The 72,089-nt window shown below is 48.1% G+C and overlaps 1 protein-coding gene and 1 long non-coding RNA gene across 3 annotated transcripts; one reads left to right on the top strand and one right to left on the bottom strand.

The window, feature by feature from the left end:
- Positions 1–1,721: 1,721 nt before the first annotated feature.
- Positions 1,722–23,095, top strand: LOC135818112 (uncharacterized; the record flags this gene model as incomplete). Of its 2 annotated transcripts, none has more annotated exon segments than XM_065331437.1 (15): positions 1,722–1,788; positions 2,531–2,636; positions 2,990–3,137; positions 4,070–4,130; positions 4,662–4,747; positions 5,472–5,577; positions 14,405–14,528; positions 14,660–14,776; positions 15,596–15,707; positions 17,125–17,291; positions 17,785–17,873; positions 18,731–18,778; positions 19,641–19,688; positions 20,263–20,305; positions 22,452–23,095. In XM_065331437.1, coding segments are annotated over 14 exon segments (1,315 nt in total), but the record flags the coding sequence as incomplete, so codon positions are not given.
- Positions 23,096–48,819: 25,724 nt separating this feature from the next.
- LOC135816763 (uncharacterized) lies at positions 48,820–56,260 on the bottom strand. The gene is made up of 3 exons (XR_010553497.1): positions 56,150–56,260; positions 55,197–55,426; positions 48,820–48,872 (listed from the first exon to the last, which is right to left on the bottom strand). It is a non-coding gene; the product is annotated as an uncharacterized LOC135816763 (long non-coding RNA).
- Positions 56,261–72,089: the final 15,829 nt, after the last annotated feature.

The following is a 72,089-nucleotide window of genomic DNA, read 5'->3' on the forward strand; positions in this document are numbered from 1 at the left end:
AATTTTCTGGAGCGAATCCAATTATTACCATGGTTCCTTGTTCTTGAACACCGCGCTCCACATCGTCAATGTTCTGCGAGGTAAGGATTTCAGGACTACTGTCGGTTTGTTCGACCTCTGGGCGATCTGATCTACGTCCAGCTGGCCATGATACTGAGCCGAACTGGCCACTAGTTCGCTTCTTTCTCGACTCGGGATAATCAAGCCGGTCAGAGTGCGACTTTTTCCTACCCTGGATGCGACCCATGGCGCGGACTGAAAATAACTACTGAACACCTCCTTGTACAAGCACTGACATACAAGACCGGTGGTGGATACAAACTGACAACAGGAAACCCTAACAGCACCCGCTCTGTCAAAGAAAGTCGAAGGGAAGCAGTTCGAACTAGTTCAAGCACCACCAAAAAATAAAAAACTAGCACTAGCTCTTGCAGCTAGGTCAAAGACTGCACTGGCAAGTACACTTTTGCACAGTCGCGATCTCGCGGCCCCGCATCACGTGCGGGTATCTGATGACGTAGAGTGATTCAAGATGGCCTCTGACGTGTTTGCCGTTTTGTGATCCCAAATACCAGCCCTGAAATTTGAATTTTCAAATTCTCAGCAGCCGATTTCGCTGTGGTTTTCGCTCGATTTAGAAAGCTACCAGGCCAGGTTTACCCGGAAAACAGGTATTCCGTGTTCCTCTTGAAACTAACTTTCCGCTGGTACCTCACATGGCCAACTTCGTCTCAGGAACAGTTTGTTCCGCGTTGCACAAGTCAAGCCTTCTTTCTCGCTCGTTCCTTGATTCATCGTTGACATGCCTGCGTCAAGAAGACCTTTCAGGAGTTTTCCCAGTCTAGCTTTCAGTTTTCCCAGGTAGAAGACTATCTTCTGGCTATCTTCACCAAGTTTTATCACGTCCCATGCACAAACTTCAGGTCCCGTGCGTTCGATGCTGAGCTACCATTTCATGCGATTTAGGGGACAGATGGCATGGTGCTGGAGTCGCTGTTGAGTCCAGGAGGCCAAGGCCTGGTGGAAACTGCCCAGTAGACATGTGGGGTATTGCTGAAAAAGGCAGCAAGCACACAGATAGCCCCGAAATTGTGATGTAGATCCAATTGTGCGTTTGTTCGAGTGCATATCGGCAAATTTGAAAGTTGCACCCGTGATCCCGGCGAGGAGAAGCTGAAAATCAGTGCGTGCGTCAATATCCAGACTACCAGGGACAGCTTGGAGAGGTTCGAAAAGGTCAGGATGCTGGTTGACCACGGCAGGAGTTCCTTTTACCTTCCTTCTCTCTCAAATTGTCTGGATATTGAGTATCTCGCTCGAGCGCTTTCAAATAATAAATCCTGGTTTGACTTGCGAAATCGTGGAACCACACGGAGAGTGACATGAGTTTCATCCCAAAACGCAAACTCCCATCGTATTCATGTGGTTTGTACCGCGTTACGTAAATCGCACCGAACGACTCCATATTGTTAGATGTCCGTGCGCGAACAGCCGTGCCCGTGCCTTTTCCAGAAAATGTCCGACGCGAAACATAGAATTAACTTGGTGTGGCCCTATGTTCAAAGACTGAAACTCTGGTAGTTGAAGAGAAAACTCTCACCTGTCCATTGCAATAAATCTAGCGTTATTTTTTACATAATTTTTCCGGCATTTTAATAGTCTTAATGCATATTTGTAAATCTACAGTGCAGTTCTGGGTGTTCGATTGTTTCTCTTTGCAGCGACTTACCGAACAAAGAGGGAGTCACGTCACCTGTCGACCTGCGCCAAGCAGAGCCAACAACTACGGTGAGTCGTGTTTGTGTGCATGCATTGACATGAAGAGCTGTATAGTATGTGTGTTCTCCTGGCAAAGTTGAACAAGCGTGAATTTTATCCCCTCAAAAGAAATCCCGGTTCCTTCTTTTTGCAGGCCCTCAAGATTTAATAGAGGCCTCCAGCCAAACTCAGGTTGTGTGTGTGTGTGTGTGTGTGTGTGTGTGTGTGTACGTGTGTGTACGTGTGTGTGTGTGTGTGTGTGTGTGTGTATGTGTGTGTGCACTCGCGCGCGCGCGCGTGTGTGTGCGTGTGTGTGTGTGTGTGTATTAGTAAGATTTGGTTGAAGAGGCTGCAATGAGAATCTGACGGGGTTTGGGGCCATTCCTGTATGTGTGCCCAAAAGGCCCTCTACAACTACAACTACAACTATAATTCATGCATCTTCAACCTCTGACCCCCCCCCCCCTTCAGGATTAGGTAAAATGGTGCTTGCTGGTCGCTGCTGTAGGTCTTAGTGTATCGTGCTAAAAAATTGACAGATTCTGCACGAAAATCATTGAATGGCAGAACCATACAAGTCTTATGGCAAGCAATTCCTCAAATTCTGCTCCTATTCTTTTTCCATACATGTACCAAACATGCATGAACCGTCGCAGAAATGTACCTAATTCTGCCGGGTTTTTATTTTATTTTTTAGGAAAACTCGGCCTCTAGCCGACTCTCAAGCGAACCGTGGAATTTATTTTATTTTTTTATTTTTTCTGCTGGCCAGGCACCTCTAGCGAACTCTCTTCACGTGGTGGTCTGCAGCAATGTGGACAAGCACTTTGACGACCTTCGCCATCTCTACACCAGCATGAAGATGCCGGACAAATACGGTGAGCAGCAGCAGCACGCGTACGGAACGGGCTGAGATTGTGCTGCAAGTTTTTGCCTGATGTTACTGGCTTGGGGTTGTTTCCGCATGTAACTCCGAGCTGCGATCAAGCCTCGTTCTGCGAGTTCTGACAGTTCTGGGTAGTGTTTTCCTTTTGACTATTCTATTTGTGGGTGCATTCAAACGTTCTCTCTGAACTAGCCGGGTTGATGTATGCATGCCACATACCTGGGTGTGTGATGCCACTAGCCTAAAAGGGGTCGGCAGTGTTGGAAATTCTATTCTTTAATTCACGATGACTTCCACGCGCTTGTCTCACTGGACCTGATGGTGGTGACATTGTATATTGTGCAGTTGTCCACGCGGAGTTTCGAGAGTCCGAAGGCGTACGCCTGCGCCGCTTTACCACGGCACTGCGCCAGCTGACCAAGCCGGTGGAGCTCAACCTGGTGAAGTCGCTGCGGCTCAACGACAGCTCCCACGGCGCCAATCACATCTATAGGTAACAGTGCCTTGCCGCGCCTAGTGGTGGGCTGATCTCTGTCTCCAGCTTCCATGGTGGCAATGCTGGTGTGCTTCGTTTAGAGTGATGTACATCACAACAATAGTGGTGCTGGTGTGCTTCGTTTAGTGTGGTGCCTGTCCTGTGTCCACGATAGTAATCCTGGTGTGCTTCGTTTAGAGTGATTTCTATCACAACAATTGCAATGCTAGTGTGCCTCGTTTAGCGTGGTGCCTGTCCAGGCAGGGTAGAGTCTAACATCGATCAACATGCTGCGAAAGATAATGAGTTGTGCCTCGCTTAGTACTTCTTGTCTTGACAGTGCGGTGCCTTGCTTTGAGTGAGCTACTGTACCAGGTCATACCAGATGTGCTTTGTGTAGAGTGACGTTTGTTCCAATAGAAGAGTTGCTGATGTGCCTCGCTTAGCGATGTCTGCTCCGCCAGTGTGGTGACTCAGTCACATTCCATTGGCTGTCCTTCAGTTCTCTCTCTCTCTCTCTCTCTCTCTCTCTTTCTCTCTCTCCTTCCTTCTCTCTCTCTCTCTCTCTCTCTCTCTCTCTCTCTCTCTCTCTCTCTCTCTCTCTCTCTCTCTCTCTCTCTCTCTCTCTCTCTCTCTCTCTCTCTCTCTCTCTCTCCCTCCCTCTCTCTCCCTCTCTCCCCCTCTTTATCTCTTTCTACATCGGTGGCACTGTGCCCCGGGCATCGACTTATATCCCATCCAGAGCGACTTGCACATTGCACCGCACCATTGCTGAATTGTTCTTGTTCATTGGCGCTGGAGAGCTGACATGTTCCCTGCTCCCTGTGATTTAGTGATCATGTACTGGTGTGTAGCTATGGGTGCTCCCATCTGTAGGTTACGTTCTGAGTCGGTTTTCACCTGCACGTGCACGTGTGTGTGTGTGTGTGTGCTATTGTGCTGGGTTGCAGTATTGAGATGAATCCGCTGAGGACAGGGTTTGCCGTGGCGAGCTCCTCTGGCGGCGTCAAGGTAAGGAGAAGTGCCTCGTCACCGTAAGAGGCGACTGCGGGCTAGGGAGTTCCTTTGTAGTTCTCGTCTTGTCTCGTCTCCATCTTTACTAGGAGAGGTGTGGTCAAGACCTGTTGTACCACCAGGCTATGTATTTTAGTACATTGTCCATTTGATCTGTGTAAGCTCATCTCACTTGGAAAAACAAATTGGGAGTAATTAATTTGGAAGACCGACCCACACATTACTACATGTTCTTTGGCTTTCATCCGTCTCTCCTCCGTTCTTCATGCTTTCATCATTCTCCCCTCCGTCCCTCTTGCTTTTATCCACCTCTCCTCCGTTCTTCATGCATGCACTGTGCTCTCCATACCAGTGTTGCCGTGAGGGTACTAAGCTAGTGATGTGGGTCGGCACTGCAGTAGTAGAAGCCACTGCCGCCCACGTCACCACTGACTGGGCATATTGACTTGCTTATTTACCTGTTCGTCACATGTGTGCATGCTACTCTGAGTGATGTCGCTGGCCTTCCGGTGATCAATGCTCTCACAGATCTTCGACTATCAGCACTTCATCACGGCCACGGAGCCGTTCAACGCAATGGCCACCGTCCTGAAGCCGACGGACATAGCAACATAGTAAGCGAATGAGTTATCATTGTGGGTCTGGTACTGGTGACGGTGGAGAAAACTGTAAAATCAACACTGCTTTGTACCATAATATACTAGTATTCGGAAATCAGCACCGGTCTTTTAGTACAACCTGTCTGAACTACCGTAGAATCCCGCGGATAAGCCCACCCAAGTAAAAGCCCATGCTCGCGCATAAGCCCGGGGAAAGTTGGAACATCACAAAGCTTCATCGTACAAGCCCATGGACCTAATCGTACCAAGAGTCCATAAATTATGGACTCTTGGTCGTACTATGTAGGTTTTTTGTACAATTCAACACAATCATGGGTTGTTTCTGTTTGCACAGTGGCTTTCAGCAATGTACTTCTCACTTCCTTGGTACTTTTCAATGCGCACGTTTGGTGTCAGCGTATAAGCCCATGCCCGCGTATAAGCCCATGTTCTTGTATAAGCCCACCGAAATGTCCTTATGAAACAGATAAGCCCACGGGCTTATTCGCGGGATTCTACGGTACTCGACTAGGGAGTCGTAAAAATGTTACGACCCCCTGGTCGACATGTACTGCCATGTATGTGCCGTACGGTGTACGGTTTTCGTTAGTGCAAACGAGCTGGCCGCACGAATAAGCCGAGTTTCTGGCGAGCGAGCTAACGAGTGCCCGGTGAGATCATTTCAACACTTATTATAACCCATATACTAATTTGTGTTTACTGCTCTTTTCTCCTGCAGCTCGGCCACATGGAACCGACTGAGGCCGTGCCAGCTAGTGTTCTGCGACCAACAGGGCAGGCTCTGGCTCTGGGACACTGCCAAGCTGCAGCCAATGCAGTTCCGGGTAAGTGACGTGCCGGCTGTGTGCCTGGGTGAGATCATCGTGCTTCGGTCAGTAGCCAGAAGGCGGACGGTGATTGATCATTCCATTACATGTAGCATGAAAGAAGAAAAAGAAAAGGAAGAAGTGAACGCATTATGGTCATCGACTATGGCATGCATAGTATTCATCGACAAATTCATTAGGTTTGGGGAGTGAACGCATTAGCACGCGGTACTAGACTAGATATGCATAGTATTCATAGACAAATTCATTAGGTTTTTAAGAGTGTAAATACACAGAAGAACCTTGATTACCGATCACAGTGCTCAATACACGGCGCGCAGAGCTTAGTACAAACGAAAATCCGGTGGAACAAAAAGTGATCAAATGTCTCTACTCACGAGTTTCATGCTGAAAATCAATCATCGGAAGACTGGGGCTATACTCGGGGTTCATCAGTGTAAATTTATGTAGGACTCATCAGTGAAGACCCTATTTCCAGTCACGGGTCCTGATATCAGTCACGCAGTTTCCACTTTCCAAATTCCGCTCAGATACAATCCCCGTATCAGTAGTTCTTTTTCAATATGCCAGCTTCTGGGTTTCAGACAACAGCGAGATGAATTTCAATGGTTGTCATGTACATGTACAAGACTTGGTGATTCGATTTTAGAGAGCTTGTGACTGTATGACTGATATCGGAGCCCGTGACTGGAATTCGAACCGTGACTGAAATCACAGAGTCCTACTTTATCTTGCACATCAGTGGAGATTTGCACTGTAGAGGATTGACGACCGGATAACAAATCCTACACAGGAAGTCTTATTATTTCACTTGTGGGTAGAGTCTTCAGGAATAATCTTGAAGTCGGTTGAGAATAACATCACTACCTATGAATTATACACACATACATCTTCACAATACTCGCCAAATGGTACCTGGGCTACACCAATCACTAAATGAAAAAGAGAAGATGGGCCTTGCCCGAAAATTCAAACGATTAGGCCGCACCGAATTAGCCTTTATTATTAGTATTATTGTAAAAGAGAAAAGGACATATGGATACGAGTTTAGAGAGTTACTCTAAACTCGTATTCATATGTCCTTTTCTCTTTTACATTGGAAAGGCTTCCTGTCTGAAGCCTTTCCATACTGGTACTCGATGTTCCAGTTTTGTGACACGAGAATGGCACGAGAATTAGTGTACCGCTGAGTGTACCGCTGAGTGTACCGCTATACACGTGGTCGACACGTAGTCGACACGTTGTTGATACTTTTTTGACACGTGACCCCGTCAACGGTCTGCTTTGTGCCAATGCCACTCGGTAAACGCCGATGTCGCGTACGACAAAGACGACTATCCCGTACGCGAAATAGTTGAGAACTGCATGACGTGGACCTGACGGCAAGGACAACTGCGAGGAGGCCCCTTTCGGTACCCCTGACGGGAAGGAGAACTGCAGAAGTCGACGAAGTCGAACGAGGAGGCCCCTTTTCCGTACCCCATACTGCAAAGTGCCATTGATGGATACCTTTTGCACCTGGAACGACCCCTTAAACGCTGTCGCGGCGACTATCCCGTACGCGAAATAGTTGAGAACTGCTGACGTGGACCTTTTGCACCTGGAACGGCCCCGTAAACGCTGTCGTGTCGGCGGAGTGAATGTGCAGGGTACTAGGGTGAAAAGAATTGCTGCAAAGACGTCCCCTCTACTAGGCTCTAGGCCTTTGCCTTTGGAGACATCGTCGGCGAACTGAATGCGCAGGGCGAAAAGAATTGCTGCAAAGACGTCCGCTCTAGGCCTTTGGAGACATCGTGGGAACTCCTTCCGGTACTATACAAAGTGCTGACGTGGCCGTGGACATGTACATGGAGAGTCATGGTGGGACTTCATGTACATGGATACATGGTGGGAATTCCTTCCGGCACCCCCGTACCGCAAAGCCAACGGTGGGGAAGGAGAAGTGCAGACGTGCAGGAAGACGAACGAGGAGGAACCAGGACGAGCGAGCAATGGCAGGACTAGCTGGACCGTAAGTAATAGCTGAATTGTGCATGACAACTTGACACCCATGCGGCACTCGCCACTTGCCACTGCATATTTCTTGTCCACTAACAATGTCTCTCCTCTGCCCCCTGTGTGTCCACGGCCCTGTTTCTGAATTGGCCCGATGAATCGAATGTCTTCCGCAACCGGAACGGCCCCGTGAACGCTGTCGCGTCGGCGACTGAATGCGCAGGAGGGAAAATATTGCTGCGAAGACGTCTCCTCTAGACGACGGTAAGGCACCCCATTGATATGTTGCCAGTGTGTGCCAGGGTATCGCGCGATGGTGAATGAGGAATAATGAAGGGTACGGTGGGACTGTAGACCTGTTACCTTCTGCTAACACGTTATCAGGTGGAGAGTGTCTTGTACTCACGTTATCAGGTCGAGAGCGTATTGTAGTCACTCTCTCTATTCCTGTACTTCATTACGTTTAAGGTGTACGTATAACTTCTCAAAAAAAATTTAATGGTCCACAGTCGTGTCGGAAGGGTACGGTGGGACTGTAGACATGTTACCTTCTAACACGTTATCAGGTGGAGAGTGTCTCGTACTCACGTTATCACTATATCAGGTCGAGAGCGTATTGCAGCCACTCTCTCTATTCCTGTACTTCATTACGTTTCAGGTGTACGTATAACTTTTCCAAAAAATATAATGGTTCACGTCTTCAGATAGAGAGCGTATTGCACCCACTGTCTAGTCTCTGTAGTGCATTGAGATTTTGTTGATCGAACATGAAATGGATACACAGCCAAAGCCAGGCCAAGTACATGGCGAGATGTCGCCAGAAGAACGTCTTCAGGTAGAGAGCGTATTGCACCCACTGTCTAGTCGATTTTGTGGATCGCACATGAAATGGATACACAGACAAAGCAGGCCAAGTACATGAGAGAGTGGACGATGTGCAGATCGACACGGCCTGCGGGTACTTCATTCTTTTTCTTCTTGCTGTTGCTGCTGTCCCCGCAGAGGCTGTTTGTTGTTGCTGTGTGCGTGTGCATGTGGGTGTGCATGTGACTGAGGTGTGTTAGGGGTGGGAGCACGTATGGTGTGGCTGCACACAGGAGTGAGAAAGAGAGTAAAAAAGAAAACTAGGATAAAAGTTAATCACTGCAAAAACATTGCCAAGTATGTGAGCACTTTGGACTTGACAGAAGAGTGCACGGGCGACGTTGACAAAACATACCGCGGTGACTGTCACTATCATGACAGCAGGGCACATCGCACGCAGCATCGCAGATCGTGTCGAATTGCGCATCATAATATTGCAAAATTGCTCCTGTGCATGCAAGTGGATTTCATTGCACTTCTCAGTTTGCGAAATGCTCGATTATGACAATTCTCCGTGTGAGTGCACTAGCCCTGAACAGACATGTAGGTGAACCGTTTGTGGTGTCTCATAGCCTACCTCACGACCTTCTGCTTTCTTTCTTCATCACTTGTATCTTGCAGGTATATCATCCCGTGACGACCACATTGAAGTCTGAATTTGAAGTGTGAAGATGCTTCAGCAACCACATCGTACTTTTCCATTGCTTTCATTGTGCTTCTACTGTGCATGTGTGTAACTTGTGGGGTAAACATGTGATGACATTGTATGCTGGCGACACGGTCAGATGTTCATGCGTCTAACGTACACCTGCATGTTATGCATTGAAAAGGGTTTGCCACTTGCGATCCTGGGACGAGTATCAGGTCCGCTTTGTCCTGTGTGGGCTGTATCAGATTGCTGTTCACTTCTCTATCTGTTGGATATGTGACTTTCTGCAAGTTTCTCCTGTATGATGGCTACGTCCTTGCTTGTCACTTTGTATGATATTACATTCTGTATTCGCTGCTTCCATGGCATGGTCTGCAAACTGCAATCCTTGGGCAAATGTCATGTTTGCTATGTTGTGCTTTGGCCGTCAGCTTGTCTACACGCTGTAGTTGAATTATTTTTGTTTCACAACTGACTTCCTCAAGTACGGTGGCCACTGCTTTGCATGGCATTATACATGAAGAATTTCCTGTTTGTGCCGTGTGCATGTGCGTATGTGTGCGTGGCCACGTGTGTGTGCCGTGTGCATACACATGTTTGTGTATCTGTGTGCGGGGTAGCGAGGCGGGGAGGGCTGGTATGTATCAGTGTGTTATTGCAGTCGCATGGCTACATACAGTACATCGCGCGCGTGGTCATCATGTTTACCTTCGGGGTTGGGGTGGGGAGGGAACGGAAAAAGAGCTGAAATTATCCATATAAAAATCGCTCTGTGAGCGGTTTTGAAAAACCTTTACTGGTACTGCCCCGTCGTAAAAGTAAGAAATTAGAACTGGCCCATTGTTCCCCCAAATGCGAACTGATCCACCTAAATCGCGAATGACGGGACCCGAACGCACCAGTAGCACGAGGTTCCTACCTGTGGATGCAGATGGGGACGTTGGTCCGGACCATAGGCCATGTACTGTACTAGCGGTAGGCTTCCCTATCAAAATAATAAATTCTACTACTACTACTGGTGTTACCCTATGATAATTGCCGTGATCCTGTGCCCTCCCGACCTCGTGCTACTGGTGCGTTCGGGTCCCGTCATTCGCGATTTAGGTGGATCAGTTCGCATTTGGGGGAACAATGGGCCAGTTCTAATTTCTTACTTTTACGACGGGGCAGTACCAGTAAAGGTTTTTCAAAACCGCTCACAGAGCGATTTTTATATGGATAATTTATTTATGGCTCAACATCCGAGTTTCAAATTATTATTATTATTATTATTATTCTCGTATCTGTCCCGAATGGGACTCACGACGGCAGAATTAACCGTGAGCATGTGTGTGTGAGAGTGGGAGAACGAAATGAAAAAGAAAAGAAGAGTCTTGTAATAAAGGTCAAATTTAAGAAGAGCAGTACTAGATTAAATGGCTGAGCAGATGTTACTCCATTGTTTTCTGTCGCGGGCATAGGTGCCGAGATCACAAATTAGCCTTTGGTATAGGGTAACCCAACCGACCGATGTTTTGAACGCCGACCATTTTTTTGTTTGTTTGTTTATATGCATTCATGCATATGTGCATCATACGCATGTACATGTACATGTACGTGCTCGCACTTCGCGTTATGGTCCAAGGCCAAGGCTCTTCCTTCCTGCTCCTGACTCTGGCCGGCTAGACATTTCAGTCCTTTGTTTCGAGTTGACTCGAACGAGTCTGATTTGTTGCAGTGTGGTTCTATTTGCCAAGCGTAATATTTTCGACACTGACATGTTTTAGAAACTCTGCTGGCAAAACGTTTCTGTCATTATAGTTAACGGTGGCTGGACTGTCGTCAACAGCTGCATTGTTCAAGTCACGTACCCTGAGCAATTTGTTGGAAACTCTTCATCCAGAAGGTGTCACTCGCTTCAAAGCAGTGTTTGCTTCCGAAACCGGGTCAAGCCGCAACGGTGCTGACAAGAGTGATACTGTTGGACTTCATGTTTAGTTCGGATGCCAATTCTTTTTCTTTACATTGGAGCAACAGGCCAAGCTGTAGTTCCTGGCTCGCGGCAATTGCTGAACGATGTGTTGATGCGCAACGTCTCGGAGCTCTGCTCTGCTCGGTGTCTGACCAGTTTGGCTATTCCTCGTGGTCTGATCGAGCTGTTGATTGCTATATAGTCTACATGTATGCTTGATTTATCGACCACGCATTTTCTATCTGAGCTGTGTACTGAGATGTGCATACCGGTCTGGCATGCATACAAATTATGAGGAAAAAAAAGAAAGCCGACCGACCGACCGGCATTTTTCTGGCCATGTTACCCGAAACCAAAGACTTATTCGGTGCGGCCTGATCTCTTTTTCTTTTAGTGATTGGTGTAGCCTAGCGACCGTTTGGAGAGTGTCGTGAAGATGTATGGGTATAGTGGATGGCTACACTGGAGTCTTCGCATTTTGAGAAATGTATTTACCTATGAATCATGAAGGGAAAAGAAGCAGGAAAGAGCAGGGACCGTTAATGGTAGGGGACACTAGGGCTGTTAAACAAATTTCAGCAAAATCACTCGTAGGAAAGAAAAAGGACCAAGGAAATACTCTTATTCGTAATAGCCCTCTCCGTACTTGGCGCTGAAACAGGGTAATTGCAGCGAGCATCACAACAAAGCGACACCGATGTTCCAGCCCATATGGTATGCAAACCAGAAACGTGGTAACCCCATGCTTTGTGTATAACATGGCAAAGTAACCTGGTCTGGACTTTGTAGAAAGACTGTGGTGTCATGGACGCACGGTTTACAGCATCCCCGGCGAGATAGAAAGTGGGGAAAAGGCCACCGCAGAGCAAGATGGCCGCAGGAATGAGCCATGCGGCTGCAGCATCCTGTGCGAGCCGCACCGTGACCATGCGATGGCTGCGGCACCCATGGGCAGCGGCGGTCATTTTCGCATGTCGTCTTGATGATCAGCAACGGTCATCGCTCTGTTGTCTCCGCTGTAACAGGCTGCCCGCAAACCTCACCCTCTCGGAATAGTCTGAGGATCTGGCTTTCCCTGCACAACATAGTTCCTCTCCTCCGCAGGTTGTGTTATTTGCTAGTTCCATGGACTGGCATCTGATTTCAACACGCCTGCTCGCCTCCTCTACTTGTAACCCGTTCCTCTCTAGATACGTGTTCCTTCATGCAGGATCCTTTTGCAAGGGTACCTTCAGACAGGGTACTGCGTCAGGCTTCAGTTGCCCTCTTGATCTCCGTTGGCCACTCCGCAGGGTCACCGGTCTCAGCGAGCTTGGAACGAAGAAAGAGTCCACTTCAAAGTCCGCCTTGCGGAAATGACTGGAACAAACGTGGTGGTGCTTGGAACCCTCAAGATTCAAGTTCCTCGTATGGTTTGTCTACTACTAGGGCTTCCCCACTAGCTGCGTTAATGATGCGGCCTGGCATCGGTAGTTAACGATGTCACTGATGTTTATTGTGGTGCAAAGAGACATGAACTACAACTGTTATTAGTTTGAATGTGAAACAAGTTAACTTACTTACCTTCTGGTGTGGCCGATAACAGATCCGATAGTTCTGTAATCGAATGGAATGCTATTCTCGATCTAGTGCAACCGGAGAGAGAGCAGAGAAAAGGCTAAAGCAATTGCACAGGCTGTGCGTATGAGATGATAATGGCAGTGGGGCCCAAGCGTATCGGTGAACCATAATAGTGCAGCTTCAGCACTCGTAGAGCAGCCAGGTACACAGCAGCAGCAGCGTGCCATGTCCACGAGCAAGAGCGTCGAGCAGCAACAGAAACAGCTTACTTGATCTCGTCTGTAGGCAATCCATACATGAAGTTAGTACGATAATTATGATCTGCCATCGGCATAATATTATCTTTCAATATTCAGCTTCAAAACATTATAAATGTTATGGGCTCTTGATGGGATACGCTGAGTCACTGCAGGTTTTATTGTACTAGTTTCGGGGACCCTGCCTTATGGTATACCAGTCAATTGGCCATTGGTACAGTACCTTGAAGGCCCATTGACAATACCACTTTTGCGACGAGACATGCGACTTGCGACGAGACATGCGACTTGCGACGAGACATGCGACTTGCGATGCGACCTGCGACGAGCTGCGACTGCGACACACGATTCACTGTCTTTTACGTGTTTGCAACATCCCTATGTATTGCAGATCAAAACATGTAGGTGCACGTACAGTACATGCACCCAGAGTAGAAACTGTACTGCATTTGTGTGTGTCGCGCGTCGTACGTCGCACAAGTTGAACTTTCTCTCAACTTCTGCGACAGGTACATTGCGACTGTATTCGACAGCTCGCGGCAGCTTACGACAGGCATTTTCTTGTCGCAACTGTCGCAAGTCGTGTGTTACGTCGCAAAAAAGTGGTATTGTGAATCGGCCTTGACTGTAAAATACAGTTTTTAATGTCCCTTGAAGGTACAGTGGAGATTGGATATAACGACACTCTTTCGGGAGAAAGCAAAATGTCGCTATATTCGATCTGTCACTAAAACAACCCTATCTTCACACTTAGTATGCAATATGTATATCAAAATGACAGAAATGTATTGTAGATATACTTGTCCATGATTGTACATGTGGATAACAGATGTGTATGATTGTACAGTCATGTGTCTTGCATGCATTGTTCAAGGTAAAGTCATCCCGCACCGCTGCACTGCAGCTACAACGTGCAATGTAAAGCACACATGATATGAGTGACCCGGAGGTCCGGGCACGTGGCACAGCCATAATATACCATGTTCCAGACATGCCAGTCTGCCTGGTACAAGAGGAAAGTCGTTATATCCGATGTATTTTCACTGTTTTTCAGGTCTTCGGGCACCAAAAAAGTGTCAGTAAATTCGATCTGTCGTTATTTTCGAGGTCGTTATACCCGATCTATAATGTACAGAAAGGACTTGCTAAACGACTTGGGCAACAGAATTGTGTCGCTAAACTCGATTTGTCGTTATACCCAAGGTCGTTATATCCAATCTCCACTGTACGTATAATTACAAGTATAAAAAAACGTAAAGTGTAACTGTGTAGAAAGGTTTAGTATCAACTTGTGCATCAGCAAACACAGCCACAGGTACGATAAAGACCACGATCTGCCGTTTGAAGTGCAGCTATATGAGGGCTTCACCTGTTAAAATCGGCACCCGTCCGTCCGTTTGCGAATGTTTTCCAAGTTGCCGTGTGTGTACCGTGTTTGGGTGTGTGGGTGTGTGGGTGTGGGTGCATTGTCTTGTGTGTTGTGTTGTGTGTCTGTGTGTGCGTGTGTGTGCATGTTTTTGTTTGGTTATGCATTACCGCTATTCCCAGGAGCACAGCAGCAGACCGACTACACACAGCACATTTCCGTCTCAGCAGGAATGGCCGCAGTGCCAGTGTGTCTTCCATCCCAACCAGCCCGACCTGTGCTTATCGGGATCACATGACAGAACTGGTTAGTAATTCCTGACTGGCTGTTCTTGATTGGTTGCTTACTCTGGCTAACTCTCTCTCTCTCTCTCTCTCTCTCTCTCTCTCTCTCTCTCTCTTTTTCTTTCTTCTTTTCTCTCCCTGTGCTGTGTGCAGTTCGGTTGTGGGATTTTCGAAAGCCAGCATCAGTTGCCATGCTGCGAACCCTGGACGCTGTTACTGGCATTCACTTTCGACCTGGAAAAGATCAAGAGATTGGTGTTGCAGCCGGAGGTAATTAACAAGCTCCGGGTGGTTGCCACCACTCCTTGCACTATAGAATAGCTTCATGTATTATACATGTCTTTTACCTACACCTTGCTGGCAGTAAACTCAGTGCATTTTCTTGCTTTTGCACGCCAGTATTTTTAACTTTATATACAGACAGTGCGTGCCATGGCTATTAAAACTGTACATGGGGGGGGGGGGGGAGGGAGGGTTTATCGGGTGTTAGCGGCCGTTAGCGGCCGTCGTGAGTTCCCTTTGGGAACGGATACGATAATTTACTTTACTTACTTTATGGGGGGGGGGGGCGTGCATGCGTGTTGTGGATGTGTATTCATGTGTTTTGTTTGCGTGCGTGTGCGTGTGTGGGGGGGGGGGGGGTATGTTTGTGCATGTGCATGCAGCCATGTGCTTGTGTTGCTGTGGATACACATCTGTGTGCAGCACATGGAACGCAGAAGTCGCTGGAAATTTTGACAGGGCCTTTCGCAAAAAGGACTCATTTGCTGCTGTTCATATAACCAATATACCAACTTTGAAGAGAAATGGTGCTAAAGGCCTCGTCAAGATTTCGACTGGCTTCTGTGCTCTGTGTGCAAATTCGTTTTCCTGCAACAAAACACCTGTAAGCCCATTGCGCAATTACGTGTTTGCACCATAAACACCCCACACAGCCACCTGGGCATGGTCGTCTGGGGTGTTGAACAGTGCATTGCTGATCCCAGTGTACTCACATGCATTACTTATGCAATCCATATTTGGCAATGCACAATGGTCTTATTCAAAGCATCTGTTTGCGGATGTACTATGTGTGCTCCGCTGCTCTAGATACAGTGAAGCTGTACGACATGCGCAACTTACTGGAGCCCAGGACCACCCTGTCCTGCGATGGTCGCATCAGCAACTTCACCTTCCTCGGCGAAGAGGAGTTGGTGGCTGGGTAAGGCACTGTGGAGAATGTGGACAGTGAATGCCTGGTGCACAGGGTTGTCACTGGTCATAGCCTGTCCCTGGGTACTACAGGAAATCCCAGTCCCCCGGGTACCGGGCACTACAGGAAAGTGTGAGATTGTAAAGGTATTCCGGCACGGAATGTACGTAATAAAGCTAATGAAATAGACCAGTCGGGGAGATATCCTATCTAGGACATCGCACTCTGAATGAGTCTGATTGGTTACCTGTCCCAGAGTTGTCATGGAAGCGTCGGTCGCGCACACGCGATGAAAAGAAGTGCTGCGTGAGCATTTCTGAATGTATGTGGAGGATGCACGATCGTAATGGCGATGGATTTCTTTCCGAATTGGTCAAGTTTGAGGGAATAGGCGGAGAATATCAGACATCGGCGGGGATTGAGGTAGTGTATATTCGATTCTCCATCGAATACCCGACCGAATGGCTGTTTTCGTTTGGGGATTTCATGTGGGGTTTCTCGTAGCCACGCGACGCTTCTTTGGAAACGATTGGTTCTAATTTTGAATATTTTGCCTTTGGAATGTTTCTTCACCATGTTCACGCCCCGTGCGTTCATTTCGCCCCAAACCTGGCCATGCAGAGGAGGAAGACGAGCCAGCAGGCGCTAGGCCCGTAAATTACTGCCTGGAAGATATTATTTGGCCAAAGCTTGCTGTTGGCGTTTTTGATTTCTTGGATATGACAGCTCTTGCCTAAAACTGGACCTTGGACGGTCTTTCTTGGATATCAACCCAGGACGTGGTGGTCATGGATGTATCGCCATCGCTTTCAGCCAGATCCTTCTGCTGCCTGAAGCCAATGGCGATAGTAAAAACTTTATCGCAGCAGCAGCTACTGCTCTGCTGAAAGTGCGAACACAAATTGCTTTGCCAATCCTCTTGTGCACTTGCAATTTTCGATGTGACCAAAACGATTCGCTTGCCAGTTCCTTTGTCCAGGCGTACTCCACAACGAGGAAAATAAAATTCGTGAAGGCAAGAGGCAAGATACGAATCTCGACTCGCTTGAGGCAAGCCTCCAGGAGAACGACAACTAATAATTACTTTTGAGACGAAAGCCTGAGGCCTTCGTTGCGTTTGTTTTGAGTGCGACATGTTCATCTTCCTCGGACGCGACACAAAGTTTTGAGTCACGTGTCACGATTACTATGGGAACAGCATAGTATGTATGCTGGGGCATGCTGGGTTCCGTGATGTCCTATCTAGGACATCACCAGGACTGTAGACTCCAATCGCAAATATTTCCACGCGCAAGTTGGTCTGTGCACGCAAATCGAAAGCATTTCCCGGTTCAAGTAAATGGAAAGCTAGTGACCGGAAGATGACATTACTTATACTTACACTGATGCGGATGCTGTTGTTCTTGTTCTTGTCCCATCTCTGCAGCACTTTGAATGGTCAAATGCTACACTGGAACATCACGCGGGGTCAAGTTCTTTGCAGCTACGGGGGTGTGATCAACTCACGCTGGTCTGTGGGCATGGCCACGGTGGCGGCGGACACCGTTGCCACGACTACCAGCATGCCCGACCACAGTCACTTGCTCTTTTGCGGTACGCTGTGTAGAGGAAGGCGTAAACACGCACGCACACTCGCACACGTGCACACGAACGCGTGCACACACACACACACACACACACACACACACACACACACACACACACACACACACACACACACACTATCCCGGCAAACGTGTGGCTCTGGTTAAGCATTACGGCGAAGAGCGCCTTTACAGCCAGCACATTGAGCTTGGGCACGTGTTATACTAAGGCTGCTTATGTCCATTTCAAGATCGTTTTGTTCTTCTGCTTGGAAAGACACTGCTGGTACTGCCACTGGGATTGGTGCTGCTGTTCCTGCTGCCATTGTCATCATCATTATCGGTGTTCTTGTTCTTGTTTTGTTCTTGTTGCTTCTGCTGCTGTTGCCGCCACCGCCGCCGTTGTTGTTGTTGTTGTTGTTGTTGTTGTTGTTGTTGTTGTTGTTGTTGTTGTTGTTGTTGTTGTTGTTGTTGTTGTTGTTGTTGTTGTTGTGCTGTTATAGGTAGCGAGGATAACTCCGTTATTGGCTACTGCAAGCACCTCAGCGTTCCATTGCTACGTCGTCAGTTTGCACGGCCAACTGGTCTCCTGGTAAGGATTAGTGGCAACGCGCATGCATGTACAAGTTCAGTGGACACCATTTCATCGGCAGTTGTCTTTATGTTCTGAGAGAGAGAGAGAGAGAGAGAGAGAGAGAGAGAGAGAGAGAGAGAGAGAGGGAGGGAGGGAGGGAGAGAGAGAGAGAAAATACCATCATGTTATCTTGCCGAGAACCTAGTGCACAGGGTCGGCGCTCTTCTAGGGACACGAGCAGAGGCTGATACAGAGTTCACTGGAACAAATACTGTCATTGTGCAGTAAACTCCCCTCTTCTGGACTCCCCTCTTCCGGACTCCCCGGTTCCGGGCACTCCCGTCTACCGAGCACCCTTTTCACCCCTCTAGAGTCACACGACCGCAGGCCTTTCAACGAAAAACGGCCGCAACAGTAGTCGTAGGCATAAGCAAGTGTTGACTTGCACACACAGAAGCACGTGTGTTCCGAGTTGCTGGCAGTTTCTGGTCACGGGTATTGCCTGGTCCCAACCTGCCTGGATAAGGGAAGTTCTACTGTACATAACGAACATTATGACGATTTATTTCAATTATTTGTGGCGGCCAGTCCAAAGAAGAAGAGTTACTGTAAAAGTGTGACGAGTCAAGTTAAACAATTTGCAATTTGTCCCCACTTGGTGGGCACAAAGTTAAATGACCTTGCCGTTTAAACCCGTCTTCTGTTTCTCTCGTGCAAAGGAGAGAAGGAATAGCATACTAGTAATGTTTCTTGGGACAACGATGGATTTTTCTCTCTCGTTGAGCGCTAAACTGTGTGCCCCGCTAGAGATTCAACTCTTACAGCATCTCTCATCTCACTGCCTTTATCCTGCTTGTGTGCTGGCCGCTGTTCAGAGTCAGTTACGACCGCAGCCGTTCATCAGTGCTCTGGCATGCAGACCGGTACGTGGTTGTGCTCCGTTGCCATTACTTGTGTAGCAAGAAGGAGCCACGTGTGTGTGTGCACGTGTGTGTCACTGGCCGGAAAAAGCCACTTCATAGCTGTGTGGTGTAGACCAGGCTGAATAGTGGCGGCCAATTCTTCAGCCTCGCAAACCGTTGAATGGTGCAATCCCAGCACAAGTTGCTATGACTTCTGCTGTAGCATCGCTATCATCGCCTCTGGCGATGGGTGTCAAATGGCGTGTCAAATGGTGTGTGTGTGTGTGTGCGTGCGTGCGTGCGTGTGTGTGATCCCCAGTAGCCTAATTGCTAGGGCACTGTCCCGGTAAGACAGGGGTGCTGGGTTCGAATCCCACTCGTGGATCCTTCTTACAAGCAATGCTTGTAGGAACCAGTTGCCAAGGCAGTGTTCAAAATCAAGAGACTTTTGATCCTTTTGATGTTGGTCGACTTCTTCCAACCTACTAGTACCTTGTCTTCGCTGATCATCTAACACGAGGAGAGATTTTACATCATTTATTGTTTATTGAAATTTATCACTTCTTCAAGTCACAAATTGAAAATACCTTTGTATTCACTTTTCACCCCCCCCCCTTCAAGTCACAGGTTTAGGAATCCAGTGTAGTAACTCATGCATACGATCCCAAAAACTTGGAGGCAGGAGACAATAAGTAATTTCAGTGAAATAGTCCTCATTGCTGATGGCTGGAATGGATTATGGCTGCTATTCCCTGGAAACATTTGGTCAGAAACCCGTTGTGATTGTTTTCCTGCCCCCCCCCCCCCCCCTGCATTCCCATGCCTTGACCTTCTTGCCATTCTTGTTTGCTTTGCCTTCGCATATTCATTGTGTGATGTTTAGGACGAGACGCTGAGCGTGCTGGCCGGAAGTAGTCATGGCAGTCTTAAGGTAGGGTGCTGAGCTGTTGTGGAGCCTCGGAAATGCGACCACCCTCGGGACCGACCGAAGTTGTCTGATTAAAATGAGGGCTCTGATTTACAAGGGATCTGATCTGCAAGGGATCTGATCTGCAAGGGGTCTGATTTACAAAGGGATCTGGTTTGCAAGGGGTCTGATTTACTCATACAAGAGATCTGATTTGTTAAAGGGACATCCCGACCATACAATGGTCGTTAATGCTTGCATTTCCGAATACTTTCAGTTGTCAGGGACCATACAAATGGTCGTAGATTGGAAATCCGAGATGATCGGAGACCGGGTTCCTAAATGTACTGGTATATGCGCCTATGTTGGGGGGGGGGGGGGGAGACAGCAAGGTTGGTTTGATGTGACGGTCGAAGACTGGTGTTCCACTCACCGTAACTCTGTTGACCATGAAATATCTGACCTCTCTGGCTGCCTTCATTTGCTGTACGTGTGTGTGTGTGTCTCTCTCTCTCTCTCTCTCTCTCTCTCTCTCTCTCACTCTCCTCTCTCTCTCTCTCTCTCTCTCTCTACTTCTGTTGTCACGGCCACTGCACAGCTTTTGGAGGTGGAACAGACATCAACAGACTCGTGATCGAATGGTGTGTGGCAATTTAATGTTCCATGAGATCCTGATCCTCATGTCCATGTGTACTTTTGTCTATCCTATTTTATCATTTGGGAGCTAAACTTGCATAGACGGCACCGCCGATCTTACCTGTAGAACCATCATACATAGCCATGCTGCATTTCTGAATCCTAAAAGAAGTAAAGCATAGTCTGCACATTCGCGTCACCACCTGCTAAAGGAGATTGTGTTGAGAAACACAACCAGCGTAGTAAGTTTTGTTTGTACCAGTCCGCCACCACACCTGATTATACAATGGTGGCAGATGGAGTGCGTACCTGTGAGGATGAGATTGTAAGTCTCAGAAACCAGCGGCAGCCGACGAACGGCAACACCGCGTTAGCTGGATGCATGTGTTATCCTGACTTTCACTCCGAGTAGTGGCTACCCAGGTAACTGTGGGTTTCGGCACAGGTCATAGCATATAAAGTGGTTCATGCATGCATCGCTGCATTCGTTGGCGCAGTGCACACACTGCCATCTCGGGTCTCGAACTCGGTCCCCATGCCTCACATGCAGCCCACAACCACTGAGCCAAAGCACTGGCCTCTGTATACCATCAGATACCTAAAACTTTCCACTAAACCATTGCCAAGTGATTCAAGATGGAATCCACATTTTTTTCATTCCGCGCAAATAAGGATTGGGTTTTGAGCTGATCCGGCCTAGATCGGATTGAAAGGGGCCAGAGATCCACTTTTTGGTAAATGGATTGTAGTGCCCATCATCCAGGGTCTTTTTTACGAGTTGTCTGGTGATTGCTTTTATATGAAGCTTTGGGAAATACAGTTAATGTTTGATCTCAGTCGCCCAACCGTGCGTGCACTCTAAGCTGACCAACACACTCTTCTTCTATCTCTCACAAACCCTCTGAACGAAGCGAGGAATTCGATGCTGATCAGGGCCGTAGCATTGGGATTTCAGTTTTGTCCGGCCAGATTGGCTACTTGACCAGAGAATGGAAATTATCGATGAAAGCTTTTTTTCACGAGTTGGGTGGGTCAATTATTTCGGAATGGGTGCTACGACCCTGCTGGCAGTTCCTCCCAATAGCCGTTCCAACTATTGTAAAAGTCTCGAAAATGCTGCTCACAGTTTGAAAATGAATCTTTGAATGAATTATGACTAAACCCAACTGAACCTCTGCTCTCTGTCTTACGTATATGACCAGTACTTCAAGTAAGACAACTTGTAAAATTAATAAGGATTCCCCGAAGGCTAAATGGCAGTAGTAAATGCTTATCTAAAGGGGGGGGGGGGGGGGTCTCCAGGTATCAACATGATGTAAGGTCAACCTGGTAAATAACAACAACTCGCGATTGACGACACTATTCTTCAGACCGAGTAACCATTTTGACTGCATACGTACGTTCGACCTCCCGAACAGTGACAACTCGCGGACAACAACGCTTTTTCCGTGCCCGACTGCGTGTGTCGTTTGCAAAAAATCACGGTTTGCGTTAGACTCGGCTGGAGGCCGAGTCTAACGCATCCGTAGGAACGCCACCACCCTGTATCCATAGGAACGCCACCACCCTGTATCCATAGGAACGCCACCACCCTGTATCCATAGGAACGCCACCACCCTGTATCCATAGGAACGCCACCACCCTGTACCCATAGGAACGCCACCACCCTGTATCCGTAGGAACGCCACCACCCTGTATCCGTAGGAACGCCACCACCCTGTATCCATAGGAACGCCACCACCCTGTATCCATAGGAACGCCACCACCCTGTATGGCTGGTTTGCGAGGTTGACTGTAAATACCGTAAAGTCTTGTATAAAAGCCGCGGCTTCTATGACTTTCTCGGTGAAATTTTGCAGGCTTCTATATGAGACAGGCCTCTACACAAGACAGGTATTTCTATGTATGTCAACACTAAAACCAGGCTTTTGTGTGATTTGATGGGCCCAAAATTGCGGCTTCTATTTGAGGGCGGCTTCTATTCAAGTGCGGCTTTTATACAAGACTTTACGGTAGTCCCAACCCCCACCCTTGAAAGCAGTCCCTGGTGTGTTTGGATGACCACATGGTACAGTCCCCGCATGCTTGTTAGATCTTTTAAAACAGTCTGTTGTTTTTCTGTCTCTCTCTCTCTCTTCCTGGTGTCCTCAGCTAGTGCTCCACGGGCTACCGGTTTTATTGAGCCGTCGTTCAGTTGCCACGTGCACAGGGCGTTCGTTGTCACAACCATCACGTCTTTCTGATTTTCTACTCTAACAAATTTTGCTGTGTGGTCCCTTTGCATATTTTCATCACGGTGCAGTTCTTGAAGTGAGTAACCAAGTTCCTATTTGAGACACAAACTATGATGTATAGCGGATACTATTCATCTTTCCATCGGTCCATTGGGACTGATGCATGGAGCGCTGCTCCTTTTCACTTCTTGCTTTGTTTGTCGTGCGCACCCATGCTGCAAGTGTTCCTATTTTTCTCCAGCTCAAGAGAGTCTCCAGTGTGTCTCGTCCGGTGTGATTATGGCGACGACCATTATTCTCGTGTTCCGTGTTTTCCGTGAGCAAGCCTGTGTTTCTTTCTTCTTGTCAAGCGCAGATGATTTTCACCCAGTTTCCAGCGTGTTTTTTTCTTCTGCCGTGTTTGTCTTTCCTGAAACATCTCCCTGATGCGTGGTCAGCGAAAGCTTTGCGTGGTGCACGTTTACCGATCTTGATTAGTCCATCATATTCTGTGGTGCGAGGGCAATGTACATGTGTATTGCTTGCGTACTCAAGGTCGGACTATATGCCGGGTAGATAGGAGTTGAGCTACGCTCAGGTTGTCAGGAGCTGGTGTGTCCTGAACACCTAGTGCTTAGCTTGGACCCAGCTTTCTTTAGGAATGCTGCAGTTTGTAGCTCTCTCTCTCTCTTCTCTCTCTCTATCTCTCTCTCTCTATCTATCTATCTATCTCTCCCTCCCTCTCTCTCCCTCCCTCTCTCCCTCTCTCTCTCTCTCTCTCTCTCTCTCTCTCTCTCTCTCTCTCTCTCTCTCTCTCTCTCTCTCTCTCTCTCTCTCTCTCTCTCTCTCTCTCTCTCTCTGTCTCTCTCTCTCTGTCTCTCTCTCTCTCTCCCTCCCTCCCTCCCTCCCTCCCTCCCTCCCTCCCTCCCTCCTTCCCTCTCTCTCTGCAACCGGTTTTGTGGTGTTTTTCTTTAATTAAATCAATTCTGCTGGAATTCTCCAATCAGCCGAACTCACGGAAGTAGTATTCAGTATACATGTAGTGGACAATTGAAAGTTACAGACCAAGAATATTGACTCCTCTATGACATAGATCTATGCATCACATGTATCCCGCCAGCTACTAGGCTACTTATAGTCCTACAGTGTTTTTTTTAATACTTTTAAAAATTGTAAATCACACGATTAAAAACATGTAGTAAATTGCATAATAATGTTCTTCGATCAAGTGTTAGTGTTAGTTACCCATAATGCCGTACAGCAGCAACAGTTAGTAGCACTTGAAGTAGATCTTGCACATGGAGCACACTCCGTTCATACAGTGATGCAGGATAATCATGGTGTGCAGCAGGTAAAACCTGTCAATGCGACCACACTGATAAGGCAACCACCCGGCTACAACGGGACCACTACCACCACGACCAAGGGATGTGATTTCCAGCCAAATGACTCTCGATAAGGAGACCACCTGTATACAAGCACCGCATTTGTAAGGTCCCTTGAGCGGTCGGCTTAGACAGGTTTCACTGTATATTCGTCTTCCAATGACTTCAAATTCTCCAATACCTCGCTGGCCGGCTTCTCCAAGAACACGTGGTTTGCTTCCTCCTTCCGGTTCTTTTCTTTTTCACACCACTTCACCGGGAAGTCCCTCTCTTTTTGTCGGTGATCCATCCACACTTGAAATAAGCCGGCGCCAGTACCGGCAGTGCCTGCGGCGCCGACGAGAACGAACGCTATGGTGAGTGCCGACAGGCCAAACGTGAATGGCGCCAGCGCAGCGCCGACTGCCGTACCCATGCCCAGCACGCCCACGGTGGCCAGCACGGCCGCGCGCTGCAGCTCCTCCTTCTCAAACTCCAGGTAGGTGCCGTTGGGACCGTAGTGGCGCACTTCGCGGCTGATCGCTTCGTTCACCTGGAACTTGTGGCATACGAAGAAGAAGAGCTGAATCAGCTCGTCTGCACAGGCGTTCACCAGCATTGTCCAGTTGTCTCGCAGCCATTGCTTTTGCCAGGGACCGATTGGGGTGACATCGACTGGCTTTTTCGTGTTGTGATCGAAGATCATCTCGCCAAACATGCAAACAGGAATTGTGTCGACGACTGGCATCGGAATTTCGGCACCCAGGAGGATATCACGCCAGATTTTCTTCCACTGGGCGAGATCCATGAGAAATTTCCCGTGCCACTCAGGAAATGCGTCCTCGTCAATTTCATTGGCCGTAGCTTTGTGCATGCGTTTGCCTCGTTCCTGTCGCATCTTGGCCGATTCCGCTCGCTGCCTCTGCTTCTCCTCTTCAGCATCCCGCTCGTACATCTGAGCTAACAGATTGATTTTGGTCATAGCAATTGCACACCGCTTGAACAGCTTTCCTCCATTCGCTTCCTTCAGTTTCTTGACATAATGGTCGTGCACGTTGAAAAGGCGGCGACTTCCATTAGCGGCCATATCGAAGCACAGAATGACCAGGTCTGGCTCGCCGGAGACGCTGATCATTGATTTGATGTCCGACAAGACTTTCTCGTCCTTATCGTTGGCTCCTACGAAGCCCGGGCAGTCCCAAATGCGTAGTTCCCAGTCTCTGTTGCCTGTTGTTACTCGAGTGGTTTCAAATGCCAGTTTCTCGGTGACGGGCATAGGCGAGATTGCATGTTTTACCTGGGAGAATTCCTCGAGCAGCAATGTGTTAGCCAGTGTCGACTTTCCCGCACCACTTGGGCCAACGAGCAGAATGTTCAGCTTGCGCACATCGCTACCCCGCTGCTGGAGAAGTTGAGGTATGGATACCACCGCATCGGGATTTTCCAGCAGGATGCGCTCCACCCTCTCCTTCAGGTCACCGATAATGGCCAGATGGTCTTTTACCAATTCGGGGCTTATCGGCTTGCCTGGCGAAGTCGAAGATTCAAGCGGCTTCATGTCGTCCGGCTGCGGAACCTCTACAGAGGTGGTGGGTGCTGGAGCTGTGTCCATGCTACCTTCCCTCCTAACCTACCGTAGTCGTGCGGTGCATAGAAAGAAACCTGGCACATGCACCGAGACGAGGAAGAGAGGTATGAGTAGATCTACTGACAGAACTCTGCATCAAATCTTATAATCTTGGTACTGACTGTACTGTATTTCAGTTTGTCATCATATTACAAGGTGGTGGAACACCGTGTTCGGAGACAGTGTCCCTTACTACAACTATCCACGGTTGGCAGAGCCCCGTCCGTAGCTGCCATGCAGTGCGCAGACATCATGACTGGCAGTGGAATAGATGGCTTGTCGACACACTAATACCATTGCCCAGCAGATGGCCGAGGGCAGGTGATGCCGCAATCCCGAATTCAGACCATCGTGCGCTCTACTAGTATCCAGCGACTCGCTGTTTTTAGCAGTTAGCAAAGGCAGCACTAATCCTCGCTTGTATATCACTTGGCGTTTCTCCGGGAGCAGGTCAGAGGGACGATCAAGTTTCTACCTTGTGACCCGACGTACCTGACAACCGAACAAAATCTGCTGTCAAGTACCGGTATGTGTCCCATTACTAGCATGCCATTAGTATGCCACTACATGTACATGTCGCTATGCAACCGATGTGCTATGTGCACAATGATGCACAATGATGCACGATGATGTACGGCAAACTTCAAGAGTAGCAAACGTCAAAAAAAAGACAAGAACACAGACTGTCACTTAGACTGTACTGGTTCTTGTCCGTGCATGGCGTGATCGTGGAGAGGCACATGACAGCTGTTGTCACATGACAGCTGTTGTCACATGACAGCTGTTGTCAAACCTTTAAAATAACTTGACAAGTAAGGAGATCTACATGTACATGACTATCTGCAGTAGGCAATGTAGTGTACACTGTAGATCAGGGAGTCGTGTACACCCTGGAGAGGACATGCTGCTATACTATAGCATGCTGCTGCTTACCGAAGTACAGTGCTGGCAACTCGTCTGAATTCTACGCCCTGGCCTGGGCGGTGCGTTCACATTCTAGCGGTCCCCATTTCGTAGTGTAACTTTGGGTCTTTGCGATGTGAGCGCACCGCTCAGGGGTCGGATTTCAGTTGCCAGCACTGCACTGTAGGTCTGTCAGTATTATGCTGTTGTAACTTGTGGGTTTTTTTGTGGAAGTTTGAGTTGAAATTTTGTGAAACGCTTGGATAGAACATGCCTCTGATTTCCGAAGATCCTGGGTGTACATGTCATGTATTTATCATGAATACGATCGAGTCGACAAGCTTGATTGTGATCTACTTGAGAGTACGCAGAAGCCATACCTTAATTTAATTGAATACCAGTAGTGGTTTTGCATTGAAGACGCACAGAGATGTAGTGTTGGTATTCTGTGGTGGAGAAAGCCACGGAAAAGGAGAGTTCGAAGTGAGACTCTGTGTGTGTGTGTGTGTGTGTGTGTGTGTGTGTGTGTGTGTGTGTGAGAGAGAGAGAGAGAGAGAGAGAGAGAGAGAGAGAGAGAGAGAGAGAGAGACCCATTTTGTGCACAATGCAACAATGACTGACAGCTATAATAATAATACTGTAATAATCTTTATTTCAGGATTACCCAAAGGCTAACGCCTATCTGGGGGATCTCCTATTTATGTATGAACATTGTACTAGCTGAGAATATTACACGCCATCTTGGTCAACAATAAAGCAGGCATCAGAAAGCTGTAATTTGAAAGCATGGAAAACAGCGGGGCCGGCCCATTATTATTATTATTATTATTATGAAGTGCAAGCCTCTTTTACGGGCAAAAATTAACACAATGTATTAAAATGCAATACAACATACACTGGAGAAGAAATCAGGAAAATAAAAATATGAGCTCAAAAATGGAACGAAAAATAGCAAATAGAATCAAAACTCACGATGGAATCAAACTCACGATGGAATCAAACTCATGATGGAAACTACAACCCAGTGAGTTGGAAAACCAACCACAGAATTAGATATTGGGAATAGAGTCAGACACAACAACGACCGAAATCAGTACACCAAAAATCTGTCCTACAAAAACAAAGGAACAAGAAAAACAAGAAAGACGAAGTACAAAGAATCCCCAAAAAAGAGGGGAGAACGGGATGAAAGAGGACCGGAGAGCGGCAAACCCCAGGAGGACTTAGCGTCACATAGTGGTGGGAATGCGGGCCTCCACAGAAACAGCATCCACATCCGCCGCCAGACCAGGTGCACGGAATGCACGGCGACTCCCACGAACCATCAGGACCGACTCGCGGACAAGGCTGAAAGCCAGGTCCGTCCGCAGCTTTCCCATCACGAGGGGATAAGGCTGCGAGAGCTTGGTGGAGAGCTTCGTTCCGAGCAGCTTCAGGAACCGGGTGGCCTCCTTCGCCAGGGCACCAGCAGAAGACAGAACGATCGGGGTGAACGACGCGTGCTCAACTTCCCGGATCCGGGCACCGTATGCCGACTGCTTCTGACGCTCGTGCCATTGGAACACCTCAGCCAGCGGGCGAGATCGGTACGACTGTGCGTTGGGATAGAACACCCTTACATCAAAAAAATGCATCAGTCTGTACCGACCAAAACCCCCTGGCCTTGATGTCCGGTCTGGCGTCGTCCGCAGTGAGCAGGGCAGGACCATGGTCAAACGTGCGGACCGTCGGTAGAGGTTGCAGCGGTGGCTCCAGCTGCACATCCTCAGACACTTGAGAAAGAAGTTGGCCCAGGTAGTTGCGGACATGGTTGTGCCGGTGGATGGGATAGCCGCCCAACTTGCAGATCATTGCGTGGTCGATGGTGAACGGCCGGCCGCATGGACACTCGGTAGGTGAACCGTGGATGGTGAGGCCATACCGAATGCATAGGGCATCAACGAAGGACCGCCGGTCGAGGGAGTATCCATGCTCCCGAACAGGAAGACAGGTCAGCCATGCACCTGCTCCCTTGGCCTGGAGGTGCTCCAGAAGCATTGGTGGTAGGGCCTCTGGACCAGCTGTCTGCAGGACGGTCTTGGTTGTCACAGACTGGGCTTGCTTGGCAGCAGCCTTGGCGGCGCAAATGGCTGCTGGGTCCACGCTGTAGAGGGAGGACTGGTCCGCGATAAGTTGCTGGAGACTGCTCGTGATGGACAGAGATGCTGTCCGCTGTTGCGGGGCAGCCTCAACTGGATTGAGCACTGCAAGGCCACCATGACGCACAGGCAGAGCAAGAAGGCTGCGTAGAGGGGCAGGGACGACTGGCACACCCAATAGAGCTGGCAACAAGACGGAGCGAAGAGAGGACTCGAGAGGCTCGAAGACGCCTGGTGCACAGCTCGACACGCGCATCAGGAATGTCCAGCGGTGACGGTACCAAAAGACCAGTGCGGCATACACGGCTTGGGGCTCGGCCTCGGCCACGTTCGCCAGCTCACGCATCTCAGATGCCCAAGCCTCCACTCGAGCATTGCAAAATGTTGTCTTGAAGGCTTCCGAGCCCAGAGGAGCACCCAGGTAGGGGCGGCCCTCAGTGGTGATGTGGACATCGGTGTCGGCGAATGCAGCGTTGGCAGCATCGAGATGCTCAGGCTTGACAACCAGCCAAGTCTTGGCAGCGTTTGGATAGTAGCCGAATGCTGGGCCAAGTTGACAGATCTGGTCCCACCAGGTGCCAAGGCGCCGCAGCAGGCCAGCGGCTCCCGCGTCATCGGCATACCATAGCTGGATGGTCGAGGCGTCCGGTCGAGCAGCGGACGCACCGACGCCGGCTGGTCTCTCAGGCGATTCGCGGTCATGCACCGTGCCAGCTGGAGAGTCGTCCATAAGGGCGGTGGCGAGGGTAGTGACGAGTGGCGTAATGGCAATAGCGTAGAGGGGCATGGCTAGTGGGCAGCCTTGCGTGGTGCCTTCAGCAGACCAGATGACCGTACCGCTGACGTGGAGAGGTACTGTGCTGCGGTAAAAGTTTTTCGAAATTGTTGCTATTGATGGACATAGTAGGTGGATGTTGTGGAGCATAGCTGCACGGTTCAGCGAGTTGAACGCGTTGGTAGCATCGACCAGGAGTGCTCCCTCTGTGTTGCTGCTGTCAAAGTGGCGACACAGGGAATGTGCAGCGGCCTCCGCCCCACCCTCCTGCCCAGCACAGGTTTGAAGTGCCCCCGCGGCCTCAACAATGTCCTGACGCGTGATGCGGAGGACCACCTTGGCAATGAGGCGACGGAGGGTCTCCCCAATGCCGATCGGGCGCACACCAGGATTCTTATCCAGGGGCACAAGCCTCCCAGCCAGCAGCGGCGCCAAAGCACCCGAGTCGACAGGAGAGGTGGCGAGGCGCTTCGTCAGCATGGCTACAGCGTTGCATAGGCCCGTGGAAGATCTTCCAAATGAACAACACATCCTCCGCCAGGCATCTGCATCCAGCCCAGACACCCCTGCCGCACCAGACAGGGAAAGAGAGGTAGCCCGGACAAATGCAGCATTCACCGGTTCGAACAGCACGGGATGCGTTGGGCGGCACGGACCCTGTAGCAGTACATCGGATGAGGGGCCATCCAAGTCCGGTGATGGGTGTTTGGCTTTCAGAATATCTATGGTGGACTGGCCACCACCGCAGTCAGCCTGCAAGGGAAGGACGCCCCCCCTGCCTGAGGTGTGCAGGCAACGAATTGCTGCTTTCACTTTGCCCGCGAGCATGAGACGGGTAAAGCCTTTCACCGCTGCGTCATCAGACCGCTGGAGAGGACCAGATGGTAGGTGGTCTTGGATCTGCCGACCCTCGTGGAGCAGGGAAGTGATATCACCATCTTTCCATAGTTGGAGTCGACGCTGCAAGCAGCGGACATGATCAGCAGCCTTTGATGTCCGGAAAGGTTTCTGCAGGAGAAGCGGCGGAAACACCATAGCAGCTTTCAGAGCAATGCGTTCCTGAGGTGTGTCAGGGGACAGGAGTTGCAGGAGACGAGCCTGCTCCTCCACGAACGCACAGCCTGCTTTTCCAGATGGTATTGCAAAAATGTTGCGGCGCCAGTTGACGACAACTTCTCTCGAGTGCTCCAGGGCTTGCTCAAACTGCGATGATGGGACGGAAGCCCAGGTGAACGGCTGGCAGTTTAGGGCTGGTGCAGCGTCAGGGAGTCGATCAGGTGGCTGAGAGGCGTCCAAGTTCGCAAGCAGGTCAATGTCCTGGGATGAAATGGCAGAGTAGTCCAGGGCGTGCGCATCCCCAGTGCTGTGCGTACCGGAAGGCGGCTGAGAATTCTCTTGGGAGTTTCGAACCTGGGGAGTTTGAGTGCCTGAGCCAGAAGCCGCAGCGGGGCATGAGGATGAAACAGACGTCTCCGCGGCAGCACCGCTGGGTTGTGAGGACGTGGTAGAAGGGTTTCCGCGACCATCGTGGCAGGAAGAGGAGGCCGATATTTGAGATACTCCTTGAACATTCGAATTTCGAGTTCTTGAATTTCGAGTATTCACGGCGGAGGGTACTGGGCACGATGAAGAGAAAGCCAGATGAGAGGCGGCAGCAGCGCTGCCGGCCGTCTGTGACGACGCTGAGCGACAGGAGTTACGACACGTTCCATGGCGATTGGCGGAGCAGTTAGTACATTGACGTCCAGCTTTGGCGCATTTGCAGCCTGAACAGGTCGAGGCCTTTCCGCACGTGCAGCATGGCGGCATAGCTATAATTATTATTATTATCGTGCTCGGGTCGCCGCAGCCAGCGCCGACGGGGAGGACACCCCCGAGGAGGGCAGCGACCCCTCTGGCGTCGACTCTCCACGTCCCGAGGAGGGCAGCGACCCTCCTGGCGTCGACTCTCCACGTCCCGATGGCGACGGAGACGGAGACGAGACGGAGACGAAGAAGACCTGAAGTAATACGGAGGATTAGGATTATTATTATTATTATTATTATTATTATTTAAAAATTCGACGAGGAGACAATAATTTTAATATGGCAATAAGTAGGACGAGCTGAAGCGACATGTGGACTACTTTATTAACAATGTAAGCGATGGAGACGATGCAAGAAACAACCTAAAGGGTAAGGAAAAATACATGTAAGAAGAAAAAGGGCAATGGAAAAAAAAAAAAAGATGATTCGAACAAGTTTTCGTACAACACTCTTCAGGAATCACCGTTGTACTAAAGAACAAAATGAGAACAAAGGAAATAATATAGCAATCAAGGTAGGGTGACACGATACAATGACAGCACTAGAATATCGAGGTGCGATTTCTCACAAAAGTGTGCAGAAAACAAGGGTATACAAGTAAGAACTAAGCGTGACAAGTGTGTATCAGCAACAAAAAACAAAAAAGTGAGAACGAATGATAATAATAACAATAATAAACAAGAAGGTGACAAAACACATTTAGGCACAAGTGGCAACAACGTTGCCACACTACACAACAGAACATTATTTGAACAATTTTAGGGTAATAACACTATCTTTCTGGACACACAAATTCGGCTTATGAATGCGCTGACAAACAGCTTCCAAAACTTGTAACTGCAAAAGATAACCATGACGAGCACGGCACAAAACAGAAAAACAGGAATCAGAATAAGTACGACAACAGTCAGTACTAGAAACCAAATGATTGTATACTGAAGACTTGTTATTACGAGACGGACGCACACAATCTCGACTCACGCGCACACCCTCACACTCCCTCTCACCCTCACTCAGCTCACCTTCTCCCTCACTGTCCGAATCAGAACCTGCTCCGTCATCCACCACGGTTTGACTCTCCTCCTCACTTGCATCGTCCTGCGTCTCACCTTCACCACCCACGCCAACCCTGAATGCCGTTGCCTTCACGTCAGTCGTCGTCCTTTCCGATTGTTTCCTTTGTATTTTTACCGTGAATTCATAGGTCCGGTTGTAATCTGCTGTAGATCTCCGTGGTCTGTCATTTGCTGCTTTGTTTTGTGGATTAGTTGTTGTTGTTGTTGTTGGATGTGAACCTGGTGTTGTTGTTGGATGTGAAGCTGGTGTTGTTGTTGCCGCCATGGTTGCTGGTCTTTCTGTTGAATCCAGCTCTGGTTCCGGTGGGACAAATCTACCGCCACGGGTGCTCCCCACCAACACAGACCTCGAAGGAGGAGGGTCAGGGGGAGGCAGAGGTGCTGTCACCACTCGAGGCACAGCCCCATGCAAAGCACCCAGAGGCACAGACTTAGGCACACCCGAGGGCTGCACCAGTGGCGGTTCCGCACGCACCTCCAAAGAGCTGCCAAGCTCCAACAACAACAACAACAACTAATCCACAAAACAAAGCAGCAAATGACAGACCACGGAGATCTACAGCAGATTACAACCGGACCTATGAATTCACGGTAAAAATACAAAGGAAACAATCGGAAAGGACGACGACTGACGTGAAGGCAACGGCATTCAGGGTTGGCGTGGGTGGTGAAGGTGAGACGCAGGACGATGCAAGTGAGGAGGAGAGTCAAACCGTGGTGGATGACGGAGCAGGTTCTGATTCGGACAGTGAGGGAGAAGGTGAGCTGAGTGAGGGTGAGAGGGAGTGTGAGGGTGTGCGCGTGAGTCGAGATTGTGTGCGTCCGTCTCGTAATAACAAGTCTTCAGTATACAATCATTTGGTTTCTAGTACTGACTGTTGTCGTACTTATTCTGATTCCTGTTTTTCTGTTTTGTGCCGTGCTCGTCATGGTTATCTTTTGCAGTTACAAGTTTTGGAAGCTGTTTGTCAGCGCATTCATAAGCCGAATTTGTGTGTCCAGAAAGATAGTGTTATTACCCTAAAATTGTTCAAATAATGTTCTGTTGTGTAGTGTGGCAACGTTGTTGCCACTTGTGCCTAAATGTGTTTTGTCACCTTCTTGTTTATTATTGTTATTATTATCATTCGTTCTCACTTTTTTGTTTTTTGTTGCTGATACACACTTGTCACGCTTAGTTCTTACTTGTATACCCTTGTTTTCTGCACACTTTTGTGAGAAATCGCACCTCGATATTCTAGTGCTGTCATTGTATCGTGTCACCCTACCTTGATTGCTATATTATTTCCTTTGTTCTCATTTTGTTCTTTAGTACAACGGTGATTCCTGAAGAGTGTTGTACGAAAACTTGTTCGAATCATCTTTTTTTTTTTTTTCCATTGCCCTTTTTCTTCTTACATGTATTTTTCCTTACCCTTTAGGTTGTTTCTTGCATCGTCTCCATCGCTTACATTGTTAATAAAGTAGTCCACATGTCGCTTCAGCTCGTCCTACTTATTGCCATATTAAAATTATTATTATTATTATTATTATTATTATTTCGTAATACGTATTCGCATGCAACGACGCAAATCCACACAATTCAGTAGACACTTTTTCTATCAAACGTTTTCTTTCCCTTTTCTTCAGGATAGTACAGGGAATGTTGGAAATTAGAAAAACACATAACTATATAGAGAATGAAAGAAAGAAAAGTCAACACTTCAACATAGGTGTTAAAAATGATTTTAAAAGTGTTAAAAACTCAAAAACAAACAGCTGCAAGTTGTAGACAAACACGTTGAACACATCAGGGAACACTTGTCACACTTTCACGAGGTGTGACACCAAACAACTGCAACGATAACACATTCTCCTTCTGTACACATAGTTCTGGATCTAGTTTACGAATATACAGAGCTTCTAACACAGCAAGATGTAACTTAGACCTTCCACGAGTCAAAATCGAAAAGATATCATCACTTGTGTTTTTCTAATTTCCAACATTCCCTGTACTATCCTGAAGAGAAGGGAAAGAAAACGTTTGATAGAAAAAGTGTCTACTGAATTGTGTGGATTTGCGTCGTTGCATGCGAATACGTATTACGAAACTGTTTTTCCCACCGCCTCCAAACTACTGTTTGAATTATTATTATTATTATTATTTTTTCACGGTGGCGGTTGGCCAATAAGAGAGATGCAATAATTATTAATAACGGTGATTAAATGAGGCTATGAGGTAACATCAGTTGAGAATATGGTGATACTGATAGTTCAAGAGTTGATCGCTAGGGAGTGTACAGGAATCAGCACATTCGACCTAGTAGGGGCTGCACTGGAGATTAGAGAAAGAGCATATGCTAGATTCGATGAGAGCAGAGAGTTCTGAATGGATTTTATGTCTCGGGGTAGACTATTGAACAGATTCATTGAGCAAAGAAGTGGAGGGGGGGAATAGCGAGTGGTGCAAGCAACGGTCAGAGAAAAGCTCTGAGGTGCCTCAACTCTCTGGTACTGTGTATGGGGAAGTGCGCAGTGGCTGTTTGTATATGAGGTGGGGCGTAATTTTGGTGTATGGAATGAGCTCCAAGCTAGTTCACTTGTCTACGTGATTTCAGCGTTGGCAGACTGACATGGTGCAACAGGGAGGAGTGGTGGCATGGCTTGAAGATTGGGAGACAGAGGCATAGTTTTATTGCACGGCGCTGAAAACGCTCCAGGGCATCCGACTGATGAAACGTAAGTGCAGAGAGAGCAAGGCTTCCATAGACCAGGATGGAGCGGATGTATACAGTGTATATAAGCAGCAGTGTTTTGGGGTTAGGTTGCCCCTTATTCTAGCCAGGAGTTGAGTTACTTTGGAGGCCTTGGTTTGAATTATGAGTTTGAGTCCACCAACAACAGGTCAACAATAAAGCAGGCATCAGAAAGCTGTAATTTGAAAGCATGGAAAACAGCGGGGCCGGCCCATTATTATTATGATTATTATTATTTTTTTTTTTTTTCACGGTGGCGGTTGGCTAATAAGAGAGATGCAATAATTATTAATAACGGTGATTAAATGAGGCTATGAGGTAACATCAGTTGAGAATATGGTGATACTGATAGTTCAAGAGTTGATCGCTAGGGAGTGTACAGGAATCAGCACATTCGACCTAGTAGGGGCTGCACTGGAGATTAGAGTAAGAGCATATGCTAGATTCGATGAGAGCAGAGAGTTCTGAATGGATTTTATGTCTCGGGGTAGACTATTGAACAGATTCATTGAGCAAAGAAGTGGAGAGGGGGAATAGCGAGTGGTGCAAGCAACGGTCAGAGAAAAGCTCTGAGGTGCCTCAACTCTCTAGTACTGTGTATGGGGAAGTGCGCAGTGGCTGTTTGTATATGAGGTGGGGCGTAATTTTGGTGTATGGAATGAGCTCCAAGCTAGTTCACTTGTCTACGTGATTTCAGTGTTGGCAGACTGACATGGTGCAACAGGGAGGAGTGGTGGCATGGCTTGAGGATTGGGAGACAAAGGCATAGTTTTATTGCACGGCGCTGAAAACGCTCCAGGGCATCCGACTGATGAAACGTAAGTGCAGAGAGAGCAAGGCTTCCATAGACCAGGATGGAGCGGATGTATACAGTGTATATAAGCAGCAGTGTTTTGGGGTTAGGTTGCCCCTTATTCTAGCCAGGAGTTGAGTTACTTTGGAGGCCTTGGTTTGAATTATGAGTTTGAGTCCACCAACAACAGGTCAACAATAAAGCAGGCATCAGAAAGCTGTAATTTGAAAGCATGGAAAACAGCGGGGCCGGCCCATTATTATTATGATTTATTTTTTTTCACGGTGGCGGTTGGCCAATAAGAGAGATGCAATAATTATTAATAACGGCGATTAAATGAGGCTATGAGGTAACATCAGTTGAGAATATGGTGATACTGATTGTTCAAGAGTTGATCGCTAGGGAGTGTACAGGAATCAGCACATTCGACCTAGTAGGGGCTGCACTGGAGATTAGAGTAAGAGCATAATATTATGCTAGATTCGATGAGAGCAGAGAGTTCTGAATGGATTTTATGTCTCGGGGTAGACTATTGAACAGATTCATTGAGCAAAGAAGTGGAGAGGGGGAATAGCGAGTGGTGCGAGCAACGGTCAGAGAAAAGCTCTGAGGTGCCTCAACTCTCTGGTACTGTGTATGGGGAAGTGCGCAGTGGCTGTTTGTATATGAGGTGGGGCGTAATTTTGGTGTATGGAATGAGCTCCAAGCTAGTTCACTTGTCTACGTGATTTCAGTGTTGGCAGACTGACATGGTGCAACAGGGAGGAGTGGTGGCATGGCTTGAAGATTGGGGGACAGAGGCAGAGTTTTATTGCACGGCGCTGAAGACGCTCCAGGGCATCCGACTGATGAAACGTAAGTGCAGAGAGAGCAAGGCTTCCATAGACCAGGATGGAGCGGATGTAGTGTATATAAGCAGCAGTGTTTTGGGGTTAGGTTGCCCCTTATTCTAGCCAGGAGTTGAGTTACTTTGGAGGCCTTGGTTTGAATTATGAGTTTGAGTCCACCAACTAGACCAGAGTTTGAACTGTCAGCCGTGTACAATTTAGCACCAACCCGACAAGGAATGCTGAGACACTCTACGTCATGAAAGTGAGCTTGAGCACTGCTCGATAGCGTTCATTAACCAACGGACTTCCAACTTGGAATGGTCATGGATACCATTCATAATTCTACACTCCTGCAGCAAGTGACAAGCGCCAAGTACCTGGGCTTGCACATCGATGACGACCTGAAATGGAACACAATGGTTGACCGTATAGCCAAGACAGTGTCCTCCAAGATTGCCATTCTCTTCCGCCACCGGCAGTGCCTCCCAATGCCATGCCGCTCAACCTACTTGAGATGTATAAGTTTACCCACATTCCAATATGCATGCAACAGCTTTTCCTCTTCCCTTTCCTCTGCACAACGTGATCGTCTTGAGAAACTTCTCAAGCGAGCTGTGCGTGTTGTCTGCTCTGCTCCTGCAACTGCCCCTCTTCTTGAACGCCTCAGCATTCAACCCCTGCAATCAATGTATTGCCGCAAACTCCTCCTGCTAACCTTTCGTGTAATTCATAATAACTGTAGTGTGCTTCTTCATGACCTCGTTACACCTCAGTCACACACCCGTCGAACAAAGAGCACAGATGTTCCCCTGCTTCTTTTCCCGAGGATCATATCTGCCGCCGCCACACACAGCCCTTCATATCAATGTCCCGCTCTCTGGAATAAGTTGCCTGCATCTATACGATCACTGAAGAAACCAGGTCAATTCCGGACCGCTCTCTGACCCCACCTGAAAATTCACTGACTAACGTTGCTCACTGATCAAATAATTATGCACTCTTTCCTCGTCTGTCCTAAATCCTACTCTTTTTCTTTTCTTTTTTTCTTTTAATCTTTTCCTTACATTTGTGTGCCTGAAACTTTAGTCGATCTCATGTAATAAGGCAACACTGCCTGTTTGTTATTCGACGTTAAATAAACCAATCCAATCCAATTGCAAAGCCTGAAGGGAAGGTAAGCGCTATTGACCTGAATTAAAGTGAAACAAGTATCTCGTCTTCCTTGTTGCGATATTTTTGTATAATTCATTTCCAGGATTCCCCAGAGGCCGTTTAGGCCTATCCAGGGGTCTCCATTTCTGTACAGTCAGGATGAGAATATGAGAATGCAAAATGAGCAGAGAAGGCCTGAGAAAGAACTCGAAGAATAGGACAACTGGGAAGGAACAGGGCATTTTGTTATTAAAATTTGCTGTCTCCTCGCCGACTGTTTAAATACAAGTATAAATAAGAGATAGTGGTAGCCACTTCGGCGAAAACCTTTTTCTATAAAATATCGATACTGTAACCTCAATTATTTTAGAATAGCTATCAACTAGGGCTGAAACGATCATTCAACAACTCCTAACGATCAACCGATAATTATCATTGACGATCTATATAATTATTGGTTTTATCGATTCTTGTCGACTCTATCGAACACCAGTTTATGAAGAAATTCTATGATGCCTGTGCTGCGTTAGAAATTTGTGGCACCGCACTGTTGACATCTGTAGATATCTAGCTGGTTTTATCAACATGAGTTACTGAAGTAGAACATTTCATGTTGTTTCTGGAGCGAAGAATTTTGTCATCACCCTCTGGCAACTGCTCTCACCTCCGACTTCTCCCAGAAATGAACCGAAAAGGCAAAATCTTCTCTCCCGATCTCTTTCAAAGCCACACATCAATTTTACTGCGCTTGAAAGTATATGATTGCGCTCGTATCCACTATCGGATGGAGTGCAAGGGCTAAAATACTGTCACTGATATGCATGTATAAAAAATCGTTAGCATTCGTTTGACCACTAACGATTATCGACTGCACTCTTAACGATCGATATGCGAGTTATCGGTATAATTGTTTCAGCCCTACTATCAACAGTACGTTAAAACTCACTATGCAAAGGGATGCAAGCACCCAGTGTGCAGAATACTACATTGTACTTGCACTAAATACAGCTCAGAGCTACATGTAGTTGCAACAAAGCAGCCCTATTTATATACTACACTGATAGATTAACAAGCGTGCACACACACACACACACACACACACACACACACACACAATGTACCATGTACAGTGTAAGTTATAATCTACATAGATATAATTATGTTGTGTCTTTCTGTGTTCTGCTACATTGTATGTGTTTTGGCCTTGGTCCTGCATGGTAAATGTGTGTGTGTGTGTGTGTGTGTGTGTGTGTGTGTGTGTGCACGCTTGTTCGCACATGCCACCAATCGTGAACTGTACACGTATTGTCAGACTCTAGTGCGTGTTAACACTGTCTAACCCTAGCTTTGGAGTCCATAGCTTTTTTGAAGTTTATTTGATAGGTGTGAAAATTGCGAGGCGGAACTTGTTATCATGCCTGCATTTCGAGATCATCTTAGACCGCTTGTTGAGCAGGAGCTCCTTGGGTGTAGTCTGGATGTGGAATTTTTCCGCGGTACAAAGATTGCTTTTTTTTACTCACATCTGTATGATCGGCTCTTCCGCCTCGCAAATTTCACCCCAAGACCCCCTAGCGATCTCGCTGGCCCATTGCCCGCCATTCTCCTGGCACCTACACCCATCTGCTGTACACTGCCTCCCCATCGCCTCTTTCCGCGCTTTCATGCTCACACCTGCCTGTTGCCCGCAACCCTCCTGGCACTTCTACTGTCGCGCCGTGGCCCCCGCCAGCTTTTTTCCACATACCGTATTATCTCTAATATAAGCACGGTCCTTTATTTTTTCAATGTACCTCTGAAATGAGGTTGAAATAATAATGGAACAGTCTCATTTCAGAGGCCTGTTGCCATGCCAAATTCATGTCACACACACACACATTTCAGGGTTTTTTCGCCGGTACAGATAATGAATTTACACAGTGTGCTTATAATGGAGACTAAGCACTTTATTTTTTGAATGCCGACCCAAGGTGTTCTATTATTGGAGACGTGCTATTATTGGAGACTGTGCTTATATTAGAGATAATACGGTACCTTACACCAGATTTAGCGCTAAATTTGTTTATGCTTGTGTTTATAAGCATACTGTTGGGTAGACCCGAGTATCAGTTGTCAGATGATTGCCTTATGCCAGTAATGGCATGAAACTCAGAGTTACAACCAACATGAACGTCCTCCGCTGAGTCTGCTATGTACTAAGCTCTGTTTCTGACATTGAGCACTCTCTGCAGCTCGGGGATCAACGGATTTGTATATTACTTACATGAAGATTGTATCTAATAATGATTGAGTACGAGGTCAATATAGGAAATAGAAGCCGAGTAAAAGACCGAGGCGAAGCCGAGGTCTTTTACAAGGGTTATATTTCCTATACTGACCAAGTACGAAGTCAATATTGGATTTATCACGACAAAGAGTCCGGACTTCAAATTACAGAACGATAACCTCATGAATCCCGGTTTTAGGATTGCACAACCGTTGCACCATCAGGCATCACCTACTAAAATGTCAGTTTGTGAATTTCATGCGGCTCCTGAAATAATTTAGGCTCTAAAGGGTTAAAGGGGAAGTCCGGTGAAAAATTTAAATTTCAGGGTCGGTAGAGTTTCGGGCGCTGAGTCGAATGCCGGAATGGTGTTGGTCCCACGTGTCTCCCACAAAGCGTTCTCGAGATATTTCCGTTTGAAAGCCCTAGCAACGGTTGTGCCCACTGATATTAGTGACCACAGCGCTGTGGAAGCCTTTATTCAGCTTGCCGTTGACGTTCCACCCGCGTCATCCACGACGTCGCAGCTGACCAGGAATATACGTGGCGTTGACATTAACTCTTTTCGGCAAGATATCCCTGAGGCTTCTCTACATGATTTTTCGGATCACAATGATGTAAATCACATGTGGAAAGAGTGGCACACTAAGTTCCTGTACGTTTTGGACAAGCATGCCCCGCTGCACAACTCTAAGCCTTCCCGGAGGGCGAAGCCTCCCTGGTCTGACAGAGAGCTGCACCAGCTCGAACAGCGTAAACGGCGGCTGCACAGCCGTTGGCGGAAGGATAGGACAAACGGCACACTGTATGCAGAGTTTAAACAAGCACGTAGCACTGCTCGGAACGCGTATCGGCGCAAGCGAAACGAGTACTTCTCCCGTCAGTGCGAAGAAAATGTGGCCAACCCTAGGAAGTCTTGGGCCATTCTAAATGCAGTCACTGGGCGTTCACGTCGCCGCCAAGATCCTAGTTGTAGCATTAGCGAGGTGGCCGACACGTTCCACTCCATTGTCACCGATCCCAACCGTCCTGAACAACTCTGTACCCCGCACGGTCCCGCTGGACCCGTCTCCTTGACCGAACTTGATCCTGTGACTCCTGCTGACGTCCGACGTCTCCTTGAGAAGTTGGATGCGCGGAAAGCCACAGGTAGTGACGGCATACCGGGCTCTCTGCTACAGCAGTGTGCTGACTTGCTTTCATATTCTCTTGCTGTGCTGTTCTGCACCTCGCTGAGGACTGGAACCATTCCATCCGCATTTAAATTGGCGTCTGTCGTGCCACTGTACAAGGCCGGTGACCCATCAGTCCCCACCAACTATAGATTGATTGATTGATTTTATTTTACTTCGCAAGTTCAAACGGGTTTGCTCCTCGCCCCTAACTCTCTAGTTGGAACATGCACGGTCATCAAGTGTGACATCAGCGACCACTACGCATTTGTGGCCAACATTATCGTCGCCACCCGGCAGTCCGAACGAGTCGCATCTCGAAAGAGGCGAGTGTGGAGGATAAATTGGGAGCATTTTAACGCTGACTTGCAGGACTGCAATCTTGAGATTTTCAGCAAGTCGAATGATGTTGATGCAATGATAAGCGAATGGTACGCAAAGGTTTTTACTGCTCTAGATCGTCACGCCCCCTTACAACCTCCTCGTAAGCCGAGGCGCCGACCTTGCCCATGGTTGTGTCCTGAACTTGTATCTGCTGTGCGTCAACGAAACAAGGCCCACCGACTTCTTTCACGCTCTCCAAACGATGTCCGCCTGCGAGAGCAACACCGCACTCTCCGCGCAGCCGCGCGCAAGCTAGATCGGAGGCTAAGGGATCAGTATTTTCAAGCTCGCCTACAGTCGGCCGGAAAGGATGGACGGAAGCTCTGGAATACGATAAACGTGGTGACTGGACGAGCGAAAAGTTCAAGCCCACCACAAGTGCCTGTTGGAATCCTCTCCCGAACTTTTGGCGAAGTTGTACATGACCCTGGACGACCAGACGCGCTGTGCGCCAACGCACCAGCCGAACGTGAAGCACCAGCATTCACGGAATTTGCGCCTGTTTCGACGGAGGACATTACGGCCCTTCTCCAGTCCGTTGACGCGTCAAAAGCAACTGGACATGATGACTTGCCGGGTATTGTCCTTAGAAACTCGGCATCAATACTGGCTCCCTCGCTCAGCATCATTTTCAATACTTCGTTATGTCAGGGGTGTGTTCCCCGTCAGTTTAAAATTGCTAATGTGTCGCCGCTATTCAAAGGTGGCGGCCTTGACCCTTGTCAGCCTACTGCGTATCGACCTATTTCTCTACTACCAGTCGTTTCTCGCCTCCTCGAGAAGATCGTCAAAGCTCAGCTTACATCCTTTCTGACCGATCACAGTATTCTCCCTGACTCGCAGTTCGCGTACAGGAAGAACCACAGTACGGAGGACGCTCTTGTGCTAGCTGTCAATCGCTGGCTGAAAGCGAAGTATGAGCGCAAACTCACAGGTGTGATATTCGTGGATATGTCGAAGGCTTTCGACTGTGTCAAACACACCATCTTGGCACAGGAGCTATCCGACATTGGGGTCGGCGGTACTGTCCAGATATGGTTCACTAGTTACCTGAGTGAGCGGCTTCAACGCGTAGTCGTGGGCGGAAATTGCTCGGAATACGTCGCATGCAGTCGAGGGGTGCCGCAAGGATCCGTCCTCGGCCCCCTCCTGTTCACGCTATACATCCGTAACCTTCGATGCTGCTTGCCCCAGCAGGTCACAAACCAGGAATTTGCAGACGACATTGCAATTGAAGCCTCAGGCAGTTGCGAACAAGTGTGCTCTTCTCTAAGCACAGCCATCACTGGCCTGTCGCAGTGGTTGGAGGACCGCGGGCTAATGCTGAACCAAAAGAAAACGCAAGCTCTGTTGATTACCCCAAGAGGCCCAGCCCCTGACACAGATAACATTCGAATTCGCTGTGGGAATGCAGCCCTTGCAGTTGTGGAACAAGCGCGGTACCTGGGCGTAATGGTAGATGGGCAGCTCTCCTGGGAGCCTCACGTCAATCACACAATCCAGCAGGTGCGGAAGTCAGTAGGTGCGCTGTGGCGGAGCCGCCGAAGCCTCACCCTGGCGTCAAAGATCCTGTTTTACAGGTCGATGATCCAGGGTAGGTTGTCGTACGCTTCCAACGCCTTTTATCCGTCACTTCAAATTGGCAACATGGAGCCCCTCACACGTCTAACGAAGTGCGCTATCCGCGGCTTCTTCGGTCTGCCACCGTGGTCGCGAACGAGCCCGATCTTTGAACAGCTCCGCCTCACCACCCTGGAGGACATGTTTAACATTAAGCTCCTCATCTTTGTCCGTCGTTGTCTGTTGTCCCGAGCTAGCTCCCTCTTCACCAGCTTCTTCGTGAGAGTTACTGGTGACCGCACTCGGGGAGCAGCACATCACCTCGTTCGAGTACCATTTTGGCCCGGTCCTGCGGGTCGAGCGACCATGCAGTTCATCGGCGCAGTCCTGTGGAACCAGCTCCCGCCTGATCTCCGTTCCGAGCCCAGCCACCTTCAGTTCTGTGCCCTGCTAAAAGCGCATCATGGCTCCGTTTAAATGCTTTTCGGCTAGTGTGTTTCTGTGGTATAGCGGACTGAAGAATAGTAAACGTGTTTTGCAATATATGTATGAAGCTATTTTGTATATAGTATGTTCCCATTCCGTTTTTGCTTTGGTGTAGCCCTGAGGTTGATTGCTTATTTATTTCTACCCTTCCTCTCTCCATACTTCTGCCCCCCCCTCTCTCTCATTCCTTCTGTCGTCCACATGTATCAAAGGAGGCGAAATCGCCTGTTTGTGGTGCGACGTTAAATAAACTTCTACAACAACGGGTTCCTGGCCCAGTTATACGAAAGCGAAGGGTAGAATTTGCCAAAATCCTAATGAGCAACAGCATAGGCAATCTTTATCATAGAAGTGGAGTACTATGCGAGCGAGAATACTGAGAAGAAAGGAACATGTCAAAGCCTGACGAAACACAACCTATTTCAGGCATACATAAGGAAGGCAGGCTAGCTTACAATCTTGCAATCTGGATACAGTGCGCACCTCTCTAGGCAAACTGTTCCACAGCAATGCTATAGACCTGTATCCCTTCTCCCAATAGTGTCCAAGTTGCTGGAGAGGGTAGTGCAACACCAGTTAGTTCGTCATTTGGACTTGACCCAGGCATTACCCGAAACACAATTTGCCTTCCGCAAGAAATGTTCCACGGAAGACGCCCTCTGTGTGCTGACTGATAATCTGCAGAAAGCGAGAGACAGTGGCAAGACCACAGGGCTGTGCCTACTAGACATGTCGAAGGCTTTTGATAAAGTGCACCACGACAAGTTAATTCAAGACCTCCTTACGGTTGGAATTTCTGGAAAAGCCCTTAGTTGGTTCGTCGGCTACTTGTCCGGCCGCAAGCAGCAGATCCTCATCTCGCCTTCAACCAGCCCTGCTCTAGCTTGCACCTGCGGAGTGCCCCAAGGCTCTGTTCTCGGCCCTGTCCTCTTCAGTATATACACACGCGATGTCCCTTTGGTTTCCTCGCCTGTGCCAAGTGTACAATTTGCAGATGACATAGCCCTGTACGACTCCCAGGCCTCAGCGGCGGAAGCGTCCAGAACCCTCACCACAGCGACAACTGCTCTGGCCGGTTGGCTGAAGTCCCGAGGCCTCATCTTGAACGCCACCAAGAGCCAGGTTCTGACTATCTCTCCCCAGCAGCATGTACAGGAAGTAACAGTCAAAAGCGGCGACTGTCTCCTCCCCTCAGCGTCTTCTGCGCGCTACCTCGGCGTTCACCTTGACAATCGCCTAGATTGGGACACCCATGTAAACTATGTGGTCACCAAGGTTGCCAAGAAAATTGGCGCCTTGTGGCGGGCACGCCGAAGCCTATCAAGACGCTCTCGTCAGGTGTATGTGAAGGCGGTCATAATGCCCGACCTGCTTTATGGCTCCTGCTGCTTTTCAGCCGCAATGCGAGAGGGTCAACTGAAACGACTGCAAACCACGCAAAACAGAGCCATCCGCTGTATCGATGGCAACCCGCCCCGGACAGCCATGCAGCCGCTGCTCGCTGCTCACTCCCTGTACCGTGTCAGCGAGCTCTACAGGCAGAAAATATTGATCACCATCTGGCGGTGCATCCACGCCCGCACCAGCCCTGTGCTTGCCCAGCTTCCGACCCCGGCACAAGGCACCCCTACCCGCCATCAGCAGTCAAATGGCCTACTAAGCCAGGCAAACCGTAGCCGCCGCGGTCAGCGGAGATTTTCTGTTGCTGGTGCTCTGCTGTGGAACGCTCTCCCTGGTGAGGTCCGCACAATTACCCGGCTACCTGAGTTTAAGCATGCATGTGTACCATACGCCTGTAGGGAGTAGTTCGAGTTGCTGCTGATCGCTCTGCTCTCCATCCCCGTGCAGTTTAGTAACCCGCACGTAGTATCACAGATACATCGTATTCTCTCTCTCCCCCCGTTTACCCGCAGTTATTAGTATCCTATTCTCTTACTATGTGCTTCCATAGCCACTTCTAGGCTAAGCCTTCGCCGTCATTTTATTGGGTCGTCATCCCGTTTGAATGTGCGAAGTGAAATAAAAACCAACCAACCAAAAACTGAGTTTCGGGGGCTGCGCCATGACGTCATGCGGCCGCGCCACACCCTCCGCAACGTCATAGCGTGCAGCTAGGTCAAAAGGAGTGCGTAAAAGCAATAGTGTCAGTGCTATTTCAAATGATTTGGCGACCGATATAATAATATTATTATAGTAGGTGGTGCAAGCGACCCCGAAGACGTAACTCCTTGTGAGAGTGAGGATGCAGCCATGGCTGACCTTCATGAGTTCGGTCTGGGGCTGAGAACCTCGGTATTCAGCTGAAGAAATGGCCGCGCGGGCCGGTCAAGAGTGAGAGCTACTGAGTTTCCGACTGATGAAGAAGCAGCAGCTATTGCAGACGAGGCTGATATAATTATCAGATCGCTGGAGAGCAGAGTCGCCAAAATGGAGAAGAGTGATGCAAGTGCTCTAAATGTTGTTCCATACCGATTCGCTTGGACTCCAGTAGCCTGCCACATGGTGAGGTTGTGCGAACTTGGTATATTTCGGACTACTCGGAGAACAGTGCAGGCTCTTTGAACCACTGGCACGACTCTTCGCTCGCAACGCTACGAGATCTGAAAATTCTAGGTCCGGGAGCTGTTCGCTGTTTTGTCACTTGTCACGGTTGTGCACTCATCGCTGTAGCATAAAATAGTGAGGCGGGAGCGGAAACAAAAATTTTCTTTCTCAAAGCACAACCGCCGGTACCGGCAAGGAGAAACGCACGTTCTCTGACTACATGGACTGATACGAGTCATGTACATTACAAGTCCGTGCGTTGACTACCGTATTTCCTCGATTAATGGACCATGCTCGAATAATAGACCATGCTGAAATAGTAGACCCTCCTAGAGGCCTCACGGAAAAATAGTAGACCATGCCCGAATAAGAGACCTGGCACATGGTCTCTTATTTGAGTTCAACGCTTTGCGCATGCGCACTAAGAAAGCACCTGGTGGATCAAAAAGGACACGATTTTAGGTTGCGCAACTACAATTTTTGTAGTGGCTAGTGCTTTCTTTCATTATTCGAGCACGGTCCACTATAATTATTTTCATCGGCACATCGCTGGGAATGGTGGATTTTTAACACGTCAAGTTCTATATTATGACGTGTTAAAAATCCACCATTTCCAGCGATGTGCCAATGAAAATATAGTGGACCGTGCTCAAATAATGGACCATGCCCAAATAAGAGACCGGGGGTCCAACCCTCTTCAAAAAACAAAAGACCGGGTCTATTAATCGAGGAAATACGGTAGTTTTCTGAGTCTTGTGACTCGAGTCTTGTTGTAGCTACCCCAGCACCATGAGCACGGCAGTGCGGGAGTAGTTCCGTGTGTGATGAGTTTGTTGACTCGTAGATCTACACTACAGCTAGCATGCACGCAGCGCATTGCTAGCCTAGCCCTAGAGCCATAGAGCATGATAGAGGCCGACGGAAAAAGTCCAACTCGGAAACGGCTAAAATACGGTATAACCTCGAGGTTTACCGATGCAGCTGAAAATCACTGGGTACGTAGTGTTTGTGACTCTGAATCGAATTGTCTTGGTCCGAAAAAGCTGCGACAAACGGATCCCCAACCGAACGCGCTCCGAATATGGCCATTTTGTACACAGCTAGATGGTGTGGCTACCTGGCTGCACGCTGTGACGTCATCACCTGGATCTGGGTGATGTGCGCTCAAATTCGCACATGTTCGATTGGGCGTATCTGACGAACCATAGGCCGCAGCCTCCTCGGACAAAGACCATTCGACTCAGCGCCCCGAACTCTACGCACTGTGAAATTTAAATGTTTCACCGGACTTCCCCTTTAAGAGAGTGATCAATGCATTTATCCCTGCATCTCACCGGTTAGCTAACATCAGCTCTACTTTGTGCTTCAAACCAGGTATTTCGAAACCAGTGCTCCTCAATGATACCAATATGCCACTTTGTTGTCTTGTTTGTGTGAGGGACGGGGGTTATAAAGTCAAAATCAAGATTGCATTTATGACAAACGTTAGCGGCTCAGAAGGTAAAATACGCACATGGTAAACTTCATGTGCATACGTAATAATAGAGAGCATGGAAACAATAATAATTATAATATTGTTGAGTTCTTAACTTGATATCAATGACGTCAAACTAAGTAACAGGAAATTGTGTCGGACCAATGGTCAGCATTGTTCACAAATATAGGTACACATTGACAGGACTTAAGCATGAAAGATATGCTATGAATAATCCAAATGAGCTGGTCAAGTTATACCTCAGCTCTGCGTATTTCCACTGCCAGTTAGCTGCTGGACAGTAGTAGTTTATTGCCATATCCCACCATAGCTTCGACCAATTCCACTTTCGTCCATTCCTTACGATATTGCTGTTCTTGTGATGATGAAAGTAGAAATCTTGCCAAACCTAGGTATAAATCCTGACGATTGGGGCGTCTGGACTGCGGCAAACATCTTAATAGGTCTTCGTGCTCTATCATAGCTGTGAAGTAATCGTCCACCTGAGACGTGCGTAGGTCTCCCTTTATCAGGAGGGTGACAACGGAATGATTGATTGTGACTCTTGAAAACATGTCAATCCATGCACCAGTAGCAAACACTGGGTCGGAAAGATCGAATGGTTTATACTCTAGGAAAGCCCATTGAACATAAGGATTATATGTCCATGCCAAAGGAAAGAACGCAGGGAGATTAAAGCGATCTAAACCCAGGTATGAACATATTCTCTTGTCGCTATTGGCCATGCTGTGAAGTCCATTTGCAAGCACTACAAGCCTCGATGATCGATTCGCACAGGGCAAGTATTCCTCCAGTTTGCGGATATCTTCGTCCAAATGGGTAATGATGGCCTCTTGGTACTGTTCCAGCGAACCACAATCCTCGAGGAACAAATCCGTTATATCTTTTAGTCGGTACTCTCTTTCGTCGAACGGTCTCTCTGGATTGATAGGCGTACACCTGTCTATGATTGTTTTGGTAGATATATTCGGTAAGAACAGAGAAGCCTTATGAGGGTACAAGCTAGTCCCTTCAACAAGTGGATAAAGTAAAGCAGCATTTGTCCAGCTCGGTTTGAGGTCAACAAAGGCGGGTGGCTTCAATGCCAAGCTCAATAATTTTACAAACGTTTTCGACATATATTCCATCGTAGAAGCTGTTACTATCCTTTGATCGCCGTTGTCAAAAATACTGGCTCCTTTGTGAGCGATGAACATAATTTTTGCAACTCGAATATATGGCACTTTCAAATGTGGACTGAGATGATAGCGTTGCTGCATGGACGGAACAAAAAAACAAGACAATGAACACTTACACGTAAATGTTTTTAGAGGATTCCTAGGAGAAAAAAGGTAAGTACATGTATACCTCGGAGTAGTAGCACAAACTTTAGGCTCGGCAACACCCTTATGAAATGGGGTTCACGAATAAACTTTCGTGCCTTTTGGTCAGGTGATATACAGGCCAGAGCAAACAAGTGTAAGTACAGTAGAGTAAAGATGAATAATTGTGTAAGAGCATGCTGAATAACGGGCTTTGTAACGTTATTCTGATTTATAATACTGTATTTTGTTGTTTACGCAGTGCTAGGTCGTTGAATGTTTCAGAAGCTGTGTATATCCACACTAAGAAAACGTATCCATAAAAAAACAGACACATGTGAAATTTCCACTTATTTTGATAGTTAAGAGAGCATGTCTGAGAATACCAAAGTACTGTATATCACCTTATTTTCGGTGTTGTAAAATTTCGGTAAAAGCCAACCCCTGACCTTTCGGTGTAAGGATAAATTCGGTATGCATGGCACCAAAAAAAAAAAAAAAAAAAAAAAAAAAAAAAACGCTCTTGCACTAATAATATCTCCGCCAAGGCCAAAAGGCTCCACATATGTATACCGGTACATGTTATGTATGTACAATGTACTACCGGTATACCAGTAGTTGATATTTTTAACTTGACAGTGATCTTCATGAATTTTTTTACATATTTTTGGTATTTCGGAAAATTTAGGTGTAATGTTAAATTAGGTGATCCAGGACCAGTACCGAAGTTACCAAAATTTAAATTACACCGAAATAAAGGTGTTATACAGTATGTGTGCAAGTGGATCTCTCCGATTTCGCTCAAAATTTGCAGGTAGGTTGCCTTTGGGGTGTGGATCGATTGGGCAAAGCCCTTGAAAAAGTTTCTGAAGGGAACCTTGAAATTTGCATACCCCTCAAAAATTGCCGAAATATCACATTATTTATGGGTCTAGAAACGAGTCACACCACAGCGTATACGAACAAGCTATGAACAAAACTCCATCAAGCCAACATTGCCTCACCTTAGAAGAGTTCCTGGAGCAGTACCGCTTAGCCACGCCAGCATCCCAGAAGACGAGGTCCATCACCCCCTGACGCCACAAATGATCGTCTTGAAAATAGCCAATTTATAAGCGCTGGCAAAACAGCCAGCTACATCCTCAACTGGTCAGAACTATACACCGGCAGATAGTAGAACACCTCTTCTAGCGCTGAGGACATGTCCCCCATCTTCCTTTTGGGGTTTTCTTGAAATAAACTTTTTTGAATTTTTCCACTCGACCATGCTGAAATACGGCCAAAGTCATACCTGCGCAGGAAAGCTCGCCACTCCGCGACGTCTCCTCAGCAATTTCTACTCCAACACTACTCCCAAGGCCGCAGAACAAAGTGTAGTGTTGACTCTGACAAGGAAAAGCAGCGGTGATCACTTGTCACTCCAAACGACAAGCTTCTCCTTGCGCCACCAATAATTTTTTGTGCGACTGTTGATGCAAAAGTGACTGTACTGGAGGCCTGAGCACGGGTGTTTGCAGTGCATGAACTCTGGCCAGTCGTCCCCGTACGCAAAATGCGTACGCATTTGGATCTACCGTACATTTCCTCGTGTTTTGGGCGAATCTGAGAGGTACGACGCTGTCGAATTGGGCCTGAATTTGCCCTGAACCAGCCGCTATCGAAGTAAAATTAGGTGTTTTGAAGACCACACGGGAACACTGCGGCCATGTCTTCTTTCCTGCGTCGTTTGTTTGAAAATCGGAGTGTTTTTGAGCTCGTAGTTTCGTCTTCGTTGTGGAATGGCCGTGCGTACATTCTCCTTGGAATTACCAAAGTCACACCCCGTTTCTTACATTACCAGGAGTTTTGCCGGCAGCCACGATAGTTTTTATCCCTGCTTCCATACATCCTTTCATTGAATAGCCAAACGAAACTTTGTGGCGCGCCTTAGTTTTTTGTGGCACGGGGGTCTCAAGTTTGTCACTTCGAGTTGTACACAACAGCCACATCATCTCAAAGGACCAAAAACACCAAGTGAGCAAAGTATTTCAACGTTGCGATTTTGCCTGGCCTACTGTGAAGATGGAGACTTCTACTCGGTAGCAGATACTCGTATCAATAAGCTGGGAGGGAGAGCGTGGCGAGTAAAATGTTGGGATGAAAAGAGCCACATTCTCTCTCGGAAAAAGTCGTCGTTCCCACACACGTACACTTGCTCTATCCAGATCTGCAGAAGGCTAGATTTTGCATGCACGTGCGAGATTCGCATCCGCCGCGAACATAGCCAGAGTCGAAATTTTTGTACTCTCGGATTTGCCACCATCTTGACGAGTGGCCGCTGCGAAACACCCGTGTGAGCGCAGTTTTTGAATTTTATTGCAAGATGCACGGTGAGATCGCGTGCTCTGTGACCATGGTGACGTAGGATGACGCTTCCTGCTTCACGATACGCGCGTACGCGGCCATCGATCGCGAATGTGCCTGGAACGCTACTCGGAACAAACCATGATGGCAGAGGTAAGATGAGCTTCATTTCCTGCTTGAAATGCTGAGAACCCCCACTAACTGTCCTCGGAGTGTTGGAATGGCAGCAAGCCGTTGAAATATGCCCCGTACAGCATGGAGAGTTATTCGTCTTTCACACTTACCTCCTGCGATCCCGAACATAGTCCAACAGTAAAACTCAGACTAAAAGTCCCTTGTTTTCATGTCGATGCTCGACAAAAGCGGCTAGCTCGGTCCCTTTGTGTTGACTGGCACGCGAGCAGCACTGGCTGCACGCATTTGTCGCGTGAACTGCATGAGAGATTTCTTACGTCATAAAGAATGTGATTTCATCATCATTTCACTGGTCTTCGACCTACATGGTCAGGGAAAGTCCCGGTTCGTAGGCCTACAACACGGTCAGCGTGTTCTTGAGCGCTGTAACAAAACAAGTGTGATCACTTCCAGACCAACGGGCGTTCAAGGCGAGTAACAAGCGCACTTGACAAAGGTGACTCTGAAATCTCGTGAGCCGTGGGCCACGCGACTTGGCATTCCTGCGTCACAAGGCACGTGATTTCACCGTGCATCTTGCAATAAAATTCAAAAACTGCGCTCAGGCGCTAGGCCTTCAGTCACTTTTGCATCAACAGTCGCACAAAAGATTATTGGTGGCGCAAGGAGAAGCTTGTCGTTTGGAGTGACAAGTGATCATCGCTGCTTTTCCTTGTCAGAGTCAACACTACACTTTGTTCTGCGGCCTTGGGAGTAGTGTTGGAGCAGAAATTGCTGAGGAGACGTCGCGGAGGGGCGAGCTTTCCTGCGCAGGTATGACTTTGGCCGTATTTCAGCATGGTCGAGTGGAAAAATTCAAAAAAGTTTATTTCAAGAAAACCCCAAAAGGAAGATGGGGGACATGTCCTCAGCGCTAGAAGAGGTGTTCTACTATCTGCCGGTGTATAGTTCTGGCCAATTGAGGACGTAGCTGGCTGTTTTGCCAGTGCTTGTAAATTGGCTATTTTCAAGACGATCATTTGTGGCGTCAGGGGGTGATGGACCTCGTCTTCTGGGATGCTGGCGTGGCTAAGCGGTACTGCTCCAGGAACTCTTCTAAGGTGAGGCAATGTTGGCTTGATGGAGTTTTGTTCATAGCTTGTTCGTATACGCTGTGGCGTGACTCATTTCTAGACCCATTAATAATGTGATATTTCGGCCATTTTAGAGGGGTATGCAAATTTCAAGGTTCCCTTCAGAAACTTTTTCAAGGGCTTTGCCCAATCGATCCACACCCCAAAGGGAACCTACCTGCAAATTTTGAGCGAAATCGGAGAGATCCACTTGCACACATACTTTGGTATTCTCAGACATGCTCTCTTAAGTCACTCATCGGCAAGGGGGGGGGGGGGGGCAGTGATTGTCTACTGTTGTCTATAGTTACTGTTGTTTATACCTTATTTTCGTTGCGATGATACATCATAATTCATTGTTCTTGCTCTAGTGTGCTCTCGTCAGTTTATCACTTCAAGAGAAGTCTCCATAGATTACTCAAGAAACGCATCAGCTTTCACAATGCCGTTGGAGATCCTGAAGTGTGTACTACTACTCCGTGTAGTCAAGCATGTGCGCATCTAATGCTTAATGTTCTCGTGTAGTTTTGAAGTTTTTGACGATCTGAAAAAGTAGTGAACTGTGTAATGGTGGATCCTAACGGGTTTTTGTGTTTGTATTTATGGATTCTCCACAGGCCTTTGCCTAAATCGAGGGAGTCTCCTGTGAAGGGAGAAAAATGATGAGATTGAAATCCTTCAGTCTGCAGTAGGCATTGGCGGAAATTGCTCGAAAAAGTGGCAGATTCTGCTCGAAAAGCAGTGAAATTGGCAGAACCATACAAACCTTACTGCGGGCAATTCCTCGAATTCTGCTCCATTTCTTTATCCACGTACCAAACATGCATGAAACTTACCAGAAAAAGTACTTAATTCTGCCAATTTTTCTACCGGCTCTATCCGTATATGCCTAGTCTTCAGAGTTAAGCCCCAAATTTTGCATAATAAAAAAGGCAATGGTGATATCTCCATGACATACCCCAGATCACGGACTTGTGGTCATGTCATGGCACGTCTTTCTGAAGCATTTGTATCTTTTAAAAGCATTGCATTACGTATATAATATTGACTGAGTACTAGGTCAATATAGGAAATAAAAGCCGAGTAAAAGACCGAGGCGAAGATAATCATTACTTGTAGATTTATCACGACAAACAGTCAGTATTTCAAATTCCAGAACGATAACCCAATGAAACCCGGTTTTATGATTGCACAACCGGTGCACAATCACCTACTCATGCAGTGACCATGCTGTACTAGCCACCGTTCAACTGCGCAACCCATAAGCAGTTAAATATAAGCAGTCAATAGCGCTAAGGAGTGAAATATGCAGGAATATTTGACCGCTTAGGTACAGCGAAAATTAATGGGACTCGGCTTTTATTTCCTATACTGCCTTTGTCATCATCATCATCATAAGCCCATAGCCCTAAGGCCGTCGGGGCGTCGCAGAGCAAGTATGAACAAGCGAGCGCCATAAAAATCTATCGCGTGCGGCAGCTAGCAAGGACTGCACGTCAAGTGCAGTACATGAAATAATATTATCAAGCCATGACATTCTAGGCCTGCCTCGGCCACGACCTCCAGCAACACAACCCTGAAGAGCAGTCAATGACAAACAGCCAGAACGAACAATATGACCAAAAAAATGCAATTTCCTACTACGAACAGAAACAATAAGTGGGACTTGTTTGTGAATACTATTTATTTCCTCTCTAGCAGACACATTCGTCCGGTGATCAGTGAACGGAATCCTGAGAAGACGTCGATAGCTTCTCATTTCGAAAGCCTCAATCTTTTTCACAATTTCATTAAGGTCCAAGACTGGCAAGCATAAAGGAATATGGATACTTGTAAAACAATAGCATTGAGTAGACGTAATTTCGAGCCGATACTGATGTTTCTATCCCTCCAGATTGTTACTAGTCGTGCAACAGCAGCCGAGGCTGCTGCGATCCGACTCCTCACTTCTTTGATTGAACGCTGATCATCAGTAATCGTGCTACCCAGATATATAAACTCGTCAACCTGCTCGAGCTGCTTCCCGTCGATGGCTATGCTTTCGGACAGACCCCCGCTTGCTCCCGTTACCAGTAGCTTACTCTTCTCAGTGCTGATTTCCATGCCGTATGATTTTGATGTGCTGGCCAGCCGGCCAGTAAGGTCTTGCAGTTCTTCCTCGCTGCCAGCCACCAGATCAATGTCATCTGCAAATCGCAGGTCTGTCATAATGCGTCCACCAATGCTAATGGAACCCGCGAATCCCTCTAATGACCTAGATACCAGTTCTTCCAAGAAAATGTTGAATAGAGAGGGTGATAGAATGCAACCTTGCCTAATGCCAACGGTGGCATGGAACCAACTGCTAACCGTGCCTTTGTACTCAGTCAATATTAGATAAACATTCCTTGATCCCGAAGGAATATGTGAGGTAGATATGTTTTCGAGAATGTGTTACCTATAACGTAGACAAGGAGTGGGAAGACAAAGAACTCTACATGGGCATCTGTCAATATGAACGTAGGAAATCAGCCAAGGCAAATGCTTCGGAAAGGGGGACGAATTTGCACCAAAAATGTTCCTCAAATCGACATTGTTGACGTAGATATTGATCCAAAAATGAACATGCAATTCACACATCCACGCACTCACATACGGATCGACATAAATACACACACAAAACCAGGAATAATTCATTATTACTCACCAAACAAAGTTGTCTGAACGTGTACTCATTGAGCAGCAACCGTTGCATGGATTTGCTTACACCGCAGAGCTGAAATATGTCTTGAATAGACAACATTGGCAACAAGATGTCTTGCCACACATCAAACGTTACACTTTCCAGTCCATTCTCTATTGATTCATGGGCATCCATTGTCAGGGTAGGCCTGTAGTTCTAGTTGTCCGATACTTGATCTATGCCTATGGGGCTATCTACATGCGACCAACAAGAACGAACACAATGCAACATAATAATGCACACAGAACAAAACCCAGAAACTCGCAAGTCACAAGTATATTTTTCATCTTAATATCATTTATACAAAAGAAAAGACCAAGGAACTACAAGCTCTCCATCCGAGTTCATTCCTGCACACCTTAGAAACATTTGATCAGACTACCTCAAGATAACTACATGTATAGCCAAGAGTTACAGAGAGCTGAGTCCTCCGGCTCGATAGAGTGCTCAATGTGGAAGCAGAGCAGAGTTAACAATCTGGGAACTTTTATACTTTAGCTATAACATTACACCGTAGTGGCCGCCATTCCATACATTTTCATAAAATCAGCAGAAAAGCGAAGAAGAAAGCAGAAAAACGGGAGACAGTAGTTTCAAACAGAAAACTCTTTGCTCCCCACTGAACCTCGCGCTTTCTCGCTGCCTTGACTTCACACTACACTAACTCCCGAAATGATTTGTGCATCCTTGCAGGCTTGCAGTGTTGCATTTTCAGTGGACCTCTCGTGTGCACTGTATGGCAGTCTCGAGTCAGTCAAGTGAGAACCCATGTCGGCAGAAAAGAGCAAGCTCTCACCAAGGAAGCAGCACAGAATGTCGCTAGCAGTGTTTTGAAAAAAGGGAATCAACAATTTTACAATAAGCACAACATGAACTGACTACAGAGATTCTATGGCGTTTACATCCTACACGCTTACCTAACTGAGCGGAAGGAAAGTTGGTAACTGGTGATCTCGGTTAGGTACACAAGTTTCTGCTGTACTAGGAGGAAGAAAAACGGATCTGATCGGCTGCTTTGCAAAGAGTCTACTGACTGTCTGTGCGAAAGCGGTCCAGCTCTACCTAGCTAGTAGTAGTATACCACAGTGGCATAGACGGCATAGTACAGTCATTTTCCAGTACTGTGTCATCAAAGGACCACTTGCACTTGTGTACTGTAAGTAGTAAGTACAATGCAGTTACAGTCAACTATTACTTCGCTTATAACGACACTCGGCGGGGCATCAAAAAGGTGTCCTTATTCGCGAAGTGTCGTTATACTCGAAGTCTCATTATTGGTGTACTAGCTGTGCTAGTAGTACTTGTTAGCAACAATCCGAACTAGCGCACACACTGCACTGCATTGCTTTGTACTGCATTCAAGACTGACGTCATGCGCTTTGTTTTGCTGCGTAATCGCAAATGGCACCAGCCCATTTTGCAGAAAAGAAAAACAAATCTTGCTTGCCCTGTTGTGCTCTTCCAGACAACGGATCGTGCTTCAGCAGTGTTTCTTTTCCCACCATCCCTCCCTGTAAAGAACTCTTCCTCTCCTCTCCTCCATGCGCTCTCACAGCCGACTCACTGCTACCCTCGGTAGCCATTACACACACCAACCAAGAAAGGGTTGCAGGTAGATACTGAAATTCCTCCTGACAGCTGTTTCGCCTTCATAAGGCTCATCAGAGAAGGTGATATTGAATAGAATGATATCAGGTGGAGATGGTCAGATTTATACTACAAAACATGGGGGCAAGATTACGGGCAAAGTGTGAGAATGAGAAGTTACAATTCTCCAGCAACACAGTGCCAGGGGTTCCAAGAAAATGGCAGGTGAGTAATCCAATCACAAGCTGCTAACCTCTCCAGCAACACAGTGCCAGGGGTTCCAAGAAAATGGCAGATGAGTCGGCTGTGAGAGCGCATGGAGGAGAGGAGAGGAAGAGTTCTTTACATTTTATTGGCCGAATAGTACCGTTCACCATTTGAAATAATTACCATCCCTCCCTATCCAACTTATTCACACCATCATAATTATCGTACCCACTAATCGGGTCCACTCTCACAACTGGTGTTATCTAGCTATTTGCTGCGGCTCTGCCTTGCGCTATATTACATCCATTAAGCATTGCAGCTCTACGTTGAGCTAACAGCAGCTCTACTTTGAGCTAACAGCAGCTCTTCTTTGAGCTAACCGCAGCTCTACTTTGAGCTAACAGCAGCTCTACTTTGAGCTAACAGCAGCTCTACTTTGAGCTAACAGCAGTTCTACCTTGAGCTAACAGCAGCTCTACTTTGAGCTAACAGCAGCTCTACTTTGAGCTAACAGCAGCTCTACTTTGAGCTAATCGAAGCTCTACTTTGAGCTAACCGCAGCTCTACTTTGAGCTAACCGCAGCTCTACTTTGAGCTAACAGCAGCTCTACTTTGAGCTAACAGCAGCTCTGCTCTGAGCTAATAGCAGCTCTGCTCTGAGCTAACACCAGCTCTGCTCTGAGTTAACACCAGCTCTACTTTGAGCTTCAAACCAGTTGTTTCGAAACCAGCACTCCTCAATCCAAAGATGCCTCTTTGTTGACTTGTTTGTGTGAGGGATGGGGCTAGTAATATGTATTACAATGGGATGGGACTTTGCTCTGCAGGCTGTTAGCTGCACTTGGATCGCGGCAACTTAGTTTTCTGCACGTGAACCATGAAAAATCAATGCATGCTCATGCATAACCAGTCAGCTGGCCTGCTCGCCCACGCATTTGACAGGTAACAATTCCATCAAATTTGAGATATCGCTTCGTTCTAAGTCTCAAAACAGTTCTAAAGTCACCAAACCACGCTGGTAATGGATGGCTATTCAATGTTAACATCTTCAGGAAGACTTCAGCCGTTTCCCGAGAGTTTGGGCATCTTTGCCGTTATTTTTCACGGTGTTCTTCTTCCTCCTGTCTGGAGCTGCAATTGCATCCTGATTTGAAAGGTATTTCGTGCGGGCTGTGGGGGGGGGGGGGGTTCCAACAGGCATAAACTGACATCGTTATAGGATAACTGGTAACTTTCACCCTTCAAAGAGGTAGAGCAATGAGAATTTGTTTGTGGCGGTCGTCCAATTTTTGTGGCGCCCGTGGCTGTATTTGTGCACTTCCAAGGCTTTCATTCTGCCAGCAATCGAGGACATCTGAGAGTTGTAATTTTTGTACTCCTCCGAGGTGTGATTTTTGGCGTGCTGGGCCAAGCACAAGGAAGCCATCTGCAAAAAACTGCAGAAAATGGTTGGTGTTTGATCCTTTGGTGTAATCTTTGTTTCTAGTCGAAGCTACTAGTGTAGTTGCTGTTTGGAGCAGAAACGCTGAAATTGACTATTTTCTGCATGTACTCATACATGTACTCATGTACTCAGTCATGCAGTCTCACTCGTATTTTAGCTCTTTTTCTGCAATGGATGCTGCTCTGCGCCCCTTGGTGAACATTTCCTGCGCTCGTGGAGCAGCTGAAAAGGACCACTGGTATGTCTGGTTCCTAGTTTGAAAGTGGAGAGTCGACTTTTGTGCCTTGAAAAAGGAGTAGAGAGCGATAAAGGTACGTCTGTGGCTTATTTTTGAGTGCTCCTCGTACATTTTTAATCGTGATAGAAATTCTCAGACCAAAGTCAGCGCGATGATGGCCGTACAGTTTTCTTGTGGATTTTTTAGTTGTTTCATCTTGTATCTATGTCAGTATCGTGATGGTGAAGTGGAGAGGGTGATTTTCTTCCTCTAGGCTTCGTTCGGAGTAGTAGGGACCGAGCCGGACCTGGCGCAGAGTTGAACCCACTTGACCTTATGAATGGGTACTTGAACTCTGCGGTTGTTAATTAAGTGGCCACTTAACCTTTTAATTGGATAAGCGGTAATGAAGTGGCCACTTGAGATGTGAAGTGGTTTTGAAGTGGCCCAGGTGTCATATTTTTAAAATTGGATTAATGATTAAGTGGTTTTTGAAGTGCCTCTCGGCGACATAAGTGCTTTTAAAGTGGTGGGTGTGGTTGTTAATAAGAGTCACTGTCTGGTAATGTGTTCTGAAATGGAATCACGATGTTCTGGAAACTTCTAGGTATTGCCAGACTAATTAGAACTAGCTCTACGGTATGATGTCATAGGGGTATTTTAGGAGGTGTGACTCATTAACTGACGGGTTGTCTTTCATGGTAGTACATGTAGTATGCATTTGTTGTAGAGCACTGTGGTCTACATGTATATAAACACGTACGTGAACATCCTTCTTCATTTCCTAGAAAGCTTTGTAAAAGTTGGTCTCTAGCTCTGTCTACTCGCTGTTAACACAACCTTTATCTCTTAATTACTATTAAAAAAAACGTTTGAGAAATCTTTCCTGTGAGGATGTACTTAACTCAGCACTCGTTATTGCCAATGGTGTTGAGGCTGGTCTTCAGACGAAGCATAAGACTCGAGGTAGGTTCTACCCCCAGTTGAATCCTGGAACCTCTCACCACTACACCGAGGGGGCTTTAGCAGGCTTCAAGGTAATGGGGAAAGCTCGTAAATCTAAGTTCAGTCAAGTTGTAGTTGAGATCAGGAAAGATATCGCCGAAGTCATCACAGATATTATGAAGACATCTCCATCAGCTAGAAGAGCAATGTCCTCGTCTAGGGTTCACCGAGTGTCTACAAACTTCTTCCCCAGCAAATCTGATAAGGATGATGGAGATGATGAGTGTGACGACGACGACGTGGAGGACAATGAAGAGCCTGGCTGTGATGGAACTGACACTGTCAACACTACTGAGATATAATTATGTCAAGGGGACAAGCGCTGTGCCCATCAAGGCATTCCGTCTGAACAAGAACGCCGAGTACGTAGTCTACCCTGCAACTGCATCTTGGCGTAAGAAGGATGGCCTGTATAAGTTCACCGTTGGAGTGCTGCCCGTGGCGCGCGTCCATCAAACCAAAATGGCTGTGCGGGACTTCATCGCTGAGGAGGACAGTGATGTTCTCAACATTCCCAGTGACGTAATTTCTGGATTGGCAACAACTTTCCGCGAGAAGTGGATTTTGTCTAATGCAGCTGATGTGAATGAGGATGATGATGATGATGCCATCTGTGAACTATTTTCCTAACTCTCTCATTATTCATAACCCTGACCTAGTGTGTACTGGTAATTGTTTTTTTATTTATTTTTTTGTTTATTGTAATTATTACAATATATGTTCATGCCCATCATAATGTAAAGCAAAACATTACTTGTGACATGCACAGCAATATTCGATAATTGTCACACTAGTATTTTCTCAGAGCACATTTTTTTGTCTTAAAATAATTTCAAACACATTGAAATATTCACCATGATGATGATCACTCTTATTTAAAAAAAAAAAAAGACATCATAATTATGGCGATGATGATGATCCTTATTCTGATTGGTAGACACACACACACACACACACACACACACACACACACACACACACACACACACACACACACACACACACACATACACACAAACACAGTACTATAATTACAACTATATACAACTACTTGCACCAAAAATATTCAAACGCCACTTGCACTATCAGAAAACTTTATACAACATGTTATGAAAAAGAAGGAAAAAAAACAAGGAGAGAGGAGATAGAGAGAGAGAGAGAGAGAGAGAGAGAGAGAGAGAGAGAGAGGTATTGGATTATACATGTATATATGTATATACATATACATTGTTGTTTTTTAAATTAAATGATTTTCAATATTAGTGAAGAGGTGTACGTTGGTGAACTCCTCACCGGTGCTGTACTTGAAGGTTTTTGTTGTCAAGGTCATAACCTTCACCAGTCCTCCATCATCCATCAGCTCTCCTTTGAGCACCACCACCTCCTCATACGCGCCAAGCAGCTGCTGTAGTGGCTGTTGTGGTGGTGGTGGTGGTGCTGATGCTGGTCCTGGTCCTGGTGCTTGCTGCTGCTCATCATCGTCATCGCTTATGATGATCTGTGGCACTAGATCGGCGAAATCCGAATCTAGGCCACTATCATAGTCTTGTCCACGAGCCATCTTCTTCCGCCATATATTACATCACAGTCCAGCAGATACACAAACACACACACACACACACACACACACACACTACTACTACTACTATGATACAGCTACCCTAAACGGGTCACGCCGCCCTCCACTCAAGCATGAGCACTATGAGGGGCAGTGGCAAATAAATAGAATCAGCTAGCAGAACTGGCAAAACAGATGAAACAATGGAGCAGAACGGACGACTGCTGTACTGTAACAACAACCTGACAGCTACAGTGACAACGACTGCAAATGAACAGGAAGGAAAAAAAATTCAAAATTTCACGTCACGAAAAAACACTGTCCACGAAAGAATCCACCAAGCAAAAGGAGTGTGGGCATCCGAAATCCCACCAGGACTCCACTAGCAGTTCTTCCACGTTGACGATGTAAGCGGCAGGGCAAGGCCTCACAAATCCGACAGACTTCCACAACGCTTGACCAGTGCACTCATGACGACGAAAGATTGAAGTTTCAATTCCCACCATTCCGCCATTGGGACCTTCCTCTCCGCACTCGCTCGTCCACTCCACTGAAAACAACGAGTTGTTCCAGCACTCCACCAGCCAATCCGCAATTCCCACCACTGCATTCTTCGAGCTTGGATTCTTCACAGCACTCGAGGGACAGCTACTCCACTGCGAGTGGCGGACCACGGCCGACGCAGCAGTGACAATATCAAAGTAAATTGTCCTGCAAGCTACATCGCGATTCCGCGCTCCAATCATGCAGCACTACCTTGGCAGTGTGCGAGGGTGCTCCAGGGTCGACTCTGGCTACGCCAGAGTCGCCCTGGGCAGGCAGAAAACTTGGGAGAAAGCCAAGAACACGGAGCTCAGAAAGTGTAACCTGCTCCCAAGGAGCACAACACACACACACACACACACACACACACACACACACACACACACACACACACAAATATGTTGTGAGTAATCGTTCTAGAAACTTCTTTTTTTACCTTTGTATGAGTAATCTTTCAAGTATGGTCATTCGTAGACACTTGTCTAGAACAAGAAGTGGGCAATTCGTTATCTAGATCAAAGTGACTTGACAGACAAGAGTAGTGGTACAAGTATGTCATGGAAACTTCTAGACTACATCAAAAAACCAGTTCTCTAAGCAGTTGATCACTCAATACTTTGAAAGACTACATGATTGTACTACCACATAATTTAACAATCAGCAGCAACAACAACAACAACAACACGCACATCATCATAGCACTGTCACTTACCGCTATTGCAGATGATGTCTTTTTTGTCAAGTCCTTGATTGCTTCTTCGTTTTTCCTCCAACTCTTCTACCGTCACTGTCTGTCAAACACCAGAAGAGCATAGAGCGCATAGAGGAAGACCTGAAGAACATACGTCCTATCATCATCACGGATGATGAAGAGGTGCAGTTCCGCAATGCCGCAGAGTGCTGGATCTGTGGCAAGAAACTGAAGGGTGCTGATCGGGTGCGCGACCACGACCACCTCACCGGACTGTACAGAGGAGCTGCACACAACGCCTGCAATTTGAAGTTCCGCATCGTGCCAGAGCACCATCCCATCCCCGTTGTATTTCACAACCTGAAAGGGTATGATGGACATCTCCTGATATCCAGCATCGGCCTCACGTCCATGAACACTGAGGAGTACATTGACAGACAAGGACGGCGTCGACGCAAGGTGAAGGGGCGTGTTACTGTCATACCCAACAATATGGAGCGGTATGTGTCATTCTCGTGGGGGAGATTCCGATTCATTGACAGTCTTTCCTTTCTGAACGCATCGCTGGACAAGCTAGTGAGCAACACGCCTCGCGACTCGTTCTTTCACCTCAAGTCCCTGGCTTCGTCGTACAGCAACAACGCCACGGGCAGCAACGTCACGGGTAGCAACGCCACGGGCAGCAGCAGCAGCAGCAGCACCACCACCAGCAGCAGCACCACCAGCAGCAGCACCACCAGCAGCAGCACCACCAGCAGCACCAGCACCAGCAGCACCAGCAGCAGCAGCAGTGCACCAGGCTCGTCTAGCAATACCCTGCTGGATCTCCTGCATCGCAAAGGTGTCTATCCCTACGAATACATGAACAGCAGCGCTAGGTTTTCCGAGACTGGTCGTCCTGCAAAGGAAGACTTTTACTCACGCCTCTCAGAGTGCCACATCAGCGATGAGGACTACTGCCATGCCCAGCGTGTGTGGACTGCATTCGGCTGCAGCGACATGGGCGACTACCATGATCTCTACCTGAAGACCGATGTGCACCTTCTTGCAGATGTGTTTGAGAAATTTAGATGCACTGCAATGGCCACGTACGATTTGGACCCGACACACTACTACACCCTGCCTGGATTCGCGTGGGACGCCCTTCTGAAACATACAGGAATCTCGCTCACTCTGCTGGACGACGTGGACATGCATCTGTTCGTCGAGCGCGGTCTTCGTGGCGGTGTTACAATGGCGTCACACCGCCACGCCAGGGCGAACAACAAGTACATGAGCTCACACGACCCTGAGCAGGCGTCAACATATCTTCAATACCTCGACGCGAACAACCTGTACGGCTGGGCCATGTCGCAGCACTTGCCGACATCAAAATTCCAGTGGTGTGCCCCCAGTGACGAACTCCTGCAGAAGATCCTCACCCAGCCAGATGACGCAGACACTGGGTACATGGTGGAGTGTGATCTGTCAGTGCCCACAGAGTTCCACGATCGCCTGAACGACTACCCGCCCGCACCGGAGCGTGTAACCATCACCGAGAGTATGATGTCGCCATACCAGCGCGACTTGATTGCAGCAGATCCTGTCTCCGGACTGAGTGCTCCAAAACTGGTCCCCAACCTCATGCCAAAGCAGCGCTACGTAGCACACTACCGTAACCTCAGGCTGTACAGTCGTCTAGGTCTGAGGATCGATGCTGTACACCGCGTGCTCAGTTTCCGCCAAGCTCCGTGGATGAAGCCCTACATCCAGCTGAACACGGAGCTTCGGAAGAAGGCGAAGAACGATTTCGAGAAGGACTTCTTTAAACTCATGAATAACGCTGTGTTTGGGAAGACAATGGAGAATGTGAGGAGAAGAATCTCAATTAGACTGCTGCGTGTGGAAGACGAGGAAGATACCATTCTCACAGCTGTGGCCAAGTCCACCTACGTCCGCCATGTCCTCTTCGACAACGGGCTTGTGGGCGTGGAGAACAGGAAGATTGCGGTCCACCTGAACAAGCCGGTGTACGTTGGCATGAGCATCCTGGAGCTGAGCAAGGAGCTGATGTACAGATTTTACTATGACGAGCTCCAGCCACGCTACGGAGACCGCATGAGCCTGCTGTACACAGACACGGACTCGCTGGTGCTGCTGTTCCGCACGGAGGACCTCTATGCGGACATGAAGAGTATGGCCGATCAGTACGACACCAGCAACTTTAGCCCCGACAGTCCTCTGTACAGCGAGAGTAACAAGAAGGTTGTAGGTAAATTTAAGGACGAGCTCGGAGGGAAGCTCATGACAGAGTTCGTGGCGCTCAGGTCCAAAATGTACGCGTACGATGGCGAGGAGAGTGGTCAGCGTGCAAAGGGCGTCAAGAGAGCGGTGACGAGAAGATTCACGATCGCAGACTACCGTCAGTGTCTGGTCGACAGGACGAGGATGTCACACGCAATGACCACCCTGCGCAGCCATTCGCATCGTATCTTCACCGAGACGATGACCAAGTCGTCTTTGTCGCCGTTCGACAGCAAACGATACATCCGAGCGGACGGTGTCAGCACACTTGCACATGGACACCACCGCATCGCACTGCTGGATGACTGAACAATGATGGTTGTGTGTGTGTGTGTGTGTGTGTGTGTGTGTGTGTGTGTGTGTGTGTGTGTGTGTGTGTGTGTGTGTGTGTGTGTGTGTGTGTGTGTGTGTGTGTGTGTGTGTGTGTGTGTGTGTGTGTGTGTGTGTGTGTGTGTGTGTGTGTGTGTGTGTGTGTGTGTGTGTGTGTGTGTGTGTGTGTGTGTGTGTGTGTGTGTGTGTGTGTGTGTGTGTGTGTGTGTGTGTGTGTGTGTGTGTGTGTGTGTGTGTGTGTGTGTGTGTGTGTGTGTGTGTGTGTGTGTGTGTGTGTGTGTGTGTGTGTGTGTGTGTGTGTGTGTGTGTGTGTGTGTGTGTGTGTGTGTGTGTGTGTGTGTGTGTGTGTGTGTGTGTGTGTGTGTGTGTGTGTGTGTGTGTGTGTGTGTGTGTGTGTGTGTGTGTGTGTGTGTGTGTGTGTGTGTGTGTGTGTGTGTGTGTGTGTGTGTGTGTGTGTGTGTGTGTGTGTGTGTGTGTGTGTGTGTGTGTGTGTGTGTGTGTGTGTGTGTGTGTGTGTGTGTGTGTGTGTGTGTGTGTGTGTGTGTGTGTGTGTGTGTGTGTGTGTGTGTGTGTGTGTGTGTGTGTGTGTGTGTGTGTGTGTGTGTGTGTGTGTGTGTGTGTGTGTGTGTGTGTGTGTGTGTGTGTGTGTGTGTGTGTGTGTGTGTGTGTGTGTGTGTGTGTGTGTGTGTGTGTGTGTGTGTGTGTGTGTGTGTGTGTGTGTGTGTGTGTGTGTGTGTGTGTGTGTGTGTGTGTGTGTGTGTGTGTGTGTGTGTGTGTGTGTGTGTGTGTGTGTGTGTGTGTGTGTGTGTGTGTGTGTGTGTGTGTGTGTGTGTGTGTGTGTGTGTGTGTGTGTGTGTGTGTGTGTGTGTGTGTGTGTGTGTGTGTGTGTGTGTGTGTGTGTGTGTGTGTGTGTGTGTGTGTGTGTGTGTGTGTGTGTGTGTGTGTGTGTGTGTGTGTGTGTGTGTGTGTGTGTGTGTGTGTGTGTGTGTGTGTGTGTGTGTGTGTGTGTGTGTGTGTGTGTGTGTGTGTGTGTGTGTGTGTGTGTGTGTGTGTGTGTGTGTGTGTGTGTGTGTGTGTGTGTGTGTGTGTGTGTGTGTGTGTGTGTGTGTGTGTGTGTGGTGTGTGTGTGTGTGTGTGTGTGTGTGTGTGTGTGTGTGTGTGTGTGTGTGTGTGTGTGTGTGTGTGTGTGTGTGTGTGTGTGTGTGTGTGTGTGTGTGTGTGTGTGTGTGTGTGTGTGTGTGTGTGTGTGTGTGTGTGTGTGTGTGTGTGTGTGTGTGTGTGTGTGTGTGTGTGTGTGTGTGTGTGTGTGTGTGTGTGTGTGTGTGTGTGTGTGTGTGTGTGTGTGTGTGTGTGTGTGTGTGTGTGTGTGTGTGTGTGTGTGTGTGTGTGTGTGTGTGTGTGTGTGTGTGTGTGTGTGTGTGTGTGTGTGTGGGTGTGGTTGGGTGGGTGGGTGGGTGGGTGGGTGGGTGGGTGGGTGGGTGGGGTGGGTGGGTGGGTGGGTGGGTGGGGTGGGTGGGTGGGTGGGGGTGGGTGGTGGGTGGGTGGGTGGGTGGGTGGGTGGGTGGGTGGGTGGGTGGGTGGGGGGGGTGTGTGTGTGTGTGTGTGTGTGTGTGTGTGTGTGTGTGTGTGTGTGTGTGTGTGTGTGTGTGTGTGTGTGTGTGTGTGTGTGTGTGTGTGTGTGTGTGTGTGTGTGTGTGTGTGTGTGTGTGTGTGTGGTTGACAATCACAATTATCATTAGTCCCACCCTGTACCATATCAATTCCATTTGTCTAGTAATGAGTTACTGATCTTGATTTTGATGATGATGATGATGATGATGATGATGATGATCAACGCGCACCCTGCCAGCCAGCCACTTGCGGTTGGGTTTGCACCTCGCGGTGTTGATTGCGCTGGAGATAGATCGCAAGCTAGCGACAGTGACAGTGATTCACTGCATATAAATTCGACACTTCCGAGGAACTTGGTATGCGCAGATCATGCACGCGCTGGTTCTTCCCCTGCAAGTGATGTAATAACTGATCCATCCTCTCAGATTCAAGGTGATGGCCTTGGCATCTCACGGGCTGGAGCGTCAACATCCAACATTCATCCCACAGGTTCTCAGGTGGAGCTCCTGGCTACCCTAGATGCTTCGGGTCCTGAGTCCTCTGGACAAGCGGCAGACAGCGGTGATGCCGGCACCTCGTCATTACCGGCCGGCGATTTCGGAGGCGCGGTTGGTCGGCCGGCTCATCGCATTGGTGGGCGGAGCGGGGTGGATCCTGCGCCCTCCCTGTTGCCAGGAGCTGCTGCTGTGGGGCAGGGCTCGGCCCAGCCTGCTGCTGCTGCTTCTCCGGCTGCCGCGGTCGCTCGGCAGACTTCTACATCACAGGTCTCTCCTGCGGGTGCCAGAGTTAATACTATGAGCAGTGATGATTCCCTATCTTCGAACACCTCCCTCAACAACGACATATCCCGAGCGTATGAGAAGGTGGTGACCTGGCGGAGAAACTTATTCAACGTTCCATTGGGCTCGGCTGGTGGTGATTTCGTTGACGTGCTCACTGGGCTCATCAAGGGTTTCACCAATGGCTCCTCATTACGACCAGTTGCATGGAAGGCCGTCGGTGTTGCCTGCCACCTGCTTCTCCAGCGTCCGCATGATTCTAAGATGATGTCAAACTATAGCGACCATTTACGGCGTCGACTCACTCTATGGAAATCTGGCCGAATAGATGATCTGACTACTGAAGGAGAGTCCCTTCAGGATCGTCTCAAGCCCCGGTACTCTACCTCGTCTGGTGGAGGAGAGAAGAGTGATATCACATTCAGCAACCTGGTATTTTCGGGAAAAATTAAGTCTGCCATTCGCTACCTGTCCAGTGATTCTTCCAATGATGTGCTGGATATGACAGATGTAGTGGACGAAGAAACTGGAACTACCGTGAAGGAGGCACTGTTGCAAAAACATCCACCTGCTGCCGAGCCCCCGGTTTCGATACTTCTCGCCGGCGACCCGGAGCCAATCAACAGTATAGTGTTCCAGAAAATCACACCGGAGCTCATCCGACGTCTGGGCCGACAGATGAAGGGGTCCTCGGGCCCATCTGGTCTGGACTCTGACGCGTGGTGCCGGATGCTAACCTGTTATCGCAAATCGTCAGATGGTCTCTGTACTGCTCTTGCCAGCTTTGCCCAATGCCTGTGCTCGGAGGACTTGGATCCGGAACACCTATCCGCATTTATCGCCGCTAGACTTATTCCATTGGACAAACACCCAGGTGTGCGGCCGATTGCAGTGGGTGAAGTGTTCCGCCGGCTTGTGTGTCGTGCCGTTATGCGGGTGCTTGAGTCCGATGTACTGCGTGCTACTGCTCCCATGCAATTGTGCATTGGGGTGCCGTCTGCCTGTGAGGCAGGGGTTCATGCAATGCAGGAGTTGTTCGCACGAGAGGACACGGAAGGCATCTTGTTTGTAGATGCTACGAATGCGTTCAATTCATTGAATAGAAACGCGGCCCTCCATAACGTGCCCTATGTATGCCCCGCTATGGCAAAGGTGTTCCAGAACACGTACAGTTCTTCAATTCGTCTCTTCGTCTCCGGCGGCGGGGAGATTGAGTCACTGGAGGGTACTTGCCAGGGCGATCCGCTGGCCATGGCTCTGTATGGTATCGCTACAGTCCCGATGATTCGGCGCCTCCAGGAATCCAATCCATCTGTGGCTCAGGTTTGGTACGCGGACGACGATTCTGCAGGTGGCCGCGTTTCTTCATTGTCCACATACTGGGGAGACATAAGCCAACTGGGCCCTGACTATGGATACTTTCCAAACCCACAGAAATCAGTGTTGCTGGTCAAGCCGGAGCATGAGGAAGAGGCCCAGCGCCTCTTCTCCGCCACTGGAGTTACCATCAAGACCAGCGGCAACCGTCACCTCGGCGGAGCGATTGGCAGTGAGGAGTTCTGCTCTGCCTTCATGGCCAAGAAGGTGGATAAATGGAAGCAGGTTCTGGATTCCCTGACGGGGATGGCTGTCACTCAGCCTCAGGCCGCATACACCGTTTTTACGAAGGGTCTGTCATCCACATGGACATACCACTTGCGTTGCTCACCTTGTTCGGCTGAGATACTGGCCGAGCTTGATGAGAGGATCAATGATTGCCTGATACCTGCCCTTCTGGGGGATGGCGTTCGTCCTGGTAGCCCTGAGAGAGAGCTGATGTCATTTCCAGTGCGTCTTGGTGGTTTGGCCCTCCCTCTGTTGCAGGATAGTGCACCAGCAGAGCTCGCAGCATCCTTGAGCATCACAAAGCCTCTTGTTCAGCTACTGTTGACTGGCACATATGCGAACCCTCCAAGCGTGCCTGGTGATATGGCAAGGAGCGATTTGTCGGATACTGCCCAGTCAGAGGGCTCCGGTGATACAACCCAGGAGGTTGCCGACCGAGTGAGGCTCTCCAATCATGATCCCGTCCGCGATGCTGTTGGGGACACCCGCCAGCTGGCACGCTCGACTCGGACAAGCAAAATGCGGAGCCTATGCAGCCGGCAACAAGACATTAAGGCGGACTTGAGCTCGGAGCAACAATTTCTTGTTGAAATCGCGTCCGAAAAGGGAGTATCGTCATGGTTGACTGTTGCCCCGCGGTGGCAAGATGGAACCATCCTGAAGAAATCCGACTTCCGTGATGCCCTGTGCATCCGCTATGGGCGGAGGTTGAGTGGGCTACCCGATTCATGTGTTTGTGGTGTGCCTCTCAGCCCCGCTCATGCACTTACCTGTGCCACTGGCGGCTATACCATTGCCCGTCACAATGAGGTGCGGGACTTGGTTGCTGGACTACTGAGGGAGGCTGGAGTGGTGGACGTAGAGACGGAGCCCCGGCTATTGCCCTGCAGCAGTGAGCATTTGCCTGGTGGTCGTTCCCTCAACCGATGCGCAGAAGCTCGTCTGGATGTGCGGGCTCGCGGCTTTTGGTCGTGGCAACAGGACGCTTACTTTGATGTGCGGATCACTCATCCCGCAGCGTCTGTGTTGTCTCGATCACAAGCCCTGAGTCAGCTGAAGTCTCACGAGCGAAACAAGAAAAATCAATACGCCAGCCGTGTGGTTAACGTGGAGCGCGGCTCCTTCACGCCACTTGTGTTCTCGACGTACGGCTTTAGTGGCCCAGAAACTACTCAATTCCTGAAATCATTGGCCTCCCTGTTTGTTGAGCGCCATACTGAACTGAAGTACCCACTAGTAATGGGCATACTACGCACCCGTTTGTCTTTCTGCTTGCTGCGGTGGGCAGTCACCTGCTTCCGCGGTTGCCGCGGTTCGTACGGCAAGAGGCGACAGCCGAACTCATTTCTGGCCCAGTGCCGCCAGGCGGAGTAGGGTGCTGCCTTTGGCCTCAACTTAATATAATGCTATTTGGTTTTTTCCCCTTTTATTACTCTGTGTTCATTGCTTGTTTTTGTATTGATTTACTTCCTTGACTGCTTTTGTGTTTCATCATTTTCCGGTTGGTTTTGTGTTGATTTCCCCTGTTCACTTTACATATTGTAATGATATACATTTGCTTTGCCCGTAAAAGAGGCTTTTCTCATGATGATGATGATGATGATGTGCGGATCACTCATCCCGCAGCGTCTGTGTTGTCTCGATCACAAGCCCTGAGTCAGCTGAAGTCTCACGAGCGAAACAAGAAAAATCAATACGCCACCCGTGTGGTTAACGTGGAGCGCGGCTCCTTCACGCCACTTGTGTTCTCGACGTACGGCTTTAGTGGCCCAGAAACTACTCAATTCCTGAAATCATTGGCCTCCCTGTTTGTTGAGCGCCATACTGAACTGAAGTACCCACTAGTAATGGGCATACTACGCACCCGTTTGTCTTTCTGCTTGCTGCGATGGGCAGTCACCTGCTTCCGCGGTTGCCGCGGTTCGTACGGCAAGAGGCGACAGCCGAACTCATTTCTGGCCCAGTGCCGCCAGGCGGAGTAGGGTGCTGCCTTTGGCCTCAACTTAATATAATGCTATTTGGTTTTTCCCCTTTTATTACTCTGTGTTCATTGCTTGTTTTTGTATTGATTTACTTCCTTGACTGCTTTTGTGTTTCATCATTTTCCGGTTGGTTTTGTGTTGATTTCCCCTGTTCACTTTACATATTGTAATGATATACATTTGCTTTGCCCGTAAAAGAGGCTTTTCTCATGATGATGATGTTGATGTTATTATTTTTCTACATACTACATAATTTTGTTTTCTCCATAACTTCACTAGACTTTTAATATATATTATAGCTAAACATAATTGTGTGAAATGCAATCGCACAGTTGATGATGATGATGTCAATGTTTGATGTTGATGATGATAATAAGAATAAGATTGCTCTTGTCGGCAGCTAGAGCTTGCTCAATAGACCGATCCCCTTATTAGTGTCTGGGTTCGAGCAAGGGGGCAACTCCGCAGTCGCGTGGGATCCTGCTGCACACACGCGACCAACCTCACCTCGACATGTGCGTGACTTCTCGCATGCGAAGTGCAGAGCACGCGAAATCTACATGCAGTGCAAGCCTGTCTACAAAAAATGTCACAAGGACTTTTGATTTGAGCTGTTTTGTTTTTGTTTAGACGTCTTCCTTTTTACGACTTCAGGATGCCTTCTCAGGATCATTGCTGCGTTCCTCACTGTCAGAACAGGAGGACGAAGCAAACAAGTCATTTCACTCCTTTCCTCGTGTGGAGCCACAGCGGCCTGGAGCAAGCGGATCCAGGCTATGCCCCGTGAGGAAGGCCGTACTTTTAGGGTCACTCTGAATATTTGAGTTGCAGCGATCATTTCGATCCCGAAATCGAAATCCTTTTTCCCAGCTCTACAAGGGCAGGATGAGTCCAGGAACCCAAACAGCTGTCCTACGACACCAGGTTTGCTTTTCGCAAGAGAGTGGAGTCTGGACGCCCTGCTCCCCATGCTCGCAAAACAGTATTTGCTGAGCCTAGTGCAGTTCGGTCATGG

Source organism: Sycon ciliatum, chromosome 5 (genome assembly GCF_964019385.1).
Source record: "Sycon ciliatum chromosome 5, ocSycCili1.1, whole genome shotgun sequence".
Lineage (NCBI taxonomy): Eukaryota > Metazoa > Porifera > Calcarea > Leucosolenida > Sycettidae > Sycon > Sycon ciliatum.